Source organism: Triticum urartu, chromosome 7A (assembly GCF_056163025.1).
Source record: "Triticum urartu cultivar PI428250 chromosome 7A, HENAU_Tu73, whole genome shotgun sequence".
Taxonomy (NCBI): domain Eukaryota; kingdom Viridiplantae; phylum Streptophyta; class Magnoliopsida; order Poales; family Poaceae; genus Triticum; species Triticum urartu.
Window position 1 is genome coordinate 448,070,613 of NC_141879.1, and position 72,089 is coordinate 448,142,701.

A 72,089-nucleotide genomic window follows, 5' to 3' on the forward strand; every position below is an offset into this window, starting at 1 on the left:
TCATCCCTCCTTGATAGTATTGGCTTTTCCTAAAGACTCAATGTGATCTTGGATCACTAAAATATAAAATGAAGAGTCTTGAGCTTTTGAGCTTGAGTCAATCCTTTGTCCTTAGCATTTTGAGGGTTCCACTTTCACATCCATGCCATGCCAATCATTGAGCTTTCCTGAAATAGTCTTCTTGGAATAGCATTAGCTCAATGAGCTATATGTTGTTATGAATTACGAAAACCACCTAGGGATAGTTGCACTTTCAATCTCCCCCTTTTTGGTAATTGATGACAACATATAGATCAAAGCTTCGACAAATGATAATAAGCATGAAATATATCGTCGCTTTGAGAAGTATGTGACAAGTAAGAGCTCCCCCGAAATTTGTGCATATTTAAAATTTGCTTTGGACTGCAAATGCACAAAGAGTTAGAGTCATGGGTTACTCTTCCATGTCACATACATCTTGGTGGAGCGCTTAAAATGATAAGAATGAAATACATGCACTCATCACCAAGAATAGTGAATGATCACATAAGATAGATAAGATGATAATATTAAACAAACATTAAGTGTAGCTTATGATCAAACACATGATCATCAATGTCTCACGAGCAATGACATGGTATCTCACACAAAAGCAAACAAAGTTCGAAAAACCACCAAAATAAAACAAGAGAGAATAAAAGCAACACTCTCTCTCGAAGCCTATGATCTATACATTTTCTCCCCCTTTGGCAACAAGTTACCAAAAAGTTCCTAGAAAATGCATAGTGCTAAGTCGACACTCAGGCTTGATCTTCAGGTGGGGGTGGAGTCCAGAGCACTCCAAGGACGAAGCCTTCTATAGACGTGGTCGGAGTCGAGGCTGAAGTGGACGCTGGAGCTGGTGGAACTGAGGCTGTAGCTGGTGCAGACGTGGTGGCTCTGGGGTCAGCAACTGGCACTGCAGACGACCTCGGACCTCGTGGCACTCTGGCAAAGGCATCAGTTGTAATCTTGCCTCTCCTCTCCTGCATGTCATCCTGGAGCTGCTCCACTGCAGTCTAAATCTCTGTCACTTTGACATCCAAGTCATAGAACTTTTGTTCCATGATCCTCTCTAAGCTTGCCTGGTTCTGAGTTAGGGTGGCTAGTCCTTGCTCAATCCGCAGGGTGGATGCAATCAAGTAACCAAGCTGCTCTTGTTTGGTTTTCAGAAAATATTCAGATGCCTCCTCTTGAGTAGGCATCTTGGCAGCTTTCTCCTTCCTCGCCTTCTCCTTCTTGGCTTGTGCTTGGGAAGATGATGGCTCATTCTCAGTCATGACCACTTGATTATCTTCAAAGTCTGGACGGATGGGCAGGTGTTCCTTGTCCATTAAGTATATGCCCGTGCCCATCTTAGAGTTGATGAGCTCCTGAATCTGTGGGGCATATCCACAGCTCCTCTTCTGGTCTGCTGCTGTCCTCTTGATTGTTTCAATCATAAGGCTCATGACTTTGAATTTCTGTGGCACGTCAAAGATATGAAGCAAGTTGATCGCGTGGCCCCTGATCATCTTGTGATCTCCAGACTTGGGCAATAGGGTGTGCCTAAGAATCCAGTTGATGGTTGGCAGCCCTGACAGAAGATAGTGTACTGAGCCAAACTTGAACGTATCAAGTGCTTCATTTGGAATCTCCTTGTACATGTTTGACATTGAGTTGTGGTCCATCTTCTTCTTGGCATAAATGTCCAAGTCATCGTCATGCTCTTCTGGGGCATTAATCAACTGAGCCCATTCAGCAACTGTAGACTGGTACCTCGTACCCTCTGACATCCATACAATCCTGCCATCTGGATAGAAATGGGCTGTGGAGTAGAACTGCATGATGAGTTCCTCGTTCCACTTTGTGAGCTTCTGCCCAACAAAGTCCTCTACTCCACATGCCTTGAAGCTGTCCTGCACTCCAGGGTAGTACTCTTTGTTGTCCTTGATGTATTGCCAATCAACCCATCTCATATCACAGAAAATTGGCTTCTTGTCTAGCAGCACTGTCTCATAAAAGTCTTGCTGCTCCTTGGTGTGAAACCTGTAATCAACTGCAGTCCTTCTCCTTGAAGCATACGGGTCTGCTTCTCTCCAGTTCCGGAGCCCTGAATCTCTCCTGAGTTTCATATCCTCAGCCACAGGATGAGCATCGTTGTGGTCTGGGATCTTGGGCTTGAGCTTTCTAAGAACATTCTCTTCTTCTTCTGCAGCTTCAGGCACTGGGGCCTTGTTCTTCTCAGTAGCTGGGATGCTTCTTGTGTTCCTCTTTGGCTTTGGCTTTGGAGCTGGCTTGGCCTTGGAAGCAGTTGCCCCTGATCTTATGGCATCACCCATCAGCTTGGGTGCCTTAGGTGCTGGTGCAGCTACCTCTTCTTCTTCCTCTTCTTCCATGATGGAAGCCTTTCCAAGCACTCTGGCTACGGTCTTCTTGACCCTTTCCTTCCTTTTCTTTCCTTCAGCAGCAACTGGCTCTATGGTTGCAGGCTTGTCAGGAATCTGAGTTGAGGCTCTGGCCTTTGGCATAGGCTGCCTACCTGCTGGCCTTTTGATTTTCATCCCTGGCTTTATGCTCTGTGCTAGCCCAACTCTCTTGGAAGTTGCTTCCTCTTCTGCCACATAGTCTTCATCCTCAGAATCTGAAGTTCTCTTCTTCCTTTGTCTTGTGGCAGCTTTAGGCAGATTGCTAGGGGTGCTCCTGCTGCCATCATCTGAGGAACTTGAGGGACTAGTGCCCTCACTCATCTGCACTTGCTGCTCTGACAAGTTCTGGCTATCACTTTGGTCTGACATGATGCAAACTCTGACTGCTGGCCCTGTGAATAGGTTATAGATGAGATAGAGTGGATAAGCATCACAAAATGCAGAGATTTTTGCAAAAGAATAATTCAAAAACTTAGTTTTAGTTTCCCACTGAAAGCATCTTGGATCTACCGATTTCTAAACTCGGTGATACCGAAGCAGTTTTGGCACCTAAACTAGTGAACTCGGTCAGACCGAGTCACAGTTCGGTGGCACCGAGACTGCTAGGGTTTCACAGAGTTCCAAAATCGGTCACACCGATAAGTAATTCTCGGTCAGACCGAGTCTCACTTGTGCAATGGCATAAGCCAAATCGGTGGGACCGAGTTTTTCAACTCGGTGGGTCCGAGATGGTTTCAGCGGAAACCTAACCCTAAAATTTTCGAATTAAACCTAATCTACGAGTTCATTGACTGGATAGAAGTTTAACAAACGTGGCAAGAATCATGATGATCACAATGTGCTAAGAATCGGATTGGGGAATAGCACAAAGATCGAGTCCATACCCTAGTTTGGCGGAGACTCGCTACGGCGGCAACGGCGGGGTTGAATTTCAGTTGATGGTGACGGAGACCAGCGACTGGAGGCGGCTGGCGGCGAGGAGACGATCCAGAGACCAAGTTGGCAGAGCAGGCTATCGCGCGGGCGAAGGGGTTCGGAGAAATTTCCAAATTTTTGCCCGTGACTATATATAGCCCGACCCTGTCGGTGTGACCGAGTGGAACAACTCGGTGGCACCGAGATGCAAAACTGTATACAGTTGTTGCAACTCGGTGTGACCGAATGGTTCAAATCGGTTGCACCGAGATCGAAAACCTAGATCAACTTAATGATCTCGGTAGGACCGAAAGTAGGGTATCGGTCAGACCGAGAATCATAAAGAGGTTTTGGAAGTTTAAGTCTATGACGAATCAGGGACTCCGAGCGCTCCTCACACAGAGTGGTTCGAATCTGACTTGATCAAATTTTGTGATGTAGCATGAATAGAGTTTGATACGAGAAAAGCATAGATAGCTAGAGGAGGTTCTTAGGCATTCTTGTCCATCCACTTGGAAAAAGGAAATAAAACCAAACAATCAAAACAACAAGTGGATGTCCTCGAATGAGTAAAATATGCAACCAGCATGCTCACACAATAAGATGACAAATGAAATATGTGACAAGGCATGCACAACCAATTCTAGCATCTATCAAGCAATTTTCGATGACAAGGTCATCTATATATGAGTATATTGACTTAGGAGTCAAGTGAGAACACTTGATCATAGGTCATACTCATCGTTTAAGCTCAAGTGGGGTTACCACTTTTACATAAAGCATTGTTGTGTTCACATCTTTAGAGTTGCTTTAGCTCAAGTCTTAGAGTAAAGCTCCCCCTAGATGTGATATCCCCCCTTAGAGGGATGAACTAACCTCGGGTTTTGTCGATGATGACTTCATGTAGATGTTGAAGATGTGGATGCTCAATGTTGATGTAGATCACTTGGAGCTATCCATTTGAGTGAATTGCACTTTCAATACCTACATGGGTTAGTCCCACAAGGAACAAACAAGGATATCCACAGACATAGAGTGATGCACACACAAGATGATGTCCATGAAAACTTTTAGGTTACCTTGTCCCTTGTCTTACCAACAAGAGGGTTTGTGACTCCTTGAACTAGTGCAAGATGTGGAAGTTGATTGCACTTGTTCTTGCCAAAATGATAAGAGTGAAGTATGTTGGCGAAGTCACCCTCAAGAACTCTCTAGTTTTTCTTCTTTTGGATCCACACCATCTTGATGGGAATCCTTGGAGTTGTAGTCGTACTTGATGAAGTGGAACTTGAAGTAGTCTTGGGAATCCACTTGACTAAGGTCTTAGGAGCTTTTTCAAATGCATGAATTTCCTCTTGAAGCTTGTCCTTGCCTTTTTGCTTGTAGTCTTGTGGTGGAAGATCATCTTGAGCTTGTGTCCCCTTGAAAGAAGTATCATACTTCTCTTGTTGAGGAACAAACTTTGTCTTGGGGTATTGATCTTCTTCCCACTCAACTCCATTGGCATTGAACTTTCGTTCAAAACCAACACCTTGATTCTTCCGGTGCATTCCTTGCTTGCGCACAATTTCCTCGAATTGCTTACTCCCGGCAAGGCTTTTGTACACTCCTTTCTCTATAATTCCCTTCAATAAGCTATTTTCTTGCTCAAGTGTAACTTGGCTAAGAGAATCATTAGTGGAATCAAGAGAACTACTAGAAGCAACAATATTGGATTTAGCATGATCATTGTTACTGCTAGAGGAAGAATCTTTCTTGTTTTTGTTACTAGACTTGACTTGAGGCATGTAAGTGGATAAGAGTAAACGCTTGGCAATGTAAGAAGAACTTTTCTTGCGGAGATCATCATTGATTGCTTTTAAGAACTCATGCTCTTGCTCAAGATTGAGCTTTTCAAAGCGTAATTTCTCATGAGCTCTTAAAAGTTCTTGATGATCTTCGAAGATAGTTTCATGAGCTAACTTAAGAGTGTTTAGTTCTTTAGTTAGAGCCTCAATCTTCTCCTTATCATTGTCATTCCTTTTATCTTGATTAGCATGATTAATTGACGTTTCATCATAGTATTCATCACTAGAGTTGTCAACAAGCAAATCATCACCTAACAAGTCATCTTCATCACTATTGAAATCAACATACTCGGGGTGTGTTACCTTAGGACCTTTGGCCATGAAGCATCTTCCAATTCCTTCATTTGGTGAGTCAAATATGTCGTAGGAGTTGGTTGACACAAGTGCTATACTGGCAACACCTTCATCTTGAGTATCTTCGGAGTCGGAGTGATAACTTCTCTCGGAGTGGCTGTCGGAGTCGGAGCCGGATACCCATTCACCAACATGAGCTTGATGTCTTCGTTTTGTGTATCTCCTTGATGATTTTTCCTTCCTTTCCGAATCCTTGCTTCTCCGTGAGTATCTTCGTTCATAACGATCATCTCTACTCCTTCTCTCTCTTGGTGGTGATTCTTTGCTTCTTCTTTTTGGAGAATCTTCTCTTCTCTTGTAGGGAGCCGTACACTCATTGAAATAGTGTCCGGGTCTTCCACAACTGTAGCAGTTTCGCTCTCGACTAGAAGATCTTTTGTCATTGTAGGACCTTGACTTGAAGCTTCTATCTTTGCTTCTACTCTTGTAGAACTTGTTGAAGTTCTTCACCATTAAGCTCAATTCTTCATTGAAGTGTTGTTTCTCACTTGATGATGTAGGGGCTTCACATGAGGCTTTGTAGGCACCACTTGATTTTTTGTGAAGTTCCTCTTTATCCTTAAGTGACATCTCATGAGCAACAATTCTTCCAATCACCTCCGTTGGCTTGAGATCTTTGTAATTGGGCATCATTTGGATCAATGTGCACACGATATCATATTTTCCATCCAAGGCTCTTAGAATCTTCTTGATGATGAATCTATCGGTCATCTCTTCACTTCCTAAGCCGGCAATCTCATTTGTGATGAGAGCAAGCCTAGAGTACATTTCAGCGACACCTTCACCATCCTTCATTTTGAACTTGTCAAGTTGACTTTGAAGCACATCCAACTTGGATTCCTTGACGGAGTCGGTACCTTCGTGCATATCAATCAAAGTGTCCCAAATTTCCTTTGCATTCTCAAGACGGCTGATTTTGTTGAATTCTTCGGGGCACAATCCGTTGAAGAGAATATCACAAGCTTGAGCATTGTATTGCAACATCTTCAACTCATCCGCGGTAGCTTCACGGTTTGGTTCTTTCCCATCAAAGAAGTCACCTTGCAAACCAACACACACACAATAGCCCAAACGGCGGGGTTATGTCCAAGAATATGCATTTTCATTTTATGCTTCCAACTAGCAAAATTAGTACCATCAAAGTAAGGACCTCTACGGTGATAATTTCCCTCGCTAGACGCCATACTCTCCTAGGTTGTGAAACCAAGGCTATGACCACGAAAAGCTATGGAGATCAAAGCAAATAGAGACCAAAGCTCTGATACCACTTGTAGGATCGAAAGTATGTCTAGAGGGGGGGTGATTAGACTACTTGACCAAATAAAAACTTAACCTTTTCCCAATTTTAGTTCTTGGCAGATTTTAGCTATTGTAGGACAAGTCAAGCAATCATCACACAATTCAAGCAAGCATGCAAAGAGTATATTGGCAGCAGAACATAAAGCATGCAACTTGCAAGAATGTAAAGGGAAGGGTTTGGAGAATTCAAACACAATTGGAGACACGGATGTTTTTCCCGTGGTTCGGATAGGTGGTGCTATCCTACATCCATGTTGATGGAGACTTCAACCCACGAAGGGTAGCGGTTGCGCGAGTCCACGGAGGGCTCCACCCACGAAGGGTAATGGTTGCGCGAGTCCACGGAGGACTCCACCCATGAAGGGTCCACGAAGAAGCAACCACCCACGAAGGGTCCACGAAGAAGCAACCTTGTCTATCCCACCATGGCCATCGCCCACGAAGGACTTGCCTCACTAGCGGTAGATCTTCACGAAGTAGGCGATCTCCTTGCCCTTACAAACTCCTTGGTTCAACTCCACAATCTTGTCGGAGGCTCCCAAGTGACACCTAGCCAATCTAGGAGACACCACTCTCCAAGAAGTAACAAATGGTGTGTTGATGATGACCTCCTTGCTCTTGTGCTTCAAATGATAGTCTCCCCAACACTCAACTCTCTCTCATAGGATTTGGATTTTGTGGAAAGAAGATTTGAGTGGAAAGCAAGTTGGGGAAGGCTATGGTAGGAATGGAATATCTTGGTCTCAACACATGAGTAGGTGGTTCTCTCTCAGAACATATGAGGTGGAATTGTGTATGTGTTCTGATGGCTCTCTCCATGAATGAAGAGGAGGTGGAGGGGTATATATAGCCTCCACACAAAATCCAACCGTTACACACAGTTTTCCAATCTCGGTGGGACCGAATCAACAAACTCGGTCGGACCGAAAAGGTAAACCTAGTGACCGTTAGAGATTTTCGGTGGGACTGACATGCAACTCGGTAGGACCGATATGGTTAGGGTTTGGGCATAACGTAATCTCGGTGAGACCGATTACACAAACTCGGTGAGACCGAGTTTGGTAATAAGCTAACCAGAGAGTTGGTCAGGTAAACTCGGTGGGACCGATTTGCTCTTTCGGTGAGACCGAAAAGTTACAAAAAGGAAACAAAGAGTTTACACTGCAATCTCGGTGGGACCGATTCGCTCTTTCGGTGAGACCGAAAAGTTACGAAAGGGAAACAGAGAGTTTGCAATCCCATCTCAGTGAGACCGAGATCCCTATCGGTAGAACTGAATTGCTAGGGTTTGGCAGTGGCTTATGACAAGTGAAACTCGGTGGCGCCGGATAGAAAGAATCGGTAGGACCGAGTTTGGCTTAGGGTTTAGTTCATATGTGGATATGGGAAAGTAGTTGAGGGTTTTGGAGAATATCACTAAGCACATGAAGCAAGAGGATCATTAAGCAACACCTCATCCCTCCTTGATAGTATTGGCTTTTCCTAAAGACTCAATGTGATCTTGGATCACTAAAATATAAAATGAAGAGTCTTGAGCTTTTAAGCTTGAGCCAGTCCTTTGTCCTTCGCATTTTGAGGGTTCCACTTTCACATCCATGCCGTGCCAATCATTGAGCTTTCCTGAAATAGTCATCTTGGAATAGCATTAGCTCAATGAGCTATATGTTGTTATGAATTACCAAAACCACCTAGGGATAGTTGCACTTTCAATGCGCGACTCGTCAAGCAGAAGGTCAGGAAGCTAGGTTTGGAACGGCAAGAGTTCATCACGGAGGAGATCAGGAAATTGGAAGCGGCAGGCTTGGTGAGAGGAGTGGTCCATCCGACGTGGTTGGTCAATCCGGTGGTGGTGCACAAGATAAACGGGAAGTGGAGGCCATGTATCGACTACACTGATATAAATAAGGCTTGTCCTAAGGACCCCTTCCCGTTGCTGCACATTGACTAGATTGTTGACTCCACAGCCGGGTGTGATCTGTTATCATTCCTTGACGCCTACTCGGGCTACCACCAGATCTTCATGACAAGAGAAGACGAGGAGAAAACAACATCCATCACCCCATGTGGTACGTATTGCTTTTTACGGATGCCTTTCGGGTTGAGGAGTGCTGGCTCAACATTGGCGAGAGCAGTCCAAACTGGTTTTGAGCCCCAGCTACATAGAAATATTGAAGCTTATATGGATGACATAGTGGTCAAAACCAAGGACAAGGCAACTCTTGTGCGAGACTTAGAAGAGACGTTTGCCAACCTGCGCAAGATCAACCTCAAGTTGAACCCTGAGAAGTGTGTCTTTAGCATTTCGTCCGGCAAAGTTCTCGGGTTCTTCGTGTCACAGCGTGGGATCAAGGCAAATCCAGACAAGATCAAGGCTATTGAGCAGATCGAGGCACCCAAGCGGATCAAGGATGTGCGTCGGCTCACTGGCTGCGTTGCCGCCATGAGCAGATTCATCTCCAAGTCTGCCGAGCGTGCCCTTCCCTTTTTCAAAATCTTGAAAAAGGCGGGCCCAATGGAGTGGACCCCAGAGGCCGAGGCAGCGCTACGGGATTTGAAGAAATACCTCTCCTCTACACCGATACTAGTTGCGCCTAAACCACAAGAGCCGTTGCTGCTGTATCTGGCGGCAACGAATCAAGTGGTCAGCGTCGCGCTAGTCGCAACTAGATCATGTACTTTGATGGGGATTTCTCGCTGCAAGGCGCCAGTGCTAGTGTACTGCTTGTCCCACCCACCGGAGAGCACCTCAAGTATGTAATCCAGATGCACTTCCCCAGGGAGATGTCCACAAACAACACTGCTGAATACAAGGAGTTGCTTGCCGGTCTCAGGATCGCGACGGACCTCGAGGTTAAGAAGCTCGTCGTCAGGGGTGATTCTCAGCTTGTCGTCAGGCAAGCTCATCATCAGGGGTGATTCATAGCTTGTCGTCAGGCAAGTCAACAAAGATTATTAGAGCCTGTTGATGGAGGACTACGTAGATGAGGTGAGGAAGCTGGAGGAGCGCTTTGATAGTATACAAGCGGAGGACGTTCCCCGGGCGGAGAACGACATCGCCGACTACCTGTCGAAGCGCGCTACCTTGAAATTACCTGTGGAACCAGGTACTTTTGTGCTTCGGTTAACTCAACCATCCGTTGAACCATCAATAGAGAAGAACAAGTGGAGGAAATCAGGCCCCAGGAAGTACTTTCCTGCCGAGCCCCCTGGGGCCGCCGGCAAGGATGTTGCCATGGATACTGAGCCTGGCAGGGGGCAGCCGACTACGGCAAAGCGTCAAGCTCTAGCCATAGAGACGGCCGCTCCTATGGCAGGGGAAATGCCTTTGGTCCTTGCCGTCGAGCCCCAGGTTCCGGCATGGGCACATCATACCGTCCGATTCCTCCAAACAGGGGAGCTTCCTGAGGAGCAGGAAGAAGCGGAGAAAGTAGCCCGTCGATCTGCTATGTATCAGTTCGTCGATGACGTCATGTACAGGAAAAGGCCGAATGGTGTGAAATTTAAGTGCATTCCCCGGGAGGAAGGACTGGAGCTGTTGGCAGAGATACACGGAGGCGTATGTGGCTGCCACATAGGGTCGAAGGCCCTTGCCGGCAAGGCGTTCCGGCAAGGTTTCTTCTGGCCTACTGCCCTCCAGGATGCAATGACACTAGTAACCAAGTGTGAAGCGTGTCAGTTCCATTCGAAGAAGCTTCATAAACCAGCTCAAGCCCTTCAAACAATTCCTCTCTCCTGGTCATTCTATGTCTGGGGGCTCAAGATACTAGGCCCTTTCCCCGCGTTGTCGGGGGCTTTGACTACTTGTACATTGCAATCAACAAGTTCACAAAGTGGCCGGAGGTGGAGGCAGTGAGAAAGGTGACAGCACAGTCAGCCGTCAAGTTCTTCAAGGGGCTAGTTTGCCGTTTTGGTGTGCCCAACAGGGTCATCACCGACAATGGCACGTGGTTCACAAGCCACACCTTCATGCAGTACATCCAAGACCTCGATAGCAAGGTCTGTTTCACTTCGGTGGCACACCCACGGAGCAACGGCGAAGCGGAGAGGGCAAATGCTGAAGTACTGCGAGACTTGAGAACAAAGACTTTTGACAAGCTGCACAAGAGCGGAAGGCGCTAGATTGATGAGTTACCGGCGGTTATTTGGTCGATCAGAACGATGCCAAATCAAGCCACCGGCCAGACATCCTTTGCCCTGGTATACGGGGCAGAAGCAGTTCTCCCCATGAAACTCACATATGGGTCACCTCGAGTGCTCGCTTACGACGAGCTTGAGCAAGAGCAATTGCGGAAAGATGATGCAATGCTCCTCGAGGAAGATCGTCTTCGGGCAGCTGTGAGAGCAGCACGCTACCAGCAAGCCTTGCGCCGCTACCATAGCCGCAGGGTTCATGCCCGAAGCTTTGAGGAAGGCGACCTTGTTCTTCGGCGTGTTCAATCAGACAAGAATTCCAACAAGTTGATGCTGAAGTGGGAAGGCCCTTATCGGGTAATACGAGTCACCAGGCCCGGCGCAGTCCGCCTGGAGACCGAAGATGTTGTTCCAGTGAGTAACTCCTGGAACATTGAACATCTTCGCAAGTTTTACCCATAAGGCGCTGTTGCTGGGCTCCCTAGCAAACCACCTTTTGTACAAGCCTTGTCGGCAGGGCATGTAACCCTTTGTACAAAGCCAGGCACAGACCCTGAGCGTAAATAATGAAGCGCTAGCGCCCTAAGTTTTAGCATGCATGCTAGGTTAAGCCTCTCCCTCAGTTAGGGTTGATAGTGCTTAGCAGCGACTAACCCCTAGCATAGAGGTCGAGTGTGCGTTCCTCTGTTCCTTTTCATCCTCTTTGGTTCGCAGGGTACGTGGACATTTCTGCTGAGCTGTTTGGAAGAAAGAGAACGAGCCGGCACTCCATCCTCAGCAAGCCAAGGTTGCCGGGGGCTGCAGATACAAGATGCCGGGGGCTGCAGATACAAGAATCCAACTGCGGCAAGCCAAGGCAGCCGGGGGCTGCAGATTTAGATAAGTCTTTCATCCTCTGTTGTGCATTTATGTATGAAGATTGGGGCATATGAAACCTCGTTTTGCTCCTTGACCACCGTGCTCCCCCTTTTTTCCTGTACCCAAGTCCCTCGGTCGGAACCGGGTCATAGCCGCGGTGACGAAGAAATGAACGAGGGGCCTAACTCTACTTCGCCCTGCCTCCGCCAAGAGCGTGAGGATGGTCGGCTGAAGCAAGAGGACGGCAAGGACTGTTGCTCGGCATCAGTGTTTATCTTAAAAAAAACAAAGATTCATTCCTTGGCATGGGCCTCGCTCACGCACAAAGAACCCGGCAGGCACCCCTTCTCACTAAAAACGTCCCATACAGGTACAGTTCATACGGGATGAAAAACATGAGCAAGGGGATTACAAATTTTAGATCTAACAAGTGCCCGCATGCTTACAAACTAAGAAGAGATAAGATGCCCGTAATCCTTTTCTTGTCCCTCTCCTCAGAAGGTGGAACAAGATAGCAGGAGGACAAAAAGAGCGCCTAGGCAAGGTGCGAGGAGAAGAAGGCACCAATAGAACGTCCCAGTGCTGGGAGGGGAGCTGGAAGATGAGGCAGCGGGCCAGCAATACGCGACGAAGGTGTCGGTGCCTGCTTACTCCGACTTGACGGCCGCCACCCGCCTTCTTCGCCTTCTCCAACCCTCCTACGCCAGCTACCCAAGGAGGCGCCGGGGGACGCACCGATGGAGAGCTTGACGAGGAAGGCCCTTGGCAGGCTGCACGATGTAGGGAGGGGCGACGTGGTCAGTCGGAGACGAGGTCGACATGACCTCGCTCGACGCTCTCGTCGTGGCTGTCACTACCCTCCTCATCACTCCTGCTTGAAGAGGAATCTTCGTCGTCGGAAGAGCTCTCCACGCAGAACTTCAGGCGAGTTCCAAGATCTCCAAAGAACTTGACGGAGAGCAGACCGCCCTCCATTAACTTGAAGTAGAGGACAAGCCCCGCCGTCCAGCTGTGGACACGAGCGAACGTCTTCCATCAGCGATGGAGGTACATGACGTGAGGAGCGGGGAAGTCGACGTCGACCCGTGCCGCCGTTCCTGTAGCCCCTCACGTGCAACCTGAGGGTCTGGGGTGGATCGAGCTCCAGCTCTCGAGCAAAATGGGGGAGGGAGGCGGAGGCGGCGACGCGGTGGCCGATGCAGCCTGATGAAGAACTCACGGGGCTGGTCCCCGACGTGGCCCTGCATCAGGGGAGGCATCGCTGGCGGAGGCGAGGCCGGTGCACTGCCCCGTCCCCCTCTCCCCCGAGCACCATGGCGACCTCGGCCTCGCCCCCTCCCCCTTCCTCTCGTGGTCAGCTCTGCCGCCTCCTCTTGCCATGGTAGATGGAAGAAAGGAGCCGAAGTGAATGGAGACGGATGACGAAAGGATGTGGGATGCCATCCCCCTCCCCCTTCTTATAAAAGGGCAGGGTCGGGGCTCGGCCGCCCCACTCGGCCAATCCGGCCGTCGGGGGCGCAGGGGATCGGGACCGACCCGCTGCCCCAATCAGCGACGGCTCGGTTTCCCGCCTCCACCGCCTGCCACCTACATGGGGGACACGTGGCGAGCAAGCAGAATCAAAGGACATGTGAGGCGTCCGTTCCCCACCCCGTGATCATGGGGCACTGACACCTTGAAGACCATGACCCGAGTCCGCCCAAGTAAATGAGTCGCGCCTCTGCGCCTCCCTCTTTTTATGGGGAAGGCGCGAGCCACCTCTTTACCACGATGTGACGCATGCATGTGGAAAACCGCCCCACGTATGACCCCCACATCACGCACGACCCTCCACGTCGCACGTTCAACGCGGGTCGTGGGGAAGCGCAGCAGACGAGAAGTTACTGCGGTAAAATCCGCCCCACCTGCTCGCGCACCATTCTGGGCCTAGCCCAACAACGCGGTGCGCTTATGTGTGGCCCAGGCCCGGGGCTCCTGTCAGTGTACAAAAGTAGGGGCTCTCCTTTTGACCCCTTTACTTGTGCACCGGCAGTCAGAGCCACGCCCGCGACCACACTTAACAAGGCAGAGGAGGGAAGCCGGGGGAAACTGAAGCATAAGACGACCAAAGCAATGCCAAGGCCCAAGGCGCAAAGAGAGCAAGAGGGCGAGGTGGACTCCCCCGGCAAGACCCTTGCCGGGGTGGCTTCCGCAGCCTCGGCAAGATCCTTGCCGGGGCAACTTGCCTGACACGAGCAGAGCGCGCCACCCTTGAGCCCAAGGGATTCCAACACCATGTTGGAACCAAGGCTCGGGGGGCACCTCCGTGGCGGCATGCAGATCTTTGTAGCGATCTTAGATATGCAAGATTAGATGAGGACCAGAAGACGATGACCCCCGGCAAGGTCCTTGCCGGGGACGACCGCGGTGCCGCAGCGAGACCCTTGCCGGGCCCTCGGCAAGGCCCTTGCCAGGCCGGCATCTTCCAAAGGTTCCACCACCGCTCCCATATAGCTGCCAGCTCGACCAGCTGAGCAGACGCCCACGTGGCAGCGTGTGGCCTCTACACCGACTCAACAAGCACCTACGTGGTGGCATGCAGATCTTTGTGAAGGCTCCACCACCGCGCCAGCCAAGCCGCTAGCCAACGTGGCGCCACGATGCCTCGTGAGCTCGGACACGTGTCGAAGCCAGGCATGGCGGTGACAGCTGGGACGTGCTTCCTTGCCATCCCTGATAAAGTGAGAGGGGCAAGTCGGCAGTGCATTAAATGCGTTTGTCCGACGGGGCCAGAGGATAGACTCACCTACTGTACACCTTTCCACCTCCTGTGTGCCACTGTGGCAACCCCTTTTCGCCTATAAAAGGAGGCCCGAGGCGTCCAAGAGAGGGATTCAGATCTTTCGGGCAAAGCTGCACCTAGTAGCTAGCTCAAGAACACAAAAACACTCAAATACATCCACCAAAGTAGGACTAGGGTATTACGCATCCTTGTGGCCCGAACCTGGGTAAACAATCCATGTGCTTCCTGTCAGACCCGCTCTTTCCACAACCCCGTGCCCGCCAACCGTAGAAGGTATCCCAGTGATCCCATAGGTCTCAATTTCCCCCGACATAAGGTGAGGCTGACTTTGGTAACCCGGACACGCCCCTGGATTGGTGTCACCTCAGGCATTGGGTCTTGTCACTTCACTGTGAGGACCAGATGAATAATAGTATTTTCACCATCGAGTACACCACAGTTGTACTACTACTACTACTAGTAGGAGTAGTAGGAACATGAGTGGTACTCCCATGCTAGCATGCCTCTGGGTTCAGTTCATCGTCCAAGTATCATCCATATTGCGAGCAGAACCAAATTCTCGTGCATGCGGAAGCGCGAAGAAGGAATTTTCTTTTTTGAGGATAACCACATATTCCTTAACTAGAGAATGTTGTGTCTCCCACGCACGCGCCAATATCCCACTACAAAAAAAGACACATCCGTGACATTTTGGGCCGAACGAAATTTTTTTCTGTCATACTTATGACACTTCTATGACGATAATTGTGACAAAACCCGTATCATCATAGACGTGGTGGGGTCCTACTTCTATGACAAAAAATCATGACAGAAAATGGGCTTTTCATCTTGGGCAGGCCAGAGAAGTAGCCGCATGACATTCTTTGGGCCGTCCATGACGGAAAAACCCGTGGTAGAAGCAAGGGCGAGGAAAATATCGGGGTGTTCCCGGTTACGGTGGGTGGTCGGGGCCGAGCGATGGGCGTTTCTCTCGTACACGTACGCGAGGCATTGGGATCTAACTGAACCCGAGCGAGGCATTGGGCTCTAACTGAATCCGAGTGATTGCATTGTAGGCTACGCGTTACTGAACCCGAGTGATCGATCGATGGCTGTTAACTGGACCCGATCGAGCGATTCCTTCGCTACTGCTGCTAACAGAAGCCGATCGATGCTGCCTCTGGTTGAACAGTGAACGTTGTTGGGGGGTTTGGATGAATAGTTCCCGGTCGGGGTGGATGAACAGGACCCCGGGGTGTTGCCTCTGGATGAACAGGACCCCGATCGATCGAGATGGTTGGGGCTGGATGAACAGGACCCCGTGGAGGGCAGGATGAACAGGACCACCCCGTGGAGGGCTGGATGAACAGTAGACGGTGGAGGGCTGGATGAATAGTAGCTCGTGGAGGGGTGGTTGAACAGGAGTCCGTGGAGAGGGCAGGTTGAACAGTAGCCGGTGGAGTAGCGTGCGGTGGAGGCTGGATGAACAGGACCCCGTGGATGAACAGTCGCACGTGGAGGCTGGATGAGGTTGACGGTGGATGAACAGTAGCCCATGGAGGCTGGAGGGGATCGACGGTGGAGATGAATAGTATCCGTGGAGTCCTGTTTTGCGGTACGACACCCCCTGCCGATGAACAGGACCCCCATTTCAACCGTAGCACTCCAACACAAGTCTGTTTCCTCCGTTTTGCAGTACGCCACACCCCTCCCGATCAACAGGACCCCCGTTTCGACCGTAGGAGGTCCGTTTCCTCCATTTTGCGGTAGGCCAGACCCCTCCCGATGAATAGGACCCCGTTTCGACCATGGGTGGTCGAACACAAGGCCGTTTCCTCCGTTCCGCGGTACGCTAGGCTTCATTTCCATCGCCTGTTCCGTCCAAGCCCTCCCGATGAACACGACGACGCATTCCGTTCCGACCCAGCCGGTTGGCTCCCCATGAACACGATGACGACGCTATTTCTCCTTTCGACCCAGCCATGTACACGAGCCCTGGCCGTACGTATGCGCGAGTAGGCGTTCGAGACCCTGCGCGTATGTACGTACGTGGCCGTATTTTCTTTCTTGCACACGGGCTGCTGTACGTACGTGTACATGCTACGTGCGCGCCTCTACTATGACACGTGTGCGCCTCTACATCGACGAGTATGTACGTACACGTCGCAACCAGAATGACAACGCTACGTACGCTTCGACCAGGTGGGTCCCGACTGTCAGGCACTTCCTTGCGTGCGAAGATGTAGCTGGTGGGTCCCAGTAGTGAGGGGGGCGAATCATTTTTTTCGGACGCACTTCCTTACGTGCGAAGATGTAGCTGGTGGGTCCCATCAGTCAGGGGGAAACGTTTTTTCCATGAAATACGGTGGCCCGTCCGGCGGGTCCCCGCTGTCAGGTGGAGGAATAATTATTTTGCGCGTAATAAGGAGGCACTTCCTTGCTGCGGCCGTGGACCTAGTTGTCAGCCTCTCCACGTGCAGTCCACGCCCGATGGAAGCCGTTCCTTGACCACGTTGACCACGCCGCGTCGATAGCACCAGGGCGGTGGATGGCAGCGAGGCCTAGGAAGAGGATGACGCGGAGCCAGGGAAGACGCGGCAGTGGAAGCCTGCGCGGAGAGGAGTACGAGGGTTCACTGGTTCGGCTACAGTGTGAGGCCGTCGTCGCCGCATAATAGCAGGGGGTGTGGGTCAGTAGAGGGATGGTCTGGCCAGCGGTGGGAGTAGTAGGGGGCGGTGAGGCCTCCGCGGCATCGTAGCCGGCCACGGTAGGCAGGAGCACGAGGCACGACCGGCACTGGTTTGGGTGGCTGGAGCAAGAAGACCAGAGGTTCAAGAAGCACTACGGCCGTTGGATGGACATCGTATGGTCAATGGAGCTAGAATCGTGCTATTGACTAAGTTGACAAAGCCCTCCATCCCCGTCAACTTAGTAGGCCCACAAGTCAGCATCCCACTATACTGGGTCCCAGCTCGCAGGGGGAGTATTCATTTTTTTGTGCGTAATAAGGAGGCACTTCCTTGCATGCGAAGATATAGCCGGTGGGTCCGAGTTGTCAGCGGCGGTAATGTTTTTTCGCAAAATACAGAGGCCCTTTTGATGGGTCCCAGATGTTAGGTGGAGGAATCATTATTTTGCGCGTAATAAGGAGGCATTTCCTTGCGTGCGGCCGTGGACCCAGCTGCCAGCCTCTCCACACACAATCCACTTCAGATGCATGTCGGTCATTGACCACGTTGACCAGGCAGCGGCGAGACCACCAGGGCGGTGGACGACGGCGAGGCCTAGGAAGGGAACGACACGGAGCCAGGGAAGACTCGGCAGTTGTTTCCCATGCGGAGGGGAGTACGACTGTATGAGGGTTTACTTGTTTGTCTGTCGTCGCCGGAGAATAACAGCAGGTGTGGGTGAGTAGAGGGATGGCTAGGCCAGCGATGGGAGTATGATAGGGAAGTGAGGCCTGCGCGGCAGCACAGCCGGCAGCGGGGAGGAGGGAGCAGGCAGTCCCGCCGGCGCTTGTTTGAGCGGTTGCAGCAGGAAGAGCAGAGATTGCAGAAGCATGACGGCCGTTGGATGGAAATCCAACAGTCACTGCTTGTGCGTCAACCTTTTTTTAGGAAAGCCTCAAATCTGCGGAAAACAACATACAACCCATCTGCCATTATTTCTAATAATTTACAGCCCATTTGCTAATTCTTAAGGTTTTTTTGGAGCCCATATTCTTTTTGTTAGCATTACAGTCCATATTGTGGCCACGGTTAAAATATTATACGAAATTTTGCATATTTCGGTGTGGTTCGAACTGTTTTTAATCCCGAAATTTCGAGTCACGTTCAAACTGATTTTAAAAATAAATATATATCAATATAAAATCCAACAAATTGTCCACGCATAAAAATCAATGCAATTTAAAATCTCAAAATGAAAAAAAATAAATTTGAAACTAATTGCCGGTTTGATGTGTTTTAAAAATGTACAGCCATTTCTCATTATTGATAGGCCATTTTCTCGACCAACTGAATGAAGCTGTCCTCGTCTTGAAAGATTTGCAGCCCAACAGGCCTGACATAGCGACTTACTTGGCAAATCACAAAAAAAACTGGGCTGTGGCCGTGGACCCAGCTGCGGCTGTGGACCCAGCTGTGAGCTTCTCCATGTACAGTACTCTTCTGATGGAAGTCGGTCATTGACCACATTGACCACACCGCGCCAAGAGCACCAAGGCGGTGGACGACGGCGAGGCCTAGGAAGGGGACGACGCGGAGCCGGGGAAGATGCGGCAGTTGATGCCCACACGAAGAGCAGTATGAGGGTTCACTGGTTCGGCTGCGGTGTGAGGCTGCCGTCCCCGCAGGGCCTGGCTAGCGGTGGGAGTAGTAGGTGGCGGTGAGGCCTCAACGACAGCACAGCCGGCCACTGGAGGCAGGAGCAGGTGGTCTCGCCGGCTCTGGTTTGGGCAGCTGGTGCAAGAAGAGCAGCGATTGAAGAAGCAGCAGGACCGTTCGATTCAAATCCAATGGTTACTGCTGCCTGAATTGTTTGTTGACTAAGTTGACAAGCCCTGCGTACGCGTCAACTTAGTAGGCCCACGGGTCAGCCTCCCAACCGGCGCGCCCCAGATGTCAGTGGGATGAATCATTTTTTCGCGTAATAAGGAGGCAGTTGATTGCATGCGGCTAGCCCAGCGGAGGGAGTAGGGTGGGCCGGGGAAGCGTGCGCGGCATCATAGCGGGCCACAAGAGGAGGGAGCAGGCAGTCCCGCCAGTGCTAGTTTAGGCGGCTGGAGCAGGAAGATCAGAGATTGAAGAAGCATGTTGGCCGTTGGATGGACATCCAACAGTTACTGCTGCTAGAATCGTGTGTTCACTGAGAAAGCCTTGTGTAAACAAGTCAGCCTCGAAATCTGTGGCGTGTACATCCCATTTGCTATTCTTTTTATAATTTTTACTCATTTTCTAATTCATATGGAATTTATTGCAGCCCATTTTCCATTTTTAAAATTGCTTCCCATTTTCTGGTCAGTACCAGGGTTAAAAAATTAACTAAATATGTGGGAAATTTTGAAAATTCGCAAATTTTTGCTGAGGAAAAAAATATTCTTAATCCAAAAATTAGTAGCCATACTAAAAAAAATTTAAAAATAAATTAGTACTATGTCATGTTAAATCCAATGAAATACTCCCCCCGTCCCAAAATTCTTGTCTTAGATTTGTCTAAATACGGATGTATCAAGTCACATTTTGGTATTAGATACATCCGTATCTAGACTAATCTAAGACAAGAATCTTGGGATGGAGGGAGTATAAGATATCTGTGAAGAACAAAAACAAAAAAAGAAACTAATATTCCATTTGCTATTTTTTTGGAATTTTCAACCCCTTTTGATATTACTTTTAACAGACACTGACCATACTCTTTGGCGAGGCCGGAATGCATCCCTCCTCGTCTTGAAAGATTTGCAGCCCAGTAAGTCGGAGAAAACAAATAGGCCTAGCTTGGGTATTCTTCAAAAAGAAATATTGGGTTACCTATTTTCCCAAAGAAAAAACTGCTGGGTTGGTCATGTTGTTAGACGGGTCACAGAGACCGCACAACCCACTTTATAGCCTGCTCCTCCGAATTACTACTAAAAAATTTGTGCAACTCTGTCATTAATTAACTATATGTTGAAAATGATGTGGGTCCCAGATATCAGCAGGATGGATTAGACTAAAAAACGAGGGGTTCATCTGAGTAGTAAAAGAGGCGCTTGCTTGTGTTCGGGAGTGGACCTGGTGGGCCCATACTGTCATACTCACAACTACAGTCCTCTCCCGATTCACTAGGTTGACAGGGACCGTTTCAAAAAAAATTATGTTGATTGGGTCGGACGGCGGCGCCGTGGCGAGCGCACCAAGGTGGAGGATAAAGTGCTGTCGCCAATGTGCTGGGCTGGGTTGGACATTCTTATTGAAAAATAAAAATGGACCGGATCTATTTATGAAGTTGACTACGATTTGCATGGGTCCGCTAGTTGCAGGAAGAAAATGCTGGGAGAAAGAAGACTGGTCGCTATCTTTGCCGAAAAATAATATCGATTGAATGTAACGACACTATCATAGGAAATAATATCCTCTTGTTAAATCGTGAATTTAAAGAACTGGTGCATGAGCATTTAGCTTTATTTATTTATTTATGTTTAGGGGACTATGAGCATGTACCTGGGCCAGATTCATGTGAGAGCCTCCCTTCCAGTTAATTATGGGCTTCTCTATTGGGCCTTCATCAGTGGGCTGCATGTTATCAACAAGTGGAAAATGTGTTCCGTACGAAAAATAGTATGCGCTACGTACGGTACGGGGCACTAAAGGATCGAACCATGCAACGACTTCCAAAACATTGTGTTTGTCGTTCTAACAACACATTTATTCAACCAACAGACGAAATATACTACTGATTGTACACTGAAAACAGCAGCAGTAGCAACCAGGGTTGGTGGTGCAACAGAAGTAGTTAGCAGGCCAGAAGAGTGAAGACGCAACTCTCTCTTCCAAACCAAACATCATCCATCATTGCAAAAGGGCTACCAAAAAAGAACAAGTGTATGCATCAAACTAAATGTACGCATCAAACCAAAAGATCCTACTACACCAAGTGTACGCATCTAACTAACTGGCTCAGTTAGACGTTACTATTTATTAAGCTCTGGAGATTGGCTGACGGCTTGAACCAGATGGGTGCCTGACGGGGGAAACTCCAGCCAGCAGGTCGAAGTCTGATACTTGCAACCCTCTCTCCTACTTTGGGCTGCAGACCATGGCGGCACATATCAGGGTATGGTGCATGCAGAGACGCATGGTACGCTGTGTACACACAGTTTTGCCTGATGAACAAAACCGCGCTACCATCATGATCCTTGCCATTGGTTATCTCCTGGTTAATTAGATAATTCAGTCCGACAAACAGAGAGCGTGTACCAAGGCTACTTACCAACCTCCAGTCAAAAATTCTGGAAGGCCCAGAGAAGCTGGGATCCTGCTCAAAGACCTTGCAGTGAATGTGATTGTATTCCGCGAAACAACATGTCCAGTACGTGCAAACGATCATCAATCGTTCGCCATCGTCTGATCGAGCCAGGAACCACTTGCAACTGCCATGCCGCTTTTCTTTGAAAGGTTCTGGGATCATGAAGGATAGGGACACCAGGCGGCCTACAACATCATATCAAGTTGGAGTCAAATAACCCTCAAAAAAAGTTGGAGTCAAACAAAAAAGGGTTCTTGATGTTGTCAATCTTAAGAACATCATGTTATGAGCATGAATATTTTTTAGTAAATGTTGACAGTAATATAAGCAAGCCATCATGATATCATAGGAAAGTAACATGCTGCTGTAACTGTCGTTTGTAGCGATGACTGGAGTAGGCCAGCAATACATCCAGCCATAGAAGGAGCCGACAGCGTAAATAAAGCCCTTGTGTTCAATGTCATCAGAGAACCATGGAGGATGTATGATCCTGCGATGGACGTGCAGATTTATCCACTTACCGCAGTGACCTGTCAGATAGGCGAGACCGCGGTTGAAGAACGCAATTAGCCTGAAGTCTTTATAATTCGCAGATCTTGTGGGCACTTGGCAGATTACAACCTTGAGCAAATCAAACTTGGCATCATGTTGGCTACTATAAGGTTCTGAGTATTCTAGGCTGCGGTGCCAAAGCAGTGCAGTGTTAATCACCGGTGTAGACCTCCACGAGCATCCAGCTGCCGCGACTGTCGATGAGCACCATCCAAGACGTGTTCATGCCGACCCAGTACATACCGTTAATGTAGTTGAGGGTGACAGGGATCGGATCACAGTCAAGGGGGTTGATGCTCGCCACCCTACGATCTTATGCTGTGTGACACACCGTTTCTGAAGATCAGGCGGCATCAGCAAGCAAGGAGCTGGCTTAAAAAGCTCCGGCTTGAGGGCTTTGAGTAAACGGTACAACCCCGACGAGCACGCGGTGAGCGACATGGTACTGAGATTGTCCACACGTGAAACAACGAGCTTGATTACCTCTGTGGGGAGCGAATTCCAGCCACTCTTTCGGCGGACGCTCCTCGGTTCTGCCATTGTTAGTACTTGGGTTTCGGACGAGGGGGGGGGAGGTGCCTTAGCGGGGATGGAAGATTGGACGAGGGGGGAGGCACCTTAGTGGGGATGGAAGAGCGGACAAAGATGGAGAAGCGAATATGTGCTGCGGGAAGTGGACAGGTGATGATGACTACAACACGCCGCTTGACTTACGAAACACATACCAGCAGCGTAGGGTCATATCGATGCCAGACAACTTGCTTGAGTGATCACAGTACTGCTCCAATCATTGTTATAGCAAAAGTAAACTGTTTGGAGTGAAACATAAGATATTTTTAGTGATACGTATATCAAAGTAAACTGTTTTCTTTCAAATTTGTGAATATGTATTATTCTACTTTGGATCCGTTGCAACCGACAGGCTCATTGTTATAAAGGTTTATCTCTTGCATTCTTCGCAACCAACACCTAGTGTACCGGTCCGGGCCGGATGCTCGTAGCGCGATGACCTGAGTTCGAATTCTGTCCTAAACTTTAGCTTTTTAATTTTTTTTAATATATACTATACTTATTTCGCTACTGTACTTGCAGTGGAACCCACAAAGTACTTAGAATATATGATTAAGAATGGATTTGTTTCTTTTTAACTTTCTGTATGAATCTGTAGCCAACCTGCAAGTCATGTACACTGTACTGACAGTGGAACCCACAGAGTACTTAGAATACAAGATTAAGGATGCAATTAAATTTTTATAGAGGGATAATCATACACGCAATTAACTCAAATGGATTGGACGTGACTCTATTATTCTCCAACGGCAACCGGCAAATTTCCTCCCGCGGGCCGGAGTAGGTTTCTCGGTTTGCATGCGGGTTTAACGGAGGGGTTTGATGGAGGCGAGGAGGCGTGTTCAGCCGGGCGTGCAGTGGATGGTGCAGTACTATTCGTTTTGACAACTACAACTAGTATATTACTAGTACGCGGGTACGTGCATAGCACGTGCAAACTTCAATTCATGAAAACAGATCTCCCACGCTGATTTTTTTTTCTTCAAAAAAGAAGTCCTTGAAAAGTCTAACAAATCAACAATTCTGTTCTGTTTGTATGTAAAGTTATCATGACATGTATTCTAATTTCACTAATCAAAATGTCCTATTCACATTTTTTCTTCAAAGAAAAATATTTTCATGGTTGCGAAACTTGGTAACATAAATTTTTGCCCATCTCATGTATTTGTGCAGTGTGATAGATGACTTAACCATTGTACTATCATATACATGTCGTATTCCCTAAAAAAATGCTATTTCAGGGACGGACGGGATGCAACGCTACCAGTACTCTCATATGCTCTAGGAGAAGGATGGAGATGGGAGTACAGGACCGAAAGTCTGGCATGACTGCGGGTCGCTACGCTGCAGGTCCATCAGTCCATGGCCGGACAACGTCCTTCTGTCTACGTGGTCCATGATAACCCAAATGTATAGGGGATCGCAACAGTTTTCGATAAGTAAGAGTGTCGAACCCAACGAGGAGCTAAAGGCAGAACAAATATCCCCTCAAGTTCTATCGACCACCGATACAACTCTACGCACGCTTGATGTTCGCTTTACCTAGAACAAGTATGAAACTAGAAGTACTTTGTAGGTGTTTTTGGATAGGTTTGCAAGATAATAAAGATTACATAAATAAAAAGTAGGGGCTGATTAGGTAAAGACACAACTAAATTAGTTTTAGTAAAGAGCTTTTTGTCGTGAGAAAGTTATTTGTCCCTAGGCAATCGATAACTAGACCGGTAATCATTATTGCAATTTTATATGAGGGAGAGGCATAAGCTAACATACTTTCTCTACTTGGATCATATGCACTTATGATTGGAACTCTAGCAAGCATCCGCAACTACTAAATATCATTAAGGTAAAACCCAACCATAGCATTAAAGCATCAAGTCCTCTTTATCCCATACGCAACAACCCCCTTACTCGGGTTTGTGTTTCAGTCACTCACACAACCCACTATAAGCGAATCACGAATGTATTGCAACACGCTACAGCGGGGATCCCTCATGCTTGCACGACACGGAGGGCACCATAGGACAACACCAATAATAAAACATGCAACTCAAACCAATCTTGATCATCAAGTAGCCCATAGGACAAAATAACATGGCCAAAGAAAGTTATCCCTACAAAATCATGTCTTTTCAAAATAACACAGCCTACTAATAAAGCAATCATGTCTTTTCAAAATAACATGGCCAAAGAAAGTTGTCCCTACAAAATCATATAGTCTGGCTATGCTCCATCTTCACCACACAAAATGTTCACATCATGCACAACCCCGATGACAAGCCGAGCAATTGGTTCATACTTTTTAACGCGCTTCAGCATTTTCAACCCTCATGCAATACATGAGCGTGAGCCATGGATATAGCACTATAGGTGGAATAGAATGGTGGTTGAGGTTGTGTGGAGAAGACAAAAAGGGAGAAAGTCTCACATCGACGCGGCTAATCAACGGGCTATGGAGATGCCCATCAATTGATGTCAATGTGAGGACTAGGGATTGCCATGCAACGGATGCACTAGAGCTATAAGTGTATGAAAGCACAAACTGAAACTAAGTGGGTGTGCATCCAACTTGCTTGCTCATGAAGACCTCGGGCATTTGAGGAAGCCCATAATCAGACAAGTTCTATAATGAAAATTCCCACTAGTATATGAAAGTGATAACTCAAGAGACTCTCTATGTGAAGATAATGGTGCTACTTTGAAGCAAAATTGTGGTAAAAGGATAGTAACATTGCCCTCTTTTTCTCTTCTTTTTTTGCGGGCTTCTTTGGCCCCCCTTTTTTATTTAGGCTTCTTTGGCCTCTCTTTTTTGGCAGGCAATGCTCTAATAATGATGATCATCACACTTTTATTTACTTACAACTCAATATTACAACTCGATACTAGAACAAAGATATGACTCTATATGAATGCCTCCGACGGTGTACCGGGATGTGCAATGATCTAGCGTAGCAATGACATCAAAAAATGGACAAGCCATGAAAACATCATGCTAGCTATCTTACGATCATGCAAAGCAATATGACAATGAATGCTCAAGTCATGTATATGATGATGATGGAAGTTGCATGGCAATATATCTCGGAATGGCTATGGAAATGCCATAATAGGTAGGTATGGTGGCTATTTTGAGGAAGATATAAGGAGGCTTATGTGTGACAGAGCGTATCATATCACGGGTTTTGGATGCACCGGCGAAGTTTGCACCAACTCTCGAGGTGAGAAAGGGCAATGCACGGTACCGAAGAAGCTAGCAATGATGGAAGGGTGAGAGTGCGTATAATCCATGGACTCAACATTAGTCATAATGAACTCACATACTTATTGCAAAAGTTTATTAGCCCTCGAAGCAAAGTACTACTACGCATGCCCCTAGGGGGATGGATTGGTAGGAAAAGACCATCGCTCATCCCCGACCGCCACTCATAAGGAAGACAATCAATAAATACCTCATGCTTCAATTTCGTTACATAACAGTTCACCATACGTGCATGCTACGGGAATCACAAACCTCAACACAAGTATTTCTAGTAATCCACAACTACCCACTAGCATGAATCTAATATCACCATCTTTATATCGCAAAACTATTGCAAGGAATCAAACATATCATATTCAGTGATCTACAAGTTTTATGTAGGATTTTATGACTAACCATGTGAATGACCAGTTCCTGTCATCTCTCTAAATAGATATAAGTGAAGCAAGAGAATTTAATTCTTTCTACAAAAGATATGCCCATGCTCTAACAAATATAAGTGAAGCAAAAGAGCATTCTACAAATGGCGGTTTTCTATGTAAAGAGAAACATGCAATCCAAACTTCAAATGATATAAGTGAAGCACATGAAGCATTCTATAAAGCCATACTCAAAAGATATAAGTGAAGTGTAATGAGCATTCTATAAATCAACCAAGGACTATCTCATACCAGCATGGTGCATAAAATAAAAATGAAAACTAAATGCAAAAGACGCTCCAAGATTTGCACATATCGCATGAACGAAACGAATCCGAAAACATACCGATACTTGTTGAAGAAAGAGGGGATGCCTTCCGGGGCATCCCCAAGCTTAGACGCTTGAGTCTCCTTGAATATTTACTTGGGGTGCCTCGGGCATCCCCAAGCTTGAGCTCTTGCCTCTCTTCCTTATTCTCCACATCGAGAACTTCTCGATCATCGAACACTTCATCCACACAAAACTTCAACAGAAAACTCGGTAAGATCCGTTAGTATAATAAAGAAAATCACTACTCTAAGTACTGTTCCAAACCAATTCATATTTTGTTTTGGCATTGTAGCTACTATAATATAACTTTTCCATGGGTTAATCCACTGATATAAATTGATAGTTTCATCAAAACAAGCAAACTATGCATCAACAACAGAATCTGTCTAAAACAGAACAGTCTGTAATAATCTGAACATTAACCATACTTATGATACTTGAAAAATTCTTCCAAAATTAGGAAAAATAAAAAATTTGCATAGAAATACAGTGCAAAAAGAATCAGAACCATTTGGCGTTCCACTAAAAAATGTAAAATCGCGCGCTACAGCCAAAGTTTCTGTCCTGCACCGTACAAACCAACAAGCAAAGTAAACATCCTAAAGGCAAACCTTGGCACATTATTTCTATAATACAATGTAATTGTACAAGGGGATAATTATTTTTTTGAAAAGTTTCTGTAATCAAGATTCACAAAGTTTCCGTGAGCATGAACAAAGTTCAAGGCTAGCTCCCACTTCAACAATGCTTGTGTCTCTCACTTTCACTTTCCTTTTTGAAAATTTTTTGGGTTCCCCTCTTTATTTTTGTTGTTTTAAACTATATGAAAGCACTCAACAGAAATAAATGACTCTTTAAAACTTACGGGTTGTCTCCCTGGCAACGCTTTCTTTAAAGCCATTAAGCTAGGCATATAGTGCTCAAGTAATGGATCCACCCTGATCCCAAGGTATATCAAAGCCAATTTTAATTAACAATGATTTGTAATTTAGTAGTGAGCACACAGTAACATATATCATGTAACAACGAAGTCTAACTCTCTTCCTATGCATCGGCATGTCATAAAAGAACAATTCATGCACACATAGTAAAGGCCAATACATAGTATAAACAGTTTCTTGCAATTTTATCGTATTGGAAACATAGAGAGGTGGAGATATAGTTCCTCTCTCATAGTAATTGCAAGTAGGAGCAGAAAGCACATGCATATTATATCTATCAAAATCATCATGTGTAGTAGTAAAAGGCAACCCATCAATATAATCCTTAATAAGCACAAACTTCTCCGATATAGTGTAGTTTGGAGAATTCAAAAGGATAATAGGACTATCATGTGTGGGTGCAATAGCAACAATTTCATGTTTACCATAAGGAGCTCTCCTCCTCATCTTTTTCATATAATGAGCTCACAGTTTCATCAATTTCTTCTTCCATAGATTCCTGCAAAATATTAGTCTCTTCTGGGACAGCGGAGACTTTCTCAATAAACGCATGAATATCGGAATTTTATTCATAATTCTCATAACAATATTGAAGGGTAGCTAAATTTTCAGGTCTGTAACCAACATCATAAATATTTTCATATTCTTTGAACATAGATTCAATTTCATAAGCACCCATAAAAGCAACAAATTCTTCTATTTGTTCCACATCATAGTAGTCATATATACCTCTAGCATAAGAAGCCAAGGTTTCATTATCATTAAATTCGCATGAAAAGGGAAGGTGTGGAGACTTCATCCTAGAGCAACAAGTATAATCATATCTCAAGAATAGTTGCCTAGCATACCAATATAACATATAAATTTGATCCCATAATAGTTTCCCTTTTTGAGTCAAGCGATAATTCCTAAAGTATTCACGTTGATCCAACATGTCTCCCATTACCAAATTGAATGGGGTTTTCTCTGGATTATCAAAGTAGTACATAATATCTATCACATAACGAGCATCGAGGGTTTTAGGAGGTTCCTCATCTCCATGAGCAGCAAGTACACCTAATTTTTTTGGTATTTCGTGTTCCATATCCATAACTAAAGATAAAGAACAACTAAGAACAGTAAATAAAAATTACTTAGTGATAAAGCAAACAAGCACACACGAGAATATTCACCCCACACTATGGCTCGCCGGCAACGATGCCAGAAAAAGGTCTTGATAACCCACAAGTATAGGGGATCGCAACAGTTTTTGATAAGAAAGAGTGTCGAACCCAACGAGGAGCTAAAGGCAGAACAAATATTCCCTCAAGTTCTATCAACCATCGATACAACTCTACGCACGCTTGATGTTCGCTTTACCTAGAACAAGTATGAAACTAGAAGTACTTTGTAGGTGTTTTTGGATAGGTTTGCGAGATAATAAAGATTACATAAATAAAAGTAGGGGCTGATTAGGTAAAGACACAACTAAATTAGTTTTAGTAAAGAGCTTTTTGTTATGAGAAAGTTATTTGTCCCTAGGCAATCGATAACTAGACCGGTAATCATTATTGCAATTTTATATGAGGGAAAGGCATAAGCTAACATACTTTCTCTACTTGGATCATATGCACTTATGATTGGAGCTCTAGCAAGCATTTGCAACTACTAAAGATCATTAAGGTAAAACCCAACCATAGCATTAAAGCATCAAGTCCTCTTTATCCCATACGCAACAACCCCCTTACTTGGGTTTGTGTTTCAGTCACTCACGCAACCCACTATAAGCGAATCATGAACGTATTGCAACACCCTACAGCGGGGATCCCTCATGCTTGCGCGACACGGAGAGCACCATAGGACAACACAAATAATAAAACATGCAACTCAAACCAATCTTGATCATCAAATAGCCCATAGGACAAAACAGATCTACTCAAACATCATAGGATAGCCATACATCATTGGGAAATAATATATAGCGTTGAGCACCATGTTTAAGTAGAAATTACAGAGGGTAAGAGAGAGGTTACACCGCTGCATAGAGGTGGGGGGGAGTTTTTGATGATGGCGTAAAGTTGTTGGTGATGATGATGGCCACGACAGCGTTCCGGCGCCACCGGAAGAGAAGGGGAGAGGGGGGCCTTCTTCTTCTTCTTCCTTGACCTCCTCCCTAGATGGGAGAAGGGTTTCCCCTCTGGTCCTTGGCCTCCATGGTGTGGGAGGGGAGAGAGCCCCTCCGAGATTGGATCTGTCTCTCTGTCTCTCTCTGTTTCTGTGTCCCCATATTCTACCCTTTCACCGTTTCTTATATTCCCGGAGATCCGTAACTCCGATTGGGCTAAAATTTTAACATGATCTCTATCCGGATATTATCTTTCTTGCGGCGAAAGAAGGGCATCAACCGCCTTACAAGGTGGCCACGAGGGTCAGAGGCGCGCCCAGGGGGTGGGGCGCGCCCCCTACCTCGTGCCTCTCTCTGGCACCGTCTCGCGTGGATGTTTCTTCCCAAAAATCATAAATATTCCAAAAAAAATCTCTGTCAGTCTTTATCCCGTTTGGACTCTGTTTGATATGGATATTCCGCGAAACAAAAAACATGAAACAAACAGGAACTGGCACTGGGCACTGGATCAATATGTTAGTCCCAAAAATAGTATAAAAAGTTGCCAAAAGTTGTCGTATATTGGCATGGAACAATCAAAAATGATAGATACGACGGAGACGTATCAGCCCAACCTTGCAGTGCACAAACGCGACGTCCTACAATAAACAATTCGGGCGGGCCTATATTTCTCTAGAATGAACAACCAGCTGCATGGTGGATACTGTAGACGCGAATCCGTGCATTCTGAACCATAGGATTGACCCTATCGATGGCTGAAATTACTTCTTAGGCCCATGTTTCAAAATTTCAAAATTGGTACACTATATAGTAGTATAGATATACATATAGATAAAAAACAAAGAACATCAGTAGAGATAGAGATAAGAATATAGACTAGGGAGGAGCACCATCTAGTGCTTCGTGGGCTACTCCTGTGCTCCATTCGGCGGCCGCAATGTCCCCTACAGCCACTCCCTCCCGCGCTCCATTCGGCGGTCGCTGTTGAAATTTGGGGAGCGCACTCTCGCGACTGCTAGCAGCGGCGACTTCTTCCCCGACCTCGGCAACCTCTTGCTCAACGACATGGGCGACAACCTCAACGCCAATGGTGCTGCTGCCGTTGCACCGTATGTGTTTCTGTCCTTCCTGTTCGAAATCGTGGTAGAATTCATGTTTGTAGTATGTGTCCTAGATTCGATCTGTTCATCTACTATGATAGTCCGCATGATTAGTTTAATCTCTGTTATAGCCTTCATGATTTATTTTGTGCTTATTCGGACTAAATCTCATAGTAACTTGCTCATATATTCAACTGGCGGAACGTCCCCTACAGCCACTCCCGTTTCATGGAAGGCCTGGGCGATGCCTCCGTGGAGCCCTTCGTCTACTGCTATGAGTGCCCGGTGCTGTTTTGGGGCTCGCCGGCGGACATCGTGCATCATCTGACGCAGGCGTGCGGCGATCACTACTGGCCCTTGGCGAAGAACATCAAGTACGAGACATGCTACCTGTTCACCGTGCCGGAGTCGCTGGAGGATCACCGCACTCTGCTAGTCTCGGAGGAGGACGGCAGCGTCTTCCTCTTGATCGTGGGCACCGGCGAGGCCCGCACAGGCCGCCGCCCCATCTATATAGTGTGCGTCAGGGGCGACGCCGCTGACACTGACACTGACACGAGGCCGATGTACAGGTGCGTGCTCACTATGACTACCCCTCGGAGGTACGTGGGCGGCGACACTGTCTACGTCAAGCTGACTTGGACTCTGCCGAGCTGGGACCTTCCCGCTGATGTGGACATGAAAGACGCACGGTATTATTTGACCCCCAACAATGTGCACGGGGACTCCAAGGAGGTTCACCTAGACATCTGCATTATCAAGTTAAATGTTGATCATTAGTCTTCACTCAATGTAATTTGCTGTCTAAGCATGTGGAGACTTCCATGCATGATCTTGCTCTCACTACAAAAAAAGACACATCCGTGACATTTTGGGCCGAACGATTTTTTTTTCTGTCATACATATGACACTTCTATGACGATAATTGTGACAAAACCCGGTATCATCATAGATGTGGTGGGCTCCTACTTCTATGACAAAGCATCATGACAGAAAATGGGCTTTTCATCCTGGGCGGGCCGGAGACGCAGCTGCATGACATTCTTTGGGCCGTCCATGACGGAAAAAACCATGGTAGAAGCGAGGGCGAGGAAAATTTCGGGGAGTTCCCGGTTACGGTGGGAGGTCGGGGGCCGAGCGATGTGCGTTTCTCTCGTACACGTACGCGCGTATGTGTGAGGCGTTGGCTCTAACTGAACCCGAGCGAGGCGTTGGGCTCTAACTGAAACCGAGCAATTGCACTGCAGGCTACGCGTTACTGAACCCGAGCGATCGATCGATGGCTGTTAACTGAACCCGATCGAGCGATTCCTTCGCTACTGCTGCTAATTGAAGCCGATCGATGCTGCCTCTAGATGAATAGTGAGCGTTGCGGGGGGGGGGTTGGATGAACAGTTCTTGGTGGGGGTGGATGAACAGAACCCCGTGGTATTGCCTCTGGATGAACAGGACCCCGATCGATCGAGCCGGTTGGGGCTGGATGAACAGGACCCCGATCGATCGAGCCGGTTGGGGCTGGATGAACAGGACCCCGTGGAGGGCTGGACGAACAGGACCACCCCGTGGAGGGAAGGATGAACAGTAGACGGTGGAGGGCAAGATGAACAGTAGCCCGTGGAGGGATGGTTGAGCAGGAGCCCGTGGAGAGGGCTGGTTGAACAGTAGCCGGTGGAGTAGCGCGCGGTGGAGGCTGGATGAACAGGAGCCCGTGGATGAACAGTCACAGGTGGAGGCTGGAGGAGGTCGACGGTGGATGAACAGTAGCTCGTGGAGGCTGGAGGGGGTCGGCGGTGGAGATGAACAGTATCCCATGGAGTCCCGTTTTACGGTACGCCACACCCCTCCCGATGAATAGGACCCCCGTTTCGACCGTAGCGCTCCAACACAAGTCTGTTTCCTCCGTTTTGCGGTACGCCACACCCCTCCCGATGAACACGACCCCTGTTTCGACCATAGGAGGTCGGTTTCCTCCATTTTGCGGTACACCAGACCCCCCCGATCAACAGGATCCCGTTTCGAACATGGCCGGTCGAACACAAGGCCGTTTCCTCCGTTCTGCGGTACGCCAGGCCTCGTTTCCAACGCCTATTCCATCCAAGCCCTCCCGATGAACACGACGCATTCCGTTGCCTCCCCATGAACACGATGACGACGCTGTTTCTCCGTTCCGACCCAGCCATGTACACGAGCCCTCGCCATACGTATGCGCGAGTAGGCGTTCGAGACCCCGCCCGTATGTACACATATGTGGCTGTATTTTCTTTCTTGCACCCTGACCGATGTACGTACGTGTACATGCTACATGTGCGCCTCTACTACGACACGTGTGCGCCTCTACATCGACCCGTATATATGTACGTACACGTTTGCGACCAGAATGACAACGCTACATACGCTTCGACCAGGTGGGTCCCGACTGTCAGGCACTTCCTTGCGTGCGAAGATGTAGGTGGTGGGTCCCAGCAGTCAGTGGGGCAAATCGTTTTTTTGCCCGGATGCACTTCCTTGCATGCGAAGGTGTAGCTGGTGGGTCCCAGCAGTCAGGGGGGAAACATTTTTTTCGTGAAATACGGTGGCCCGAGCGGTGGGTCCCCGCTGTCAGGTGGAGGAATAATTATTTTGCACATAATAAGGAGGCACTTCCTTGCTGCGGCCGTGGACCCAACTATCAGCCTCTACACGTACAGTCCACGTCCGATGGAAGTCGTTCCTTGACCATGTTGACCACGCCGCGCCGAGAGCACCAGGGCGGTGGACGACGGCGAGGCCTAGGAAGGTGACGACAGGGAGCCGGGGAAGATGCGACAGTGGAAGCCCGCACGGAGAGGAGTACAAGGGTTCACTGGTTCGGCTGCGGTGTGAGGCTATCGTCGCCGCAGGGCCTGGCCAGCGGTGGGAATAGTAGGGGGCGGTGAGGCCTCCGCGGCAGCACAGCCGGCCACGGGAGGCAGGAGCATGCGGCACGACCGGCGCTGCTTTGGGTGGCTGGAGCAAGAAGACCAGAGGTTGAAGAAGCACTACGACAGTTGGATGGACATCGTACGGTCACTGGAGCTAGAATCGTTCATATGGACTAAAGTTGACAAAGGCCCCCGTCCCAGTCAACTTAGTAGGCCCACAAGTCAGCCTCCCACCATGGTGGGTCCTAGCTAGCAGGGGGAGTATTCATTTTTTGTGCGTAATAAGGAGGCACTTCTAGTGGGTCCGAGCTGACAGTGGGGGAACGTTTTTTCGCGAAATATGCTGGCCCGTCCGGTGGGTCCGAGCAGTCAGGGGGGAAACGTTTTTTTCACAAAATAAGGTTGCCCGTCCGGTGGGTCCCTGCTGTAAGGTGGAGGAATAATTATTTTGCGCGTAATAAGGAGGCACTTCCATGTGGCCGCCTGGACCCAGCTGTCAGCCTCTCCACATACAGTACTCTTCCGATGGAAGTCGGTCGTTGACCACGTTGACCACGCCGCGCCGAGGGCACCAGGGCGGTGATCTGGACGACGGCGAGGCCTAGGAAGGGGACAACACGGAGCCGGGGAAGACGCAGCAGTGGAAGCCCACGCGGAGAGGAGTACAAGGGTTCACTGGTTCGGCTGTGGTGTGAGGCTCCGTCGCCGCAGAATAACAGGGGGTGTGGGTGAGTGGAGGGATGGCCTGGCCAGTGGTGGGAGTAGTATGTGGGCGGTGAGGCCTCCACGGCAGCACAGCTGGCCACGGGAGGCAGGAGCAGGCGGCACGACCGGCGCTGCTTTGGGCGGCTGGACCAAGAAGACCAGAGGTTGAAGAAGCACTACGTCCGTTGGATGGACATCGTACGGTCACTTAAGCTAGAAACGTTTATTATTGACTAAGTTGACAAAGCCCTTGGTACGCTCCAACTTAGTAGGCCCACAGGTCAGCCTCCGAAACGGTGCGCCCCAGATGTCAGGGGGAGGAATCATTTTTTGGGCGGCCGAAGCTAAGAATATCTGAGATTGAAGAAGAAGCACGACATCCATTGGATAGACATCCAACGGCCACTGCTGCTAGAATTGTGTGTTGACTATAATAAGTTGGCAAAGCCTTGCATACGCGTCAACTTATTTTTTTAGGGGACGCGTAACTTAGTAGGCCCACAAGTGTGTGGCAGAGGACTTATAGCCCATTTGCGTTTTGTAAGAATGCACAGCCCATTTTGGAATTCTAATGGAATTTACAACAACCCATTTACAGTTTGTTAAAAGTACAGCCCATTTTCTAGCTAGGACAATGATTAATAATTTCAACCAACCGTTGAAGACAGAATTCAATAAAATTTCCCACATTTTGATGGGCTCCGAAATATTTTTATCCCAAAATTGCTAGTCAGATTAAATATAAATTTGTATTACATAAAAATCCAATGAAACATTGCGCGCAACAATGAAAATTTAAGATTTTCAAAATCCATAAATAATATTTTATAAACTAATTTCGTGTTTGGTGCATTTTTTTATAGTTACTGCCCAGTTTTTATAATTACATCCCATTTATTATTTTTTAAAGCCCATTTTCCTATTAAGCCTAATGCATCCCTCCTAGGAAAGATTTGCAGCCAGCGGGGCGGAGAATAACAAGTTGACCTTGCCTGGGTATTCCTCAAAAAGACGTATAGCTGGGCTAGCCATTTTCATCTTGAAAAAATTAGTATCTGGGCTGGATATCTGGCCTGGGCTAGACGGGCCACAGCCCGCCCAGTTAATACCCTGCTCTCCTCTGAACAACAATGAAATCATCGCCAAGAAAAACTCTGCAGTGCGCACGCCTCAAAAACACAAATACTGCTCAAGCTGCTTGGTCCCAGCTGTTGGCCGCACCTTGTGCAATTCTCTCGTTTATATTTACTACATAGGTTGACAATGGTGTGGGACCGTGATGTCACGAAACCAGGAGAAAGCAAAATAATATATAGTTCTACATAATAAGGAGGCACTTACGTACGTACGGCTATGGCCCTAGTGGGTCCCTAGCTAGTGTCATCCAGTCAAAATAAAGTCATCTCCTGAATCCTCATGTTCATTGACGATGTTAACAATGCTCGCGCCACGGCGAGTGCAACAACTCGAAGGACAACGGAGAGGGCCTCGCGGGCCCTACGGATGGTCTGATACAGCGCCCGCTACTCATTCAGGAAGCCAGGATCATTAGACACCTATGAGCACCTTCGAGAAACTGAGACGACATGAAACGGTAAGGCCGCGCTTGGGAGCTCTGGTTTATTTCAAAACTGTATTAACATAAGTGTAATTTACTCATCATCGAAAACAACGCATAAAATACAGGCGTAATGAAACCGAGGGCCCGAGGTCTGTAAGTAAAACCGGCGGGTTATGCGTGTAATTTGAGAGACCAGTGTATATTTTACGAGCACTGCTATATGGATGACATTACCAGATGATATATGCACGACGTGCGTATCATGCCATCCATGGGCAAGGCTGAAATAGCAGCTAACGGCTGGATTAGCAATCGTCCGAGTGTCGTTCAGTGTTTTTATCGTGTGTCAAGTACTTCCGATATTTTACTAGTCGAAATCGACCAACCAAGCGCCTTCGCCCGAGACCATCAGCTTTAATTTACAAGTGTCAGTTTTACAAGCGGTTTTGGTTGGAAAACGATGATCCAATCACGGCCTAATATCATGAGTTGGTCGGAAGATCATATGGTTTCACGTCTAACCTACCCGACTTGTCATATAGGCTATGAATGAAACATCAGCCGATGAACTTCTTAAGAACGGAAACAACAGAAGAGGATGATCTTCTTAACAAGCAAATCACTGGCATTAGATCGACATGCAAAACAATACGAAGCATTATTCTCAGGAGGCACGGTGAACAGCTCGTGATGCCGCATGCCACAGCATTCCAAGCTCAACTTTGCAATCAAAATCAAGGCCTGGCATTACATAGACAATATTGAGAACAAACTCTTAACACAGGAATATCTCAGCAGAGTAACTATTTACTTCTAAACTGAACACATGAATAGGAAAAAACACTTGACGCTGCTCACAGCAAGGGCGTCCCACTCAAAAATATCAAATGCATGTATTCTGGCTAACATCAATGAGCAATTTTTTACAAGGTTTTCCAATTCCAATATATTAAACTAACATCTTCTTGCTAACATCAATGATTAAACTTTGACAAGCTTTTCACATTCAAAATATGTAATGCCTATGATCGTGGAGTCCTGTCGTAGCTTTTATACTTGTTTAGGCACTTTTTGCCCAGGGCACTCCATGTATTGTTAAATTGCCAATGGTCTCTGCAGACTAGTCATGTCACTGGTGTCTAATAATACTCTGTAAAGATTCTCGTTCATTCCTTCTGTAAGGTAGCGCAAACAGTGACTGCTTCTTTCTGCAAAGTGGAACGAGCAACTAGACCTAGTAATGCAACAGTTTGCCTTACACATTGGTTCCTTTTGTGCAGTTCAACTAAAATCGAAGTTGGAATAAAACCGAGCTTTAATTTTGATATCCATGTAAGCAACAATAGGTATAAGGGAAACAATTACTAAGAAATAACGGTTGATGACTTGTACTCCTAGAAGAAAAGCATCCTGATCTACTTTATCTTAATGGGAAACAAAGCAGGAGAGTAGCAATTCTCCATCAGTGTGATTCATTCATATTGACTGAGACATTATCTTAACAATGCCTTGTTTCAACATGTATAAAGAACGACAAAGATTATAAAGGGGGTGATGCTGAATTTGTTGTAACAAAGCAACAAGCATCATGTCTGGGTTGGTCCCATTTTTGTTCACTACTTAATGGGAAAAGACAGCAATACAATAGCTTCAATTCATCATTTATTTAAAACAGTACCAATACAAGTAGCACAACATCTCAAAACACACTGCACGATCATGTGGATGAAGGCAAGTACCAACCTGTCATGACGCACACAAGATCACGTACAAATCTGCCAACACGAATAGGAAATCCAATCTCGTTTTGTGCAGTTGCATTGAAATCAAGCAAAGTGTTTCACGTAGCGAAGCAAAATGTCACAATAGCAACAAGTTGAATAGATATCCCTGTATACACAGAGGCAAAAAGGAATCAATTACTGGCTAATAAAGGAGGATGAAACATGCGGCCAAAAAAATGGTAATCCCGCCAATCCCTAACAAGTGTTGCAGTTTTGAAATAAGATTCAGTAGTTAATTCTGAGGGTGGCATCAATTACTGGCTTATAAAGGGGGTGATGCTGAATTTGGTGTAACAAAGCAACAAGCATCATGTCTGGGTTGGTCCCATTTTTTCACTACTTAATGGGAAAAGATAGCAATACAATAGCTTCAATTCATCATTTATTTAAAACAGTACCAATACAAGTAGCAGAACATCTCAAAGCACACTGCACAATCATGTGGATGAAGGCCTGTACTGACCTTTCATGAGACGACCAACATAAAATACGAATCTACCAACACGAATAGGAAATCCAATCAAGTTTTGTGCAGTTGCACTGAAATCAAGCAAAGTTGCCGGTCTGACATTTAATTTTTGTATAGCAACAAGTTGAATAGATATCCCTGTTTTAAGAGGCAAAAAATAAAACAATTACTGGCCAATAAAGGAGGATGAAACATGTGGCCACAAAAAGAAGCATCTACCTTATCTTGATGGAAAAAAAAGTATAGGACAGTAGCATTTCTAAAACGGTTGCATTCATTCATATTAACAGAGAAATTCTTTTCAAACAGATAAGTAGTTAATTCTGAGATTAACAACAGCAAAATAGCTGCATGGGACATGCCAGCACCATGTGCGTCCATACGTATAAATGGGTGATGCAGAGTATGTAGCCAAGCAGCATATATGCGCTGGTCCCATATTTGTTCTCTTTGAACCTTCTTCCTATGTGAGGGCATCAAATCTAGTCGTGCACAAACTACCCGACCCCCAGTTTCTTTCCCTTTTCAATAAAGAGATCGGTTCCTTACAGATGTGTGTACTGGGTTACCCCCCTTTTCCCTTTTTGACCTACAAAGCGGTTGGATAGCCAGTCTATACTACTTTCCGCCCCTCCTTTCCTCATTGAACCACGTCCTAGATTCTTGCTCCAGCCCACCGCACCCTTCTTTCCTCTTTGAACCAAGACCTAGATTCGACTACAGATCAAAAAAGATCCACATGCAGCTAGAGCAATGATGATTTCAAAGAAACTTATACCTTAGGGTCGTCGGGATGTGGCAAGGCATGTGGCGGGAGGCCGGATCTGCCCACACTAAGTACGGCATCGAGAAAGAAGGGGTCGGTGGCCCTCCCGCACAGGCACTGGGTGAAAGAGAACAGCGCAGCCGGCAGTGGATTTCCTCCCTCGCCGAAGGCGATAGAGTGAGCGCTGCACCTCCTCCCCTTCCCGTTGCGACGGGATACGGACGCCTCCTTCACCAGCTGTGAGGGGGGAGAGAGAGACAAGAAGCCAACGCAGTCTTGTTTAGATCTGGTGAAGACAGGGTGAGAGACTGTGAATATAGCAAACCCTAGCAAATGTATCTAGAGTCATTTTAGTGCTAGATACCTCAGTATCTAGACAAATCTAAGACAAGTAATTCGGAACGGAGGGAGTAACATATATGTAGTGCGGTGAGGGTGTGGAGAGTGCAAACCCTAGCGAACAAGCGCTGAGGCTCCCGCTTATATATATACTACTGTAGTACGGACTGAGCTCCGGTGCCTTCACTGCACCTGCTTTTGGCTGTATGATAGGTGAGCCAACCACATTTTGGGCCCACCTGTCGTAAAACCCTAGCGAAAATTGCACCAACGTGAAAGACGACTGCGTCTCCAACGCAACCAAGGTGAACTGACGAAGGATATCATCTTTGTGCGTAACAAGCAAAGAGCACTGATGGAAGACAACTTGTTTTTCATCGAAAATCGATCAGCTTCATCAGCCGACGCAACCATGAGGCGCAACCATGAGCATTGATAGGTCATCGTGGTGATGCATCATCCATTTGGCATCAAGTTTGGGTGAGGCACCTAAGAAGTTCGACAAATCCTCACTGTGGTCTGTTTCTTCTCAGTAATCAAGCTCGAGGAAGGAAGAACCACGTGGCAGAGGACAGTGAGGCGGAACAACAATGGCCATCCAATTTTGTGCAGTTCCACTAAAATTGAGGAAGACATGCCCGGGTATGGAGACACGCATCGCTGTTTCCAAAAATATAAAAAAGGGTTAGCAACGACATCTCAATTGTTAATAAGAATTAATGAAAAGTACACCAACAAACAGAAGCATCATAATTATCTTGATGGGAACTAAACCAGGATACCCGAGAAAAAAGCATTTCTTCATTTAACCAGTGATAGTACTACCACCATATGGACAATGACTGCACAACCACCATGTACTTTTTGTCGAAACAACATGTATACCTCCACTGAGGCATAAATCAGGACAACTTTTTGAGTGGCATTTCCTCTGTAATAGTACTAGTAGGTGATGTTGGACTAGCCGACGAACCCTAGCTACTATGCATGGGGAGCTGGGGAGTAGTTGCATAGAAGAAAACCTGCACGCAGCGACCTGGGGAGCTGGACCAGTACAAGAAGTTATACCTTAGGTGGGCGAGATGTCGTTTAGGCGGGCGAGCGGGATCTTCCCACACGACGGCAGTGAACATGGGCGCGGAGGATCTTCGTCCGCGCTAGCGCCGGCTCCGAGAGGACGGTGCGCATCGGCTTCCTCCGTCGCCGACGGCGACAACGTCAACGCTGCACCTCCTCACCTCCCGCAGCGGATGGGATTCGGCCGGATCTGTGACCACCGGTGAGGAGAGAGATAGAGTGGACACTGTCATCTTGTTTTGATATGGAGAAGGTGAGAGAGCGAGACGCGAGAAACTCTATCAAACAAGAGGCTATAATGGAGTAAAAAAAATCTCTCCATAGCAATGGTTTTAAATAGAATACGCGCGTTCCCGGAAAAAAGAAACGAAAACTGGCGGACAATTTTTAAGGGTCTGTCTAGGACACATCTAGATGTGACATAGTTATGTCACATATAAGTTGATGTCCACTCTGTTTGTGGTCTTTTCCTAGTTTTTTTGTTTCTTGTTGCTACATTATATACTTGTGGGAGCTTAGATGTGATATCCTTAAATAACATCTAGATGTGAATTAGACAAACTGATTTTCTAATGCACCAAGAAAGAAATCTCGATCAAAAACACGCCCCGCTTCCAGGTCGCGAGAGTCGTCACGCACACACACATAGACATGCATATCCGTGTTTACGTAAAATTCCATTTCCATCTCAATCTCCAATCATATTTGTCCAACTGGCACATTATTTACGTTGTTAATTATATACGCAGCAATATTAACGTACAACATCTCTTGTTTACGCACGTCCGGACCGCTGCCACGGCCGGTCCTAACCAACCCGAACCCTCTTCATCACCCGCGCGTGCTTCCCGCCCGAAACGGTCAGTGCCGCATTCATGCCCGGCCAGAGCGGACGCGACCTCTCACTGGCGCCGGCATTGATTGCGGCGCGTCGGCTGAGAGAGCGTCGCCCGCGCCACTTCCGGGTGCACGTGGCTACTCCGCGTTCAAAGGTCGCAATAGCCGGCTACAACATGCGTGATCTCTTCCAGTAGTAAGTTCTTGGGAGTCCGTGCTACAGCTAGCTGTCCTCCCCCAACTCGTCAATCTCTTCCAGTAGTGCTAGTACTCCATGGCGCGATCCATCGACAAGCAGGCGGGAAAGTTATGGTATACTACTCGGTTTGCGGTGAGTGGCATGCTAAGCGACCGTGTGGGTCGAGCCGTGGAGGAGGGTGAGACACGAACACGACAAACGTGATTTAAACATTGGTTTTTCTTGATGGCGTGATCCAACGAAATGAAACAAAACGTTGGTTTCTCTCCGTTTCCATTTTTTCTCTGGAAAAACGGAAAACTTCTCCACTCCATTTTCATTCCTATTCCAAGGTTTCCCCGTTACAACATTCCATCAAATACAAAGGAAAACTAACACGCATGCTGATGCATCTCAATGATTCACAGATCATAGCTAATATTTACTTCACAACTAAACAAAAAAGTTGTGAGAGTGTGTACGATAGAGAAACTACAGATGGGGTCACTACGACTTAAACCCTAAACCCTAAACATGATTTAATTTCCTGGCCAGGTAGAACCTGTCGAAGGAATGTGCTAGAGGGAGATTCTTTAGTGAGAATGTCAGCAACAATAGAAGCAACACTCTTTGGTTCTTCACCTTCTGGTACCTCTTGTTCCATAGCACTTTCCATGTCGGGAAGGAAAGACGGCTGGCACCCTCGGATCATACGATGCTTTTGCGCAGTTCCACTAAAATCGACCTGAGCATCCCTGATGGCAAAGATATTGAAGAAGTGTGATTAGAATAATAGTACTGGCACTAGTTCATGAGACATAAACTCATCACAAATAGAAGCCGGTAGAAGTAGAGAAAGATCGACATGGAGATGGAGCTGCGGCAGTGGAGCAAGCCGGCTCCAAAAGGAAGATGGCCTACCTGGGACGTCGGGCTGTAGCTAGAAGGGCGGTTGGGACGCGACATCGGCCCATACCGCGGTGACCCCCAATTGGGACGCACCGACTGTGGGTTTTCTCCCTCACCGATGTCGACCGCGTCTACGCAGAACATTGTTCCCTTCCCCCAGCTGCGGGATCAGGCCCGTCGTTCTATGCTTGTGAAGAGTGCAACCTAAGCAAGCAGGCTTGTAGCTTAGGCTCCTGCTAGTGTATATATAGTGGTTTTCTTTTTCACTCCATATCAACCATTTTATATTGCGTACGTGTCATTCAAGAGTGAAATGATGGTTGCTTCTTCCGACTAACTTACTTTGTGATTTGACTGCTCCTTAGTGGCCCCTACACATACTCCCCCTACGTGTATGCAACAGTCACACGTACACATGGACGCAAAAACGCGCGCGACGCCTAATGCATGCATGTCCGAGCACACGACGGAACACACACGGTCACGCTCAAGTGCTCAACCTACACGTGCACGCATACACATACTCAGTCAGGGTGAGCTAGTGACCGTATGAACACCGGAAAATATATATATTGAGCGCAATGAGCGTATTATGAAGTCCACTGACTGTATTTTTACAAATATACAGTGACAAACAGTGTATTTATCTTGTTTGAAATTAAGCCATATTAACCGGAGAGGAGGCAGCATGGACTAGCATTACTTTGTTGTGTCCCGTCAACTTGCCGAACGAGGAGAAGGTTGCAGGGCGGGAGAAGCTTGCGCACGGTGGCTCGCAGGACAAGGAGAAACTTTTGACTAATGCAAGCTCTCCCTCGCTTAGGCGGTGGACGTGCAACAGTTAATTCAATGTCAGATTGCCAGAAGCATACACTATACTACTAGTGCTATTATTGTTCTACTTCCCGAACAGCCAAGCGCAAAGTTTACTAGTACTACTACTATAGTCCATAAAGGTACATACCATACTAGTACTAGGAACCGGATGGAGGAGCGTCTGCACTCTTATTATAATTTTAAAATGTGATAAAGCAATCTTCAACACATTTGGTTCTTTTCGAGGGTTCTCGCATGTGATAATGGAAGTTGATTGCATGGAACACTCGCCACAATTCTCGCTTAATTCTGGCTCATATCCTGTTACAAATAGTAGCGCTCAGTAATATTTCCTCTTTTTTTGTTATTCAGCATGTAAACAGGTCAGCAAACCTTGCGGCGCATCTTCATGCGAACCGTGCTTGCTGCACTTTGAATGTGGCCGAGAGTTGGCTTGATGAAACACCTCGCTTCCTACTTGTTTTTTTGCGGGGTACCTCGCTTCCTAGTGACCAGTGTCTTAGCTGATCGTCCTAAGAATTCTTATATATGAATAAAGCTCTCTCATTTACCCGCAAAAAAGATTAAGCCATATTAACCGGAAAGGAGGGAGTATGGACTAGCACTACTTTTTGGTGTGTCCCATCAACTCGCAGAACGAGGAGAAGCTTGCAGGACAAGGTGAAGCTCGCTTACGCCTTTTGACTAATGCAACCTACCCTCGGTGGAAATGCATCAGTCCATTCGGTGTCAGATTGTCAGAGGCATCACTGTAGTACCCAACATGTGGAGTACCATCATTGTTCGACTTCACGAAGGGGCGAAGAGCCAAGCGCAGTAGTACGCGTACTTGGTTTTGCACCTTCATACTACTCCACCCTCCGTCACAGTTTACAGGGCACGCTTCATTATGATGCATTTCTCTCAATGCATTTCCACCACCAGAGAGACTTTAGATGTGTTTGGTATAATGCTCAATTAATTAGGGCATGGTAATCGCAATCAAGTCCACAATTTTCTCTCCATGTACTGTACTACTACGGAGTGCATGCATGTGTGTACCCGGGGTGGAAGCACTGCATGCATGTGTGTACGCATTATTCCCTCTAGTAATAGACGCCGTGCTATAACTACCAATGCTATTTTTCAGGCCGATCGCTAGTCGCCTTGGTCCCACAGATTTCTTTTCTTTTTTCTGAAGCGCGCTATATAAACAGTGACGGATGGAGTAGTATGAGAGGATTCGAAGAAGAGCGTATTGATGGTTGCTTCTTCAGAGCAACTTACAGTGGGAAAGGTGGGGCTTATGATTTGACTGCTCATTACTCACTATTAATGCGGCGCAACGACCGGGCTGAGTCTCCCATGCGGTTGTGCACTACCCCCTCGGTTCTTAAATATACTCCGGAGTATTTGTCTTTCTAGAGATTTCAACGAGTGACTACTGTCTCTCTCAAATATTTGTCTTTTTAGAGATTTCAAATGGACTGGCACATACGGATGTATATAAACATATTTTAGAGTGTAGATTCACTCATTTTGCTCCGTATGTAGTCACTTGTTGAAATCTCTGTTAAGATGAATAGAATACTTAGGAACGGAGGGAGTACACATACGAAGCAAAATGAGTGAATCTACACTCTAAAAAATGCCCGTTTGAAATTTGTAAAAAGACAAATATTTAGGAACGAAGGAGTATAATTTTTTGCATGACACATGGACGCGGATGATGAAGAGGCTTCTGGCAATGCTATCAAGCTTCCATCATTTGTTTACATAATTGACGTACTATACAAATAATTTTCCAGCGACATGAAATTGTACAATGGTGTGAGCTTTCAGCTTTTGTTTCGCGTGTCTTGCCATCGATGCTCTTTTGGAAACAATAAAAAAACTAACTTCCTTGCTAATGCATGTCAATTATTAGCAGATCAGAGCTAATAATTACATCACAACTGAAGACAAAGTTGTGAGAAGGTGTTAAATTAAAATTGATCCATGCTTTCATTGGCAGCAACGTCCCCCCAGCTCTGTCTAAATCAACAAGGCATGTTGGGAAAAAAAGTAGCTGTCTGGAGCATGCAACATTCCGATCATTTTGTGCAGATCCACTAAAATAAAGCTGAGCGTCCCAGTTCCAAAGATATCAAGTGTGATTACAATAATAGAGGACTGCTGATGAAACAAGAAACACACAAATAGAAGCCGGTCACTTTTGCAGTCTCTCTTAGGACTAACTAGTTGGAGAAGATTAGGCTCGGAGTTGGATGAGGAGGATAGAGCAAAACCAATCTCCCTTTGTGCAGTCGCACTGAAATGTAGAGACATTGCCCGTGTGACATCTTAGTACAACTACACAAAACACTCTTAAGAAAAAAATGATTTGTGCAGTTCACCAAAAGGTCGCAATAGCAACGATGTGAAATGGATATCCCTGTTTGCAAAAAAGAGGTAGAAAGGAAACAATTACTGGCCAATAATAGTTGATGACACATGCGATGACAAAAAAGAAGCATATTCCTTGTCCTAAGGGAAGATAACAACACGGTTGTGTTTGTCTAAAATGGTGTGAGGACGAGAATGCACTATGGAAAGTACGCCGGACGAGCGACGTTCTGGGCAAAGAACTATGGAAGATCCATATGCAGCGACGTGGGAAAATGGGTAGTGGAGCAAGGCCGGAGGGGATACCTGGAGGTCGTCGGGATGTAACTAGGTGAGCGGCGGTAGGCGGAATCTGCGAGCAGGTGGCGTAGGCCCTGCCGCGCCGGAGCTTGGTCAGAGAGAACGACGTGTACCGCAGATCGGGACGTGCTGCCTCGGTGCCGTCGAACGGAGAAACGATGCACTTCCTCCCTTTCCCCCAGTGGACGGGATGCGGCCGGATCAATGACCAACGGTGAGAGAGAGAGAGAGAGAGGCCACCGCACTCCCTTTCCCCCGGCGGACGGGATACGGCCGGATCAGTGACCAAGGTGAGAGAGAGAGGCCACCGCACTCCCTTTCCCCTAGCGGACGGGATGCGGCCGGATCAGTGACCAACGGGGAGAGAGAGATAGGCCACCGCACTCCCTTTCCCCCGATGGACGGGATGCGACCGGATCAGTGACCAACGGTGAGAGAGAGAGAGGCCACTGGAGCCTTATGTGAGATACTCTGAAGAGTGGACTACCTTTTCCTCCATAAAAATCGTTTTATATTCTGTGTATGTGCCATTGAGCGCTATAACTTTATTTAAAAATAACGCGGCAATGCGTCAAGTCAAACTTTGTTTCGTGCACGCGTGGTACAGGACCTCCCTAGGTAAACAACCGCTACAGGCATTCAAATTAGCATGCGGGCTGCCATTTCGTAAAGAAATGAGCTCCACCGTGTACCCGCGCGGGTGTGGCTGGGTACGAAGCATGAGTACGTGCACGGTGCACCTATTCTCTTCTTGTATACATACACCACCTGCGTGGGGTTGTGTGAGAGAGATACAAACCTAGAGAGATATAGTGTGTGGGTTCTTGAGAGTTTTTTTTATGGGGGGGGGTCAATCAAAAAATTTAACATATGCAATGTGTGTGAAATAGAGTCCTGGATATAACATATATATAGAGGGGGCGATCCACAAGAAGAGAGTGGAGGTATCATCGGCTTGAGGTGTCCATAGAATCGGAGAGGGGGATGATGTGTGTGTGTGTGCGCGCGCACGATCGATAAAGAGTGCCATCGAATTTGTGTGTGCCCACGTCAAAGATATAGAGTGGTTGGCCTACTTGAACGTGAGATGGGACATGTGCAGTTTGTCTCTGTGGCATGGATACCTACCTGCAGTGCTCGACTATCGGTGTGTGGTGGGGGAAGAGGGAGGCCCAATTAACTATAGAGGTACAATGGCTGGTATATGTGTGGAGGAGGAGAGAGGCCTACCTCATGTATTAAGGAGATCGATCTGCCTCATGTATTAAGGGAGATCGATCGGCATCCATGCATATGTGCAGGAGATGAATAAGGTTGGGAGAGAGACAGAGCTAGAGTGTTGGAGGGGGTGGTAGTGGAGTTGCTTCTAACAAATGGTGGGATAGGCTTGCTAGACAAACGGAGGGCACGACCGCAATATCAATAAGAGAGGAGATGGCTGCTTGTTGTCTGTGCACGTGCGTGTGAGAGACGGGTTAGGAGGCATGCACGAATGATGAGGGGGGACGATGTGGCTGTGGTAAGCAGATGTAACTACATAGGAAGATCAATCACCCTTTGTAAGAGAAAGGAGAGACATAACTTGTGAGGTGCGTCGATCGATGGGGGGTAGTTAAAGTCGATCTAGGTATATGTTGGGAGATCGATCGGTATACATGCATGTGTGTGTTAGAAGCAAATGAGGCACGAGGAGAAGGATAGAGAGAGAGGGATGCATGTAGGAGGTGGTACGGGAGGTATACTATATCGAGGGGGAGGAGTGTGCGAGTACGAGAACGATGAAAAGAGTGGTGGGAGTGAGGCATGGACGGTGACAAGAGAAGAGGGGAAGCTTGTGTTTGTCCTAGGCACACCTGGCTAGAGAGGCATATCGATCGATGTGTGCCGTAAAGAAGGAGCTGGGGGCCTACACACACCGTGGGTGAACGACCTAAAGTGAAAAGATGAATTTGCGCGATGGAGCTAGAGAATGCTGAGGGAGGGTGAGAGGGATGTGGGCGTGTGCATGCACAAGAGAAAGTTAGCGCTAGCTACAAAGATAAGAGGGTTGTGTGGGTGTAAAAGACGAATAGAGATCATATATACTTAATTATAAAAAGCGAATTCGGATATTTGAAGAATTTATCATAGTGTTTCAAATCGACGGATGTGTGAATATATATAATGGTGATACACATGGTGTGGTTATGAACATGGTATACTACATTTAATATGTTTTATCTCTACTCTTATAAAAAACCGAGTTGTTGATGATGGTGTGCCTGCCATCCTGCATTATAGGCCGTCTGATTTTTATCTGGCGGATAGCAAGGAAACTATGATGGTTGAAGTTGGCAACAATCATGATTGTAGATTCTTATTGAAATAGAGAAACGAATTCAAATTTACTTCGAATTGCAGCGGTAGTATAGACATTTGGAATGCACTAAAATGTTGGTATGAGTAGGTTACATGCATTATACAGCAAGCAAAAAAATTTAATCGGACATAACATGGATTCATACTCCCTCCTTCCATCTATATAGGGCGTAATGAGATTTTTAAGACCGCCTTTGACTATTGACAAGATTAATAGTACATGACATGCACAATGTGAAAAATGTATCATTGAAAGAACCTTTCACAGACGAATTTAACGGTGTGCTTTGTGTAAGTTGCATGTCATATATCATTGCTCTACTATTTGGTCAAAGTTAGCATCGAAAAACGCATTAGGCCCTATATAGATGGAAGGAGGGAGTAGCTTTGAATAGCATTTGTATAGTAAAACGGGGCAAGACTCTCTCTTTATGTGGTGTGAATAGTTTTATTTTTTTTGTTTTCTTTTTGGTTGAAGGAAGTGCGAATTGATTTGGTACATACAAGTACAATATTACTACATGTTAGGCTTGTCCCTAAAATTCAACCCGCGTCTTGTTATATCCCAAAAATTCAGATATCGTGCTCCCAAAACTGGCGCCTTCACAACCCGCGCCTTGCTATCCCGAAATTACAATGCGCATGAAAACTCCCTCCAGCTGCCAAATCCCGATACGCAAAATCCCCCTTCTAACCCTGAGCCAAAAGGGCCGCTAGTTCAAATCGGTGGGGGGTACTTTTGTAACACACCCTACATTTTGGACAAGCGCGTTCCTAAGTCATGCTTCACCCCCTCCCATCACCCCCTTTTCGCCATTCGAAATCCCAGGCCGCCATAACCTCTCCGCTCCAGCCGCGAAACCCCACCCTCCTCCGTCCACCACGTCACCGCTGCCCAGCCGGAGCCTCTTCCTCGACGACGTCGTCCACCACAACAGCTTGACGTCCCTCGTCCACCTCCCCGGATGAGGATCCGTCGTCCATCTCACCATCCCGCCGGTTCAGCCGCCCCGTCCTCCACCTCCAAGGAGCTGCTCCTACGATCGCCTCGGCTATCGCGGCTGCTCCATCCCCACAGCGCCGCCTTAACCTGCTCCACCGGAACCGCATCATCCTCACCGACTCCTCGGACGAAGCCGAGGCCTAGTCGGCGCCACCAAAGAGGTTGTGCACTCATCACATCGCACCTTCTACTTAACTCGACCTCCTGGCGCCGACCGTGCTCCATCCCGCACCCCCATGGAGCGGCTACCTTGAAGCCGGCATCGCGGGAGACATCTCCACGGAGGCTCTCCCCCAGTGCGAGGCCCCGTCGGTGGCGGCGTCCATACCAGCCGGATCTGCTGCTGCTGCTCCAGCTCTCGCTCGATCGCTCGCTCGCCCAGCTGCTGCTGCTGCTCTCCCCCTCGCTCATGCTGCTGCTCTGCTCCGATTAAGCCACACTTCATTCGACTGAATCAACTTTTGGGTCAGTCGATTTTCAGGGGTTGGGGGGGCTCACCGGAGTTAAGGAAGAACCACCCGCAGCGGGGACGGGGGCTCGCTGGAGAGGTACCCCACTATCTATCTTAGGGTTCAGGGTGGGGGCGGGGGGCCTAGAGGGCTGGCCGGGGCGGCGGTGGCGAGTTGTTTCGAGGCGGCAAGGCAGCGCTGGGGCCGGCGGTTCGGCCGGTGGTGGCTGGTGGCTCAGGGGGGTGAAGGTTGAAGATGAACTGCAGGCCCTCCCTAAACTACATGTCAAGTGCCTCACTGCTACCATTGCGTTCAGTTTCTACAGTAGCATTCAGATTCCATAGTAAATTTCAGTTTCGACAGTTAAGTTCAGAGTCAACAGTTTTTACCTCATCTGTTGTAGTCAGGTGGTTTTGGTGATGTTAATTTTACATCCATTTTACATCATCTATTGGAGATGCTATTATAATCCCACTTGAGATTGACGATGTCTGTCTTGTGCTGCTTCAGCCTTGACGTCTTACGGCTCGCCGGAGCTGCTCCAACGACAGAACGATCCGTCACAACAGAGCAGTGCCCTGGACGTCGTCTACAGATTCCTCAGATCTTCCTCCACACCTCCGACAGCCACCTCTACCTCAACTGCTTCAGCGACCAACCCAATGATGCCGAGGTCGACACGGCTACGGCAAAGAGGTTGTACACTTGTTGCATCACTTATTACTATACATTCACGTCAATCCATCAGGGCTATTTTGGTTCAACGGAAAAACATCGATCCACTGGTTGTTATGATCACTCTAAACTTCTGCATGCTCTCCTTACATAATCTCACCATATTTTTTCGTATGCATGTCAAATATTGTACACAGTCATGCTGAACATGTATAGAAAAAGATAAGAGTTTTGCGCGGCAATACAATGTCATGCAGACATCGCTCCATGGTGGGTTCAATGGAAAACCCTCCCCACCCCTCTCCAGATTGTAATCTAGAGGAAGATATCTGTTCTGAGGCGGATACAGACGCCGCTGACCACTCCTATTTACCCCCAAGGTGTCTGCTCTACCTTGGCATGATGATGTTAGTCATATCATGCATACGTTGCCTTGCAGTGCCTACTTTTGACATCATATATGTCATCTACTTAGTTTAGACATGTTCTGTAATGCCACCTGTTTAGTTTCCATATCATATATGGGAATTATGCAGTCTCATGTCTTTTAGCAAGCCATAATATATGTGAAATGTGCAATGCCATCCTGTTTAACCAAGCATCATATATTTGAATGATATTTTGCCCATCCTTTTCTTCATTACATTTCCATTTGTCGACAATGTTTGTACATTAAACTACTCTTCCTGTGAATCATCCATTTGGGTGGGAGATGGAAAAATCTGGACTGAAAACAAGGCCTTCAGAGCAGACAGTGCTACCTGTCGAAGCAGATCTCTTGTTGGGTCCCGATAGCTCCTCAGAGATGGATTCAGAGACAGATGACCAGTCCTATTCCCCCACTGAGGTGTATGCTCTAACTTGGCACGGTTATACTGCTCATATCATGCATACGGTGTCTTGCATTGCATAGTTTAGACATCATATACACAATATTCAGCACCATGTTCTTAGTTCAGACATCATATAGAATGCCCTCTGTTTAGCATATAAATCACATATGTGAATTAAATGATGCAATCCTGATTACTTAGGTAACATGTAGGTGAATTATGTCATGCGATCCTGTTTAGTTATTCATCATATCTTTGAATTATGTTATGCTATGCTATCCAGTTTAGATAGACATCATATATGTGAAATTATGTCATGTTATCTGTTTAGATAGACATCATATACATGTCAACTATTTCATGCCCTCTTTTTTCCACACTATCTATTGCATTTGTCTCTCATACAATGTCTGTACATTCAACTATGTTTCCTATTTATCAGCCATTTGAATTGGAGCGGGTGATGCCAGTATCTAGCGGACTAAAAACATGGTCTTCAAATAAAACCGTGCTACCTCTTGGTGGAGATAGCACCCCGGTTGTACAAGCACAAGAACCAGCCCTACCACACATAACCCAAACTCTCGCAGATTGTACCCCTACTACGATGGATAGAGAACCAGCTTCACCCAATCTAACCCCAACCCCAGCCGATAGTAACCCAGTTCCTGTTGACACGGCACCATCTCCACGACAGAGCTCCCAAACAAGAGCAGTTAGTAAGGCAGCTCCAGTGCGCATAGGGCCAGCACTATCATGGTGAACCCCAACTCCACCAGTTAGTACGCCTATTCATGTGGAGGAAGCACAACTAGCTAGTCGTAGTTTAGCATCTATCACATTTGATGTTGTTAAATCGTATGTGCGTATCTTCCCATCTTGGAAATATTATACTAAAGATGAAGGAAAATGCCAGTTGCAGGTGTTTGTCCAGGAGTTATGTGTAAGTAATGTTATTCATGGCAATTACTTTGCTTCGTCCCATACATCCTACCTCCATGATGGTTATAATACATCAATTTTTCCCATTTTTCTCTATAGAGAAGGACCGATTTAGAAACTCAGGATGAGGTAACCTGTGCTAATACCTTTGCTATCTTCAAGAATGCCTGGTGGCAGTATCGGAATTACCTGAAGAAAACGTACTTCACCGGCAAAGAAACTCATCAAATTCCCTTACGTTCTCCTGAGACACATTTACTGGACGATGACTGGGAACGCCTTGTTCTGTACTGGTCCCGAAACAAGAATGTGGTAAGGTCTATGAGCTCATTTTCTATTTTTAAGTATTATATTCTTCCGTCTTACTGTACTCTGTTCACGTAGAACAAGTGCCTAAACCTGAAGAACAACTGTTCTAATTTAAGATTCCATTGCTACCATAGGACATAGATATATGTTTGTTTGATGCTTTTATTATGTACTAGTACTTGGCAATAGAAGACTTGGTAGTTTAATCCTGTCCACCTTACTAATGAACTGGTTCACCGAAATGAGTTTCATATACTAGTACATGCTAAACTTGTTATGTGTCTGCTTGTTTCTTCTTTTAGAATGCTGACAGAATATTGGGGAAGAGTGCCTTATTAAGCAACAGTAAAGGAAGTAATGCATATAAGGTTCATGATAGTGACACATCCTGTCTTGGTTTAGTGTTGGAGTTACTGGCCACTACCGCTTGCACAAGCTATTCAGACTCACTGTCTGAATCAGTTCGGTTTCTTGAGTCTCAACTACAAGCTGAAAGACGTCGATCAGCTGTGCTGCAACAAGAAGCGGAAGGACTGCGGAAGTCCCTGGAGCATTCAGATGCATACTTTCTGGTGCAACAGCAAGCATTGGAGGATTTTAGCGCCAAACAGGACAAAGCTAATCAGCTTGCTAAGCTTATTGCCAGCATGGTGGATACCCAGGATAACGTTTCTTGAGCTCTTCTGAAGTTGTTTCAGTTATGCTCTTGTTTTGCTGCCACGTTTATTTGCACTGGTGGCCAATTTTGACGGCCAGTGTATATGATATGCTGCTTTGTTCCCTATATTTGCACTGGTGGCGAACTTTGATGCCCAGTGGATGTAATATGTGTAATAGCCGTGATAGCCTAGCGTTAGTTGCTTGCTTATTTATTTCCTCATTGTCTTGTTTATTTGTTTGCTTGTAGTCATTGCAGTTCTTTTTCCGTGGTTAACTAGTGGCTGCAATAACCTATTTTTTGAAACTAGGCCACAATAACCATGGGCTAATATTTACTGTAGTGACACTGGGCCTCCTACGGGCCGTAGAAACAGTGGACCTTCTACGGGCCGTAGAAACAGTAGGCCTTCTATGGGTCATAGAAACAATGGGCCTTCTACAGGCCGTATCATCAATGGGCCTTATACGGGCCGTATGATCGATTGGCCAAACATGGGCCAATAACAGGCCGCATTATGGCCGTAAACGGGCTAGAGTTGGAATCGTCCGTTCATGGGCCGACCGTAACGGGCCATCGTTAATAGGCCGTATTTGATGATGCTATGAAAATGGCCCAACGTATTAACGGACCACAAACGGGCCGACTGTAACCACAGGCTGAATTTGGCCCACAAGCAGAAAATGACAGTAACGGGTCGTAAGTAAACGAATGCTGGAAATGAGCCCAAGAATAAATGGGCTCTGAGAAGGCCGAAAGATAACATGGGATGGAAAAGGCTCAACGGAATAATGGGCCGTTAATGGGTATAAAGTGATACACTGTTCATTGCGGGCCAGTTTCACCACGGGCCGTTAATGGGTATAAAGTGATACACTGTTCATTGCGGGCCAGTTTCACCACGGGCCGTTAATGGGTGTAAAGTGATACACTGTTCATTACAGGCCAGTTTCACCAAGGGCCGTTAATAGGCTAAGAGTTACATAGGGCCTCATATGGGCCGAAAGACGTCATGGGCCATACATGGGCCAGAAGTGAAAACGGGCTGGAATCATATTGGATGGCCCAGATGAAGCTACTGGGCCTAATTCGGATAGGGCGTAATGGGCCTTGGGGTAGCGGGTTGTAAATGGGCTATATGCGAACAGGTCGTTAACAGGCTTTCCATGGGCCGGCCCGCCACCTTTTGACCAAGTCAAACGGGCCGGCCTTTTCACAGGAATGGGCCTCTGTTGGGCCGTGCCACGTGTCGACATATCATAGGCGCCTTCCATTCAATGAGTGGTTGACATCTGTCCCAACGATGAGCCGACACGTGTTTCCTCCAGCTAATGATGATTTTACACGTGGAAAATCCCCATTAGTCGGGGCTGTTAACGGGTTATCGGATCCAAAACCCGACCCGATAACTTAACGACGTTCCGTTACGGTGGATGCCACGTGTCGGTCACCCTTGACGAAAGCACTTCTGTGATGCGCGATTTATCGTCATGGAAGTGGACACTTCCGTGATGATAATTTTGGTAATGTCATGGAACACTTCTATGACAGTAGAGGTATGACTATCTTGATTCTGTCATAAATTTGTCATGGATGTACATGCATGACAAAAAAAGCGACCTACTGTGACAAACATGTATCATCACGGAAGTGTATTTTTTTGTAGTGTCTATTGGAGTATCACGCATGAACAAAAGTGTATCCTAGAATCTTCCATGTATGAATTTTTTACTACAGTACTGGTGAAATACTTATGATGAACCATTTCTTACATATCCTCTTCCCCCTTCCAAGTCATCCTGATTTAATCTCTCCGTCTAGGTGTATAAGGGCATGGTTAATACTTAATAGTATAGCCAACTGTTGACTATATGAAAGTGCCATGTCATCTATAGCCAACATGTATAACAATGGATACTCAAAAACTAATTCTTGATGATCATGACCCCCACATCCTTTGTCAAAATAAACAACTCCCCGATCAATGCATTTCACTCTTCTGTGCAACGCACGGGCACCTTACTATAGATTAGTACGACCAAAAATTGAACTAACATTATATATAGTATGATAAATGATGATGCATGTCACCTAAAATTATATCATTGAAAACTATGTTCAAATACGAATCCAACGATATTGTTTTTATTGACATGCACTAAAATTTTGTCAGTTAAATCTTCAGTCAAATTCAATGGGGGATAAACCATGACTGATGTAGTAAACCACGACCGAGTACTAGTGTAGAGGGTGGCGCTGCACGGGAGTCTCACCCCGCTTGTGGCGCGGCAGTAAAGCCGTCATATACAAAACCCAACCACTCCTAGTAATAAGTGGCCTGGTAAAATAAACGGACAAGCAACCATCACATCCCTCCGTGTTTTTTTTACTTTCATCTCTCTGCATTTACTTTCTCCGGTTCATCTCGCACACTCAATCCCTAGCTACTACTCCTAGGGCTAGTTCTTTTGGCGGCTTCCCCAGCTTTTCCCCTAAGACTAGTCACAGTGGAGAGTAACTTTAAGGTGCCTCACTCATTTATTCGGGCTTCTAAACTACTACTTGTAGTACCTCCGCTCTGGTTTATTCCTCACCATTGTAATTTGTGCTAAATTTTGACCAAAGATAACATTTCATTAGTTAAATTTATGATCAAAATTTGACATAGATTACAATGGGGACCAATAAACCAAGACGGAGGTAGTACTTATGGGATTACTAATCTAGAAGCCTAAAAGAACTGGCCCCTGATACTCCTACTAGTAGTAGTACTCAAGTTGGAATTCCAATTGCATGGCACAACTTGTTAGTCAAAAAATTCGATATAGGGTGTAGGAAGCGGTTTGGGAATTTGCATGCCTTTCCGACCAGTGAGATACTCCGTACAAAGTACGACAGAGAAATAACCACAGAGAAGGAAGCTAAAAGTAAACAATCAAACGATCATTTTTGCATTTGTTTTGCATTGAATCCCTCCACAAGCTTGACTAGTGCTATTTTTCTACTTTTACAAAACCGCATCGTAATGTTAAAACGTGCATTTGCACGTACATAAGTAATAGTAGTACTCCCTCCGTCTAGGTGTATAAGTCTTCCCTCCTTGGTCATGGTGCACAACCAAAGATGACTTATTGACCTGGATGGAGGGAGTAGCACAGTCTGCAAGCACATATATATAGAGAGACGTGTAGTGCGATATTATATAGTAAAGTTTATGCTATATGCACGTACTTACAAAATGCGTACGAATACACAAGGTTTCCAAACTTTCCCTTTTACATACTTAATTAAGGATGCTAATAATTCCTGAATGTTCGGGATTTATCATTTGCGTCCCAAAACTAATGAGATCGCCTTAGGAAACAAAAAATATACTCCTACTAAAAGCCATGACGCTCGCAGGAGCGGTTGCGGTGCGCCACGAGTGCCCTGGCGCACGGCTGTTTCCCAGCGCGCCGACACAACGCCTCTTCCTCGGCCTCGCAGCTCGCGAGGTGCTGATTGGTGGCTTGCCGACGAGCGAGCACGATCTCACCGGTGTGGTGATCCGGCGCCAACAGGCACTCCTCCTCGCTGGAAGCGTGCACCCGGTCCACGTACCGCCAAGCGTAGATGAGATGCTTGGGCCCAACTGCACTTAGGGCTTCGGCACGGGTGTCCTCCGCCACCCTCACGGCCCTCGCACGAGCCTTCTGCCAAAGAGCCAATTGCCTGACTCTCTCGGACACGACATAGGCAGCGCGCCGACACAACGCCTCTTCCTCAGCCTCGCAGCTCGCGAGGTGCTGATTGGTGGCTTGCCGACGGGCGAGCACGATCTCACCGGTGTGGTGATCCGGCGCCAACAGGCACTCCTCCTCGCTGGAAGCGTGCACCCGGTCCACGTACCGCCAAGCGTAGATGAGATGCTTGGGCCCAACTGCACTTAGGGCTTTGGCACGGGTGTCCTCCGCCACCCTCACGGCCCTCGCACGAGCCTTCTGCCAAAGAGCCAATTGCTTGACTCTCTCGGACACGACATAGGCCTGCCAGGCAGCTTGTTCCGCGGTGCGCTTCTCTTCCTCGGCCTTCTTCTCCGCCTCTATTTTGGCGCACTCTGCTGGAGGCAAAGCCTCCCACAAGGCAACATCCATTTCTTTCCAAAGCTCCTCAAGGCTGGGGGGCTCGGCAGGCGGCACAACATTCTGCTCGTAGCGGGGAGCCAACGCGTCCTCCGACGCGCGTGCTGGCGAGATTGGGAACACCAATGTGTCCACCTCGACGCGTCACGGTGAGGAGCGGAACACCGACGTGTCCTCCTTGACTAGTGGCGACGAGGAACGGAACGGCGACGCGTGCACCTCGACGCGTCGCGGCGAGGAGCGGAACGCTGACGCGTCCTCCTCGACTAGTGGCGGCGAGGAACGGAACGGCGACGCGTGACCGTCCGCGCGGTGCAGCGAGGGGCGCCTAGGGCTTGGGAGGGGCGATGCCATGGTGGTCGACGTGAGAGGGAGGGGGATGAGATAGCGACGAACGTGAACGTGAGGGGGAGGAGATAGCGACGTCGTGGGAGGCGCAGTATTTATAGCGAGCAATGGCACACCTACGTAAGATACAGACTGGGCTACACTGACTTAACTGCAGGTCCAGTTGCGTCACTCACATGTGGGCCAGACCCCTATTGGGCCCATATGTCAGTGACCCAATGCACATGCAGTTAAGTAACTGAAGCATCATCCCGGAAGATATGTTGCGTGATTAACATAACATCTACTCCCATCACATGCTCAGATTTCAAGGTGCATTAATTCATTGCATGTGAGGATTATGAGAAACTTGACCAATGCATGTACTTCATGCATGCATGCATTGCAATTAATGCATTGGTAACCACAATTCTTTGAGAAAAACGAGCGCATTAATTGAGTGCTTTTACAAACCATGAAAATTATTCCACCACTCATCATCTACCTTGGTTGGTGAGATTTTTGAATTGAGCCCTATAAACCGGAAATGAGGTAGTACGTGGGCATATTTGTTGGAGTAAATTACGGGGGAGGGAAGGGGTGGAAATATTGCTTGTCACAACGGATTGGACGAGCGCGGGGGGAGGAGAGTCATGCATGCAGATTTTTTCCACACGGGGTGGAGTGGTGGGACCACCGGAGGGAGAAGGAGAGTCTGGCAGGCATCTTGTTTCCACACATGGAGAGGAAAAGATTTGGAGACGAACGGGCTTCCTGCAGGTTTGGGGAACAGTGCATAATAAGTCTCATCTTACATGCCGGGTTAGGTATAATCTCAAGTCATTAAAAACACACACTGCCCACACATGTTCATATTTCAAGGTGCACTAAATTATTGCATGCAATGATTAAGGCTGACCATAATGGTGGTATCTTATCTTGTATCATGCACACGGGAATAGCAAACATGCTGATGTGGCAAAGAATTAAAGAAGAGAGGGGGGTTAGAGTAACTAGTGTTCATGCATGCATTGATAAACACATTTTTTTGTGAAGAACAACAAAAACTATTCCACCGCCTCTATCTTGCTAAGAGTAGGTGAAAATTTTGAATCGTGCCCTTTAAACTAGATGGGAGGTAGTAGTACTCTAATAGCTAACCTTGGCCTTGTTTGGATCTATGTGTTAGAGTTAGTTTGGGTTAGTTTGAACTCAACTAACCCAAAAAAAATATAACCCACCCAATAGGTGCTTATTTGGGTTAGTTCTTCTCGGGACACTAAAAACCACATTTTTCTCTCACTCTCCCCGGAGCAGATCCCTCCCCACTTCCTCGAAGCTTCTCGTCCTCTCCCTCCCTCCCTCCCTCTCGCACCGCCCATGAAGGCACCTCGCCATATCCACGCTCCATCTAACCCTGTCATCCAAACACCTCTTTCGCTAGAGTTACTTCAGGATTAGTTCAGGATTAGAATCTTTAACTCATCTAACTCATCTAATAGTAGTTCTTATACTCATTATAATCAGTATTGTAGATATTGATATTTTTAGTACAAATTTGGTCAAACACTTTGCAAACGGTTGACGGAAGTAAAAAGGACCAGAGGGAGTATCATGCATGTGGAGTAGGCAAAAAATTGCTCATTTATAGCCGGTCAAAGTCTCAAAGGGCGCGACCGCGCGAGGGAGGCGAAGGTCGTGGGAGGCGCGACGGTTGACGAAATAAGTGAAGTTACCCACGCGCCGGCATGGCGTGCAAACAGGAAGAAGCTATACCGTCAAGCCTACGATATCGGTCTAGTAGACATGACATCTACTGGGTCCTGCATAGTTCTCGAGAACTCTTTGGGGGCTTGCAGCCATTTATCCACCTGGCAAGCCAGCAACCCCACGCAGTTCGCACGCCCTACTCGTCCCCATCTTCTACTAGTACAGTACCTTACAACAGTTCTCTCCTAGTCGTCCCGTCCTTTCACATTACACCAGTTCAACTTCTCCTAACCCTCCTCCAAAATCCATGGCCTCCCAAATCTCCATGGTCGCCGCTGAGTACCAGGTTAGAGCCATCACCGGCGATGAGTTCTTCGTCATCTACACATGTGGATCCGCGACAGTGAAAGCATGCCTTGCTCACTTCCTACGCATGTTCAACAGTTCAACAGATGAGTGGGTCACCGGGCTAGATGTTGAGTACACCACAATCCTGCAAAGAGAGAAGAAACTAAAGGAGGCAGAGAAGAAGAAGCCCGCCGTGATCCAGATTTGTGTACATAACGTGTGCTTGGTCTACCACATATGCCATGCCGACGTTGAGTGCCAGGATTTTAACAACTTCCTCAAGGACGGAAGAGTGAAATTCGTTACTGTAGACTTTAGGAACGACAGGGATGTCCTGGGTCGGATAGGCCTCGTTGTAGGCCAGCCCTTCGATCTCCAGAAGGCAAGCCTGGTGTCCTCCTCTTAGCCTTCAATGCTGACCCTGGCAGCAGCCATGATTGATCCTTCGTACGCTAAACTAAAGAAGCCTCACCATGAGTTTCATCATGCATGGGAGTCGAAGATGCAGCAATGGATGCCTACCTTTGTTTAAATATCTACAAGGGTTGGATGAAGAAGCAGAGCCCAGTGTCCGGTTCAAGCAAGGTAGCATCGGCGAAGAGGAAGAGGAAGAGGGACGAGGACGAAGTCGAGGACGTGGACTCAGACTCCGAGTATGTGGCAGTGATGTCGCTCATGCTGGTTCTATTGCAGTGTCAAGCGCACTAGTTACTTAGTTTATTTTCAAGGGTGTGTTGTGCTGAGGCCCCAGCAGAACTATGTTTATGTTCTTTCTCGTTATTTGAACTCTTTAGTACGTACAGTAGTACTAGTACTATGTCTTACTACTGTTCTTCTTGCAGTTGGTACTACTGCTCGTATCTTCGTGTTCCTACTGTACTTAATACGTTCGTACTAGTAGTATAATTTGGGTCAGTCAATTTGTGAAAGAAGTTCGATGGAGCGAAGGAAGAAGACGACAGAGAAGCTACCCAATATCTATATTAGGGTGGCAAGGTGCCCATGATCTATCTTATGAGTGTTGGGTGTGGAATGCAGTTCGCCGGAATAAAATGGATCGTGCCCGGGTTAAACGGATGGCGGGGGTGGGGGGAGCATGGCGGTAGCAGGTGGTTCAGGGGAGGGCGCGGCGGCGGCGGTAGGCGGTTTGGCATGTGGCGGGCTGAGAAGATGAACCGTGCATCAATTTCGGAGGTTGAAGAAGCCCTTCTAGCCATCCATTTTGCATCAAACGGCTCACAAGAGTCGACTAACCCAAATTTCTCTTTCAGATTGCAGGATCCACGTGGCATTCAAGGTCTCGATGGTAGATTCCGCATCCGCACCCGGTTTGCGGGCTCGGCACGCGCGTGACCGGCTTCCGCCACGAAAGCCACCATGTGCGCCTCCTCCACGCGGTCGGAGACGACAATGACACGCTAGTTCCTCCTCTCCGGCGTGCTGGAGCATGCGCTCGTCCTCCTCTTCGTACGATGCGTGCATAGACACGGCTCCACCAGCTGCTCGCGTGCTTGGAAGCGCGGTGGCATCGCGAGGAGGGACTGCAAACGACGTGAGCGGGCGAGCCTTCGGCTTGGCGGCGACACAGCGGTGATGGGCGAGAAATTGTTGGCCGGATTAGGCGGGCGCCGGCATGCGCAACGGCGGCGGCATATTGATGAGTGCGCGTATGGGAGCTTAGTTTAGTTTTATATAGGGTTGGTCAAACTTAAAAGAAAACCGTTCTAGCACACGTAAACATTATACTTAGGCAGCGCTTTTATTAGTTACCAGAGCCACGATACGGAATCCTGTGCAAGCGCGTGAACCGCAGCCGCGCGGTCGATCGAACGGTGCGTCACCGTGTCGCGCTCGAAGGACATCCACCGAACCTTTTTGTGTGTGTGAAAACAATCCCCAAATATTACTCAACTTTTTTTCCTGGAAAAGTTCTTGACTCTACAATATTTCCAGATATTTGAATTTAGCTCCAGTTCATGTTTATTTGGATTTGGACGTTTTAGGTGCGCCCTAGTTTTTTTAATACTGATTTTGTGTGTGTGACTGAGAGAGAATGTGTGTATGTGTCCATATGTGTGTTGTCGCGGAAGGGCAATGTGGAGACGGTGTGCGTGTGATAGAGACATAGAGAGGTGTGAATGTGCAAATGATCATGCATGAGTGAGACATAGACAAATGCCGATACGTTGTGTACTTGTGTATACATGAGAGAACGGTCTTCTGATTTACTTGTGTGTGTGTGTGTGTCTGTGAGTGAGAGAGAGAGACAGGAGCATCCGTAACACAACAACCATCTCTCTCGATTCGTCTGTCCCTCGCACGATCGCATGAAACACATGCATCAACGCGCACATTTTGACACCCTCACCCGACCCCTGCCCACCTCAAGGCCCGCACATCGCTCTCTATCTCGTACGCACAATCTCTTCGTGAATACCCTGTTTAGCATGTAGCTTTCCATCACATACTCACACATTTCTCTCCTTAGGTTTGTTTTCTCTCAATATCTGACACACACACACCCTCCCCCGGGCACACAATTCATCCCCATCCAAGGTTATATGGCGACCATTCTGGGTTGTGCTTCTCTGCACCCCAGCATGCATGACACCTCAATCTTCAAATAGGGCATCAAGGAGATCGAAGACGGCGACCACACTGCGCTAGAGAATGCGGGGCCATTTGGAAGCAGGATGATGTGATGATGGCTGACTGACTCCTCCCCCACCCTCTCTCTCGCACAAAATTACCAATCCCTCTCTCCCTTGCACAAATTTATCAATCCCTCAACCCACTAGATCCTTGCCCTCTCGTCCATGTTTTGTTGAAACATGTTGTCTCTTCTCCTTCCACGTGTACAGTATCCGGATGCACACGCATCTCACGTATATTACATGTCTCCATCTTTCTCACAGACCTAACTTCTTCCTCTCTCTTTCTCTCTCTATCTCCCTCTCTCTGTTTCGTTAGGTTTGTCTCCTACTCTCTCGTCCACATACATACAGTCTTTCCCGCCCTATCTACTCCATCTTCGCAAGATCTCTCTGCATGTTTCATTCACACATTGGGATATGTTCAAAATGTTGCTTTTATAATGGCTGATGTAGAGTTATTATTGGTTTTGTTGCATCCTACAAAGTAATAACTATGAAATGCATTTTGATTGTCATTTGACTGGGATTATGCGAGTTTGAGCATGTTGTGGAGTACTATAGACCTCGTATACATCTTGGAATTCGACAATGATTGTAACTATTGAATTGTATAGACCATTACATTCGAAGTCAGTAGCCTAATATATCTATTTCACAATTTTAAAAAATATGTACACCCTCCGTTTTTATTTAAGTCCGCGTATTAGAATTGGTCAAAGTGAAGTTTTGTAAACTCTCAAAAAGTTTATAACAAAAAATATTAACATATACAATAACAAATAAATACCATTAGATTCATTATTGAATGTACTTTCACATCATACATATTTGTTATGGTAAATGTTTATATTTTTCTATAAACTTGGTCACACTTTAGGAAGTTTGACTTCGGTCAAACCTAATATGCAGAGTTTACTAGTACTACTCGCTAGTTGCTTAGCCGAATCACTCAACACTCCACACGGGGAGTTCAGTGTCACAAAATTTTGAGGTCGGCGGGAAAATCTCCCGCGACCCTGATTCGAGCAGTGGGAAGTTACCATAATAGCCTTTGGAACAGGCCTACGGATGACAGTTAGTAGGGGGCTGTTTTGGTAACTTTAGGTTCACCCTACCCAGCCAACCCCACCCCGGCACCCAGAGTAGTACACCTGAATACTCCCCATTTTCTATCCCCACCACAAAATAGACTTCTCCATGGCACCGCAGCCTTCGTGCTCCTCCCCTTCTACATCGGTGCACTCGTCCACCGCAGCGCATCTGCCTCATCGACGATCTCGTGTGCCGCACTGGAGCAATCCACCGTCGTCGTCATACACGGAGCCTCTTCCCCGGCACCGTCTTCCACGGTCTCAGATTTTCTTCCCGAAAGCCGACGCCAAGCGCAGAAGCACCACCGTCGTGGACAATGAACTGACTCCCGTTGCCGACCATGACTCACAGAGGCCGCCGTGACCATCGTTCTCCTGCTCGATTGGTAATGTGTGTATTGAATCACTTAGCAGTACATGTGCAGTTCCAATTTTGTTCATACCTACCCTTCAAATTTCCTGGGTGCTATTGTCCCCGTAAAAGTAATTGGTTATAGCCTCCATTTTGCTTGCCAAGTTGAGATTTTAAAACCATGAGTGCGAACATGCAAAGGAGCAATGAAGACCAAACACGGGATATTGGGGACATCTTCAAGGAGCGTGGCAAGTTAAAGAGGAGCTACACCGAACCTGTAAAATGAGCTTTGGTAAGTAACACCGAGGGAGTCCTGGATTAGGGAGTGTTCGGATAGCCGAACTATACCTTCAGCCGGACTCCTGGACTATGAAGATACAAGATTGAAGACTCCATCCCGTGTCCGGAAGGGACTTCCCTTGGCGTGGAAGGAATGCTTGGCGATACGGATGTTCAGATCTCCTACCATTGTAACCGACTTTATGTAACCCTAACCCTCTCCAGTGTCTATATAAACCGGAGGGTTTTAGTCCGTAGGACAACATACACATCAACAATCATACCATAGGCTAGCTTCTAGGGTTTAGCCTCTCCGATCTCGTGGTAGATCAACTCTTGTAATACCCATATCATCAATATTAATCAAGCAGGACGTAGGGTTTTACCTCCATCGAGAGGGCCCGAACCTGGGTAAAACTTCGTGTCCCCTGCCTCTTGTTACCATCCGGCCTACACTCACAGTTCGGGATCCCCTACCCGAGATCCGCCGGTTTTGACACCGACATTGGTGCTTTCATTGAGAGTTCCTCTCTGCCATCGCCGTCAGGCCCGATGGCTCCTACGATCATCAATGGCGATGCAGTCTAGGGTGAGACCTTCCTCCCCGGACAGATCTTCGTCTTTGGCGGCTTCGCACTGCGGGCCGATTCACTTGGCCATCTAGAGCAGATCGAAAGCTACGCCCCTGGCCGTTAGGTCAGATTCGGAAGTTTAAACTACACGCCCGACATCCGCGGGGACTTGATATTCGATGGATTCGAACCACTGCCGAGCGCGCCGCACTGTCACGACGAGCATGATCTAGCTCTGCCGCCGAACAGTGCCCTGGAGGCCGCACCCGCATCGGCTCCGACCCCTAGTTCGGAGCCGACCGCGCCGATCGAGGATGGGCGGTTGGACGCCACCTCGGGGGCTGCGATCCCAACAGCGGTTGAGCCAAACACCAGCCCTGTACTCTGCAAGACTCGTGACTCCATGGAGCCGGATTCTTCTCCAGACTCCAAACCCTCCGCGCCCCTGCCGAGCGAATCCGATTGGGCGCCGATCATGGAGTTCACGGCCGTGAACGTCTTTCAGCACTCGCCTTTCGGTGATATCCTGAAATCACTGAAGTCTCTCTCTTTGTCAGGAGAGCCCTGGCCGGACTACGGTCAGCAAGGTTGGGGTACGGACGATGAAGAATTTCAAAGCCCACCCACCACCCACTTGGTAGCCACTGTCGACGATTTAACCAACATGCTCGACTTCAACTCTGAAGACATCGACGGCTTGGACGCCGATGAAGGAGATGATGAAGAACCAGCGCCTACCAGGCCCTGGAAAGCCACCTCGTCATATGACATATACATGGTGGACACCCCAAAAGAGGGATATGGCGATGGAATAGCGGAGGATGACCCCTCCAAGAAACAGCAAAAGCGCCAGCGTCAGTGGCGCCGCTCAAAATCCCGCCAACACAAAAACGGCGATTCCAGCACGGGAGATAATAATACCCCGGAAAGCGCCGACGAACATCCCCCTGAGCAAAATTTTGCACAGAAGGATGCAGAAACCATCCCTCATGAGAGAGTGGCTGATAGAGAGGTCGAGGACGATAATTATATGCCTCCCTTCGAAGACGAGGCAAGCCTCAACGACGACGAATTCGTCGTGCCAGAGGATCTCGTCGAACAAGAGCGTTTTCAACACAGGCTTATGGCCACGTCAGGAAGCCTCAAGAAAAAACAGCCACAGCTTAAAGCTGATCAAGATCTGCTAGTCGACAGATGGACTGAAGTCCTTGTGGCCGAAGAGCATAAACTCGAACGCCCCTCCAAGAGCTACCCAAAGCGCAGGGTGCTACCCCGATTAGAGGAGGAAGCACTCGACGCGGCCGACAGGCCACCTCGTGGCCGCGACAGAGAGGCCTCATGGCCCTCCACCCAAGCCGCACCCCGTACCAAGGCACGGGAATATGCGCCGGACTTACATAATATGTTGGAGGAAAAGGCAAGGCAAACAAGATCGATCTACGGATCGCGTGGGCGCCCCACGGCTCGAGATGGTAACCATCACGCCGGTCACAAATTTGGCAGGGCCGAACACAGTAGACAAAGCTCATTGGAGCTACGTCATGATATAGCCCAGTACAGAGGCACCGCACACCCATTGTGCTTCACAGACGAAATAATGGAGCATCAAATCCCCGAGGGTTTCAAACCCGTATACATCGAATCATATGATGGCTCAACAGATCCCGCGGTATGGACCGAGGATTATCTCCTTCATATCCACATGGCCCGCGGCGATGATTTCCACGCCATCAAATACCTCCCACTCAAGCTTAAAGGACCAGCCCGGCAGTGGATTAACAGCCTGCCAACAGGGTCAATCAGCTGTTGGGAGGACCTGGAAGCCGCATTCCTCGACAATTTCCAGGGCACTTATGTGCGACCGCCAGACACTGACGACCTAAGTCATGTAATTCAGCAGCCGGACGAATCGGCCAGGCAATTCTGGACACAGTTCCTAACAAAGAAAAATCAAATAATCGACTGTCCGGATGCAGAGGCCCTAGCAGCCTTCAAACATAATATCCGGGACGAGTGGCTTGCCCGGCACCTCGGACAGGAAAAGCCGAAATCTATGGCAGCACTCACGGCACTCATGACCCGCTTTTGCGCGGGAGAATACAGCTGGCTTGCTCGTAGCAACAACATGACCAAGAACCCTGGTCGTTCGTACACTAGGGATATTAGTGGCAGGTCGCGTCGCAACCAGCAGACGCGCCGCATTAACGGCGACGATGCTAAGGATACGGCAGTTAATGCCGGATTCAGAGGCTCTAAATCCAGTCAGCGGAAAAAGTCATTCAAAAGGAATCCTAGGGGCCCATCCAGCTTGGACCGAATACTCGACCGCTTGTGCCAAATACATGGCACCCCCGAAAAGCCGGCCAATCACACCAACAGGGACTATCGGGTGTTCAAGCAGGCAGGCAGGTTAAGCGCCGACAATGAAGATAAAGGGTTGCATAGCGATGACGAAGAGGAGCCCCGGCCGCCGAACAACAATGGACAGAAGAGTTTTCCCCCACAAGTGCGGACGGTGAACATGATATACGCCACCCACGTCCCCAAAAGGGAGCGGAAGCGCGCGTTAAGAGACGTATACGCGGTAGAGCCAGTCGCCCCAAAGTTCAACCCATGGTCCTCCTGCCCGATCACCTTTGATCGAAGAGACCATCCCACTAGCATCCGTCATGGCGGATTCGCCGCATTGGTTCTTGACCCAATTATTAACGGATTTCATCTCACTAGAGTCCTTATGGACGGCGGCAGCAGCCTGAACCTGCTTTACCAGGATATAGTGCGGAAAATGGGCATAGATCCCTCGAGGATTAAGCCCACCAAGACGACCTTTAAAGGCGTAATACCAGGTGTAGAGGCCAGCTGTACAGGCTTAGTCACACTTGAAGTGGTCTTCGGATCTCCGGATAATTTCCGAAGCGAGGAGTTAATCTTCAACATAGTCCCGTTCCGCAGTGGCTATCATGCACTGCTCGGGCGAACCGCATTCGCCGAGTTCAATGCGGTCCCGCACTACGCATACCTTAAGCTCAAGATGTCAGGCCCTCGAGGAGTCATTACGGTCAATGGAACACCGAACGCTCCCTCCGAACGGAGGAGCACATGGCAGCCCTCGTAGTGGAAGTACAAAGCAGCCTCTCCAAGCAGTTCTCCAGTCCTTCCATTAAACGTCCGGACACCGTCAAGCGCGCCCGGAGTAAGCTACAACAAGACCGCTCGGCACGTTTCGAGCAGGCGTAGCAATGCGGCCCCAACCCCAACCCTCGCAAAAAGGCGACGCCAGTACTTCACGTACATAACTATGCTCTAGAAATACCATGGGCACAGGGGGAGGGGCACCATCACGGCACGCCCACAACATGACTTAAACCGCACGAGGGGCTCGCGATTTTTTACTTTTCTCTTACTTTCAGGACTCTACTCTTCAGAAGGCCTGTTCGGCAGTTCAATTGCCACACAAACGATGCAAGAACCAGGGAAGCAGACAAGCCATGCCGCATTACAGAAATCCCAGGTGGTCTCTATCACGAGCAGTATACCTGTTCCGCATACTATTCCGCAGCTTGCCCCTGGAGCAGACATGTTAAATAGTCCAACTTTTTGTTTATCGCATTACTTGTATTGTTCTGCTTTGATCGCAGCTATTTTCAATAAACAATGCATAGCTTTTTTCTATTTTCGCATTATCTTTTTATAAATAAATGTTCCTTAATGACATGTTGCATCCGTACAACCTGGTACGGCCAAAATACGCCAGGGGCTTTTAACACCCCTCAATATGGTATGAGAAGTCGGCACACTCTCACAAGTGCGGCACCCCGAACTTATAGCATTATATGCATCGGCTCCGAATCATGTCTTGGGTCAATAGTTGGGTTTGCCCGGCTCCTATGTTTTGGTGCCTTACGTTCCGCTATATCGGCTAAGGTAGCACTAGGAGAACCACTGCGATTGTGCCCCAGTTGAGCTGGGCCGAGCACCTCAGTGGAGAAAGCTAAAACTGACTGTCATGATGAAGCGAGAGCTGGTCGCTGTTCGAGAGGTTTTTTTGAGTCCCTAAAGACTTATGCTGCTTCGGGCGAGGAGTCGGCTCTATCCGGCCAAGGCGTGGATACCGCCCCGAAATCGGTCTTCCGAACACTAGGGGCTTTGCCGAAATTTAAAATTATAGAATTCTATGGCTAAGTGAGAGTGTTCACGCGTTATAGTCTGATTGCCTCGTTCGGTGGGCTGAGCGCCTCCCTCGAAGGACCCAAATATGGGAAAAAGAGTGCTCAGGTTTATCCCCGAACACCCCAGCACTAGCGACATGGGGGCAGAAGCCGACGACTCGCCATCTCTCAGAATTGATAAATAGCCGCACAGAAGGTAATATTTTAAATTCAAACAGCATTGCCAAGCGCATATGAACAAGTTTCCAGTGCACAGGACAAAAACGAGCGAGTTTTACTCAAAAATTACATCCCTAGTACATTCATCCGCCACAAGGCGGGCACCCTTCAGAACATCCTTATAGTAATTTTCGGGCTTGCGATGCTCTTTCCCCGGCGGTGGCCCGTCCTTCACTAGCTTCTCAGCATCCAGCTTGCCCTAGTGCACCTTAGCACGGGCAAGGGCCCTACGGGCACCTTCGATGGAGACGGAGCGCTTGATAACCTCGAGCCTTGGACAGGCCTCCACCAGCCGCCGCACCAGCCCGAAATAGCTCCCAGGCAGGGCCTCTCCAGGCCACAGCCGAACTAGGAGGCCCTTCATGGCCTGTTCGGCCGCCTTGTGGAGCTCGACCAGTTGCTTCAGCTGGTCGCTCAGGGGCACGGGGTGTCCGGCCTCAGCATACTGAGACCAGAACACCTTCTCCGTCGAGCTGCCCCCCTCGGCTCGATAGAATGCGGTGGCATCGGATACACTCCGGGGAAGATCTACAAATACCCCTGGAGAGCTCCGGATTCGGGTAAGTATCAAGTAACTCACGTTTATATGTTTACTTTGCATAAAAAATGCCTTACCCACCGCTATATTCTTCACCTCATCCAACTCCTGGAGGGTCTTCTGGGACTCGGTCCTGGCAGACTTGGCATTTTCTATAGCTGCCGCGAGCTCGGACGCTCGCGTCTTTGAGTCAAGCTCCAAACTCTCATGTTTCTTCATGAGAACCTGGAGCTCTTGCCGCACCTTGCCAACCTCAGCCTCATACCTCTCCCGCTCGGTGCGCTCCACGGCCGCACTCTTCTCGGCCTTGAGCAGCGCTTGCTTAAGGGTCGCCACCTCAGACGTGGCCCCTACAATAGCCATGTCAATCCTGTCATTTTTTGCAATTGCACCTTTTTATATACATATTCAAACATGGTATTTTTTACCTTCCTTCTCCTCGAGCTGCTTCTTGGCACGCCCGAGCTCTTGCTCGGACTTCTCGAGGCTCTGCTTCAGCACGTCCACTTCCACAGTCAGTGCGGCGGACGCTAGCAGAGAAGCCTACATACGCATATTGACTCCTTTTGTTAGACTCCTGCGAATTCTTTGATCCTCTATTCGGCTTTTCTTCCCGAACGCCCAACAGAGCATCAGGGGCTACTGTCTATGCAGTAATATTATTTAAACATTCTTTACTTACCTCAAAGCCTGTTAAAAGGCTAGTGCAAGCTTCAGTCAGTCCGCTCTTGGCGGACTGAACCTTCTAGACCACCACACTCATAATAGTGCGGTGTCCCTCGTCGATGGAGGCGCCTTCAAGCACCTCCAACAGATTGTCTGGCGCCCCCAGTTGGACGGGGGTCACCGGCATGGTGGGCTTGTTCCTCTTGGAAGGAGGTCGCCTGCCGGACTCTGGAACCTTTGAGGGTTCCGGAGCGGCGTCCGGCCTTGGGCCGGACTTGGAGCCCTGGGGGGTTTCATCCCCTTTACTCCTGGAGTCCGGGAGGTCGCCTTGCGGCGCCTCCAGGACCACCTCCTCCCGGCTTGGAACCTGTTGGGATAACACTTCGGTCAGTGACGGGTCCAGTGAGCCACTCGACGACACCGGTCTTTGGGTGGGCTGCATGAACATATTCGACATAAGGGAAAGCTGTGCAAAAAACGAATACTATGAATTACTCCGGTATCCGGATGCTTACGATCTCCCCAGGGGCTTGGCCCTGGGCTGCCACTCCTCTCCGCCGTCGTCGGCGTCGGGGGAGTAGTCCGGAGGATGGGTTTTTCCTCTCTTGGACCCTCCGGCCTCCTCAGAGAGGGCGGCCTTCCTTTTCTTCTCTCCTCCCGTTGGAGGGGGAGAGGTCTCTTCTTCTTCCTCGTCGTCTTCACGGGAGGAATGCGCCGCGGAGCCGCCGGATGATGAATCCGACACCTCCTGGCGCCGGGCACTCCTTCGAGTCCCCGCGACCTTCTTGGCCTTCTTCTCCGGCACCATGTAGGGTGCCGGAACCAGTAGCTTCGCCAAGTGGGCGTCCGTCGGGACTTCGGGCAAAGGAGCCGGATAGTCGATCTGTCCGGACGTCACCTCCCAATCCTGTCAAATATAAAGGAGCTTAGATCCCGCATAGAGTCAAACTATGAAAAACTGATGCCTCGTAAAAAGACAAAAACAGCTTACCACCAGAGCGCGGCGCTGAATACTGAATCCGCGATCCTTGGCGGCGGATGCGGGAGCCTCGGCGCCCTTGAAAAGCATCCTTCGGGCATCTTCGTACGTCGTGTCGAAGAGCCTGTTAAGAGTTTGATGCTGCGCCGGGTCGAACTCCCAATGGTTGAAGGCCCGTCGTTGACATGGGAGGATCAGGCGGATGAGCATAACCTGGACTACGTTGACAAGCTTGAGCTTCTTGTCCACCAGGGTTTGGATGCATGTTTGGAGTCTGGTCAGCTCTCCTTTTTTACCCCGAGATAGGCCTGTCTCCTTCCAGGAGGTGAGCCGCGTAGGGGGGCCGGATCGGAACTCAGGGGGTGCGACCCATTCGGCATCGCGCGGCTCGGTGATGTAAAACCACCATGATTGCCACCCCTTCAGGGTCTCCACGAAGGAGCCCTCGAGCCACAGAACATTGGCCATCCTGCCAACCATGGCGCCGCCGCACTTCGCCTGGCTGCTGCGCACCACCTTCGGCTTGACGTTGAAAGTCTTTAGCCATAGGCCGAAATGGGGGCGGATGCAAAGGAAGGCCTCGCACATGACGATAAACGCCGAGATGTTGAGGACGAAGTTCGGGGCCAGATCATGGAAATCCAGGCCGTAGTAGAACATGAGCCCCGGGACAAATGGATGCAGAGGGAAGCCCAGTCCGCAGAGGAAATGGGGGAGAAATACCACCATCTCATGGGGCCTAGAAGTGGGGATGAGCTGCCCCTTTTCGGGGAGCCGGTGCGCGATGTCGCTGGCCAGATATCCGGCCTTCCTCAGCTTTTTTATGTGTCCCTCCGTGATGGAGGAGACCATCCACTTGCCTCCCACTCCGGACATGACTGGAGAAGGTCGAGGTGGTAGTGCGGACTTGGGCGCTGCAACTCGAGTGCGCAAGAA